Source organism: Tachypleus tridentatus, chromosome 11 (assembly GCF_004210375.1).
Source record: "Tachypleus tridentatus isolate NWPU-2018 chromosome 11, ASM421037v1, whole genome shotgun sequence".
Classification (NCBI taxonomy): domain Eukaryota; kingdom Metazoa; phylum Arthropoda; class Merostomata; order Xiphosura; family Limulidae; genus Tachypleus; species Tachypleus tridentatus.
The window spans coordinates 40931420-41003508 of record NC_134835.1 but is presented as its reverse complement, the minus strand read 5'-3'; the positions used below and the strand labels follow the sequence as shown (position 1 = coordinate 41003508).

Below are 72089 nucleotides of genomic sequence, written 5' to 3'. Positions count from 1 at the left end.
AAACGTATATCTGAATGAACCAAAGCACGTTTGAATACATGAAAAATTATTTTCAGCCTGAACTGCACCTTTTGTGACACATATTGTAAACAGACATTTGGAGTCTCCTAAGATTAAGCCTTAGTCATTCTTTGTATAATAGATATTCAGCGAGAATGAAATAACTTATAAGCACCTTCCTCCTATACGGCTATACTTAACTGAGCAGAACATACCTAGAAGTGACGAAATTAATTACAATAAGGTAGTTATAGTGACTTTTTACACAGTAACTGCACGTGAAAATCTATCTGTGAGGCTTATACAAGGCCTGGCATGGCCTAGCGCGTAAGGCGTGCGACTCGTAATCCGAGGGTCGCGGGTTCGCGCCCGCGTCGCGCTAAACATGCTCGCCCTCCCAGCCGTGGGGGCATTATAATGTGACGGTCAATCCCACTATTCGTTGGTAAAAGAGTAGCCCAAGAGTTGGCGGTGGGTGGTGATGACTAGCTGCCTTCCCTCTAGTCTTACACTGCTAAATTAGGGACGGCTAGCACAGATAGCCCTCGAGTAGCTTTGTGCGAAATTCCAAAACAAACAAACAAGGCTTATACAACTCCCTGACTATTCGTGATTATAAACAGCTTGAAAATACTCTGGTTGCTCGTATCACTCTTAAAACAAACATGGGATGACGAGACCATCTTAGCCCACCTTCAAAATGATGCACAACTAAGTGTCTAAAGACAGGAAGATGAATATTTCGTCTATGCCAACTTTTGTGCATTGGATGTGGAACTTTTTTTTGCGAAGACCTAATTGTTTATAAATATCTAGAGACTTTTAATGAATACAATTTGGTGTAACAGCCTAGCTTAGGACAAATTGTTATTAGAGAAGAATGATATAACTTCTTTCAAAACCCCCAATCTTTCTTTCTTTAAAGCAACAATTTCAGCACTTCGGAATGAACCTGTCCAAAGTCTAGATTTTAATAGCAATAGATGGCTTTTAGAGCCTTCTAACGGAGTAAACTCAAAAGGTTAAGCTATGGTCTACCGTTTATCATTAACATGTTGAACTTTTAAAATAAGAATCTTGCTGAAAAATAAAATCTGTCGGATTTCTCAGGTTTGTTTTGTTTTGAATTTTCGCGCAAAGCTACACGAGGGCTATCTGCGCTAGTTGTCCCTAATTTAGCAGTGTAAGACTAGAGGGAAGGCAGCTAGTCATCACCACCCACCGCCAACTTTTGAGCTACTCTTTTACCAACGAATAGTAGGATTGACGTTCATATTATAACGTTCCCACGGCTGAAAGGACAAGCATGTTTGGTGTGACGGGGATTCGAACCCGTGACTCTCAGATTACGAGTTGAGTGCCTTAACCACCAGGCCATGCTAGGCATAATTTCTCAGAAAACAGTAGGTATCATAAAGATCAATGTTACATTTAATTAAATGAGATAAAATTAGATCTTCCTTCTATGTGAGGAAACTGTGTAGTTCGTTATTGAACTTCCATAAACCTTTCACTGTTGTAATATTCGTTTATAATGAGCCAACAGCTTTCTATATTGTTTTGTATTATATTTAATTCTAGATATTTGTATCCTTTGTCGAATATTGACTTTTACATTTAGGCCTAGTTGAACATATTATTACCATCATATTCCTTATTCATATGTTACAATTATTCTCACAGTCTTTGAGCTCAATAATTATTATTATTTTGAAAGTGTCACAAATAAATAATTTTTTGAATAGCAGAAACAGCTTATATTTCGCTAGATATTTATGCAAAAGTTATTTTTAATAAGGTAAAATACAGAATATGACTAATACAAGATATGCTTTGGTGAAACAGCTACAACTATCAGTGTCAGAAGTGAGTGAAGTGTGGAGAAGATTCACTGAACGTGTTTCCACACATTTGTGTAAAAATACTTTATAATTAACAAAATTGGATTAATTAACATGTGTCTACGTACTGTTTTGTTCAGTCAGTTCACTAATACGAAATAAAAACGTACCTTTTATATTTCGTTGTAATATAATACGTTTATTCTCAATTCCTTGTGTTTGTTTGTTGTTAAGTGAAAGTTACATGATAGGCAATCTGTCACCAGAAAGAACGAACCCGATTTTGAGCTTTATAAGCCTTCAAGTTTACTACTGAGCCAGAAAAAGAGCTTCCAAATAGTTATTTTAGAACTGTTGCATAAATCTATTCAAGGGATAAAAGCCTTTAATCATCCTTAATTTCGAAGTTATGGAATCACTAACAACTCTTATGATATTATTGTCTGATAGAATAATAGGATTTGACTGTTACTTTTATACCTAACCCACAATCTCAAAGTGCAAAAAGCGTTTTTGCAGCGAGCACGAACCATGGATCCCCAGATTTACAGTCCAAGCATATTAAATACTAGGCGATATTCGGTGTGTGTTCTAACTTACCTGGAAGTATTTGAAATTCTACTTAAATTTAAAAACACTTAGATGAGACGTAGAATGACAACAATATTAATATCTATGTATATTCTATCTATTTAGCTAAGTGTATGTAAATATTTATTAGTTCTAAACATTAGCACGCATTTCTGCCTGATTGATAAGATACAATTTATAAGAACCAAGTGGTGAAATCTTAAAATTTTGTTAACATTCTAGAGAATTTAACGTGGATCATGTTGGATAGGAACCTTCTATAGGACAATGGTACAGACTCTTGCCTAGTATTTTTAATACGAAAACGAATCAGAACAGTTCACAACGAGTAGATATGTATCTGCACTATGTCCATCGTGGGGAATCAAAGCCTGCATTAGGCAAGAAGTTAAAGAAAAACTATGTACCTGTTTCTCTAACGTAGTACGTGTTTCACTAGCTTTCTCATAGTAAATATATAGACTCCTTTGTAGAGAGAGAAACTTGTGTCATGGTTAAATTACCTTAGAAGCAACTTGCTGCAATTAGAAAAGAATGGAAAAGTTACTATAAATATGAAAATCAGAGTTAGAAGGCGTTACTTTTATTAGACAAGGTACAATGACAATGTGCATTCTATTCTAAAAGGTGCAGACGATTGGACAGCTATGTGTGAACCGCCAAAACCTTGCAAGTCCTGCCATTAAAACTATCTGTCCGCATCTTCCATTGTGCTAACAACTCAGGTTAGCTTTATTTCCTTTGTAGAGACTGGAAGAAATACCCTCTACTAACAACGACAGAATATGAAGAAACTGGTTGTGTTGCCATATTAACGGCAGATTGGACGTTAACTTTGAAAAGGTAAACAGGTAAAAAGTAGTTTAACAGGAAGAGACAACGAACTTATGCTGAAAGCAACCGTATGTAAATAAAGATTCCAGTGATCCAAACACAAGTGTAGCCCAGCACAATAGCAACTCCCAAACTGTTTAAATTGATGCCATGTTAAAAAAAAACTTTAAAATTGTAAAACGCAACTTTCTAATTAAGTAATGTCAAGATATTTTAAAATTATTATAAGTCGTCTTTAAAACACCTATTAAGTGTTTTAAAATATATATCAGTTTTGACTTTTTGAGTGTATTTTTAACCAATATGTGACTCAAAACAGTAAAAATCGATGGTATTCCATAATCAGTTGCGAAAGTCCTATAAATCTCATTAAATAACAATACTTTTCGTTAGCTTAACTTCTATTCAGTTCTCCGCTGTTACAACGGTAAGTCTAGGGATTTTAAACGCTGAAATCCGGGGTTCGATTCCCCTCGGTGGACCCGGAGATAGCCCGCAGTGGCTTTGTTATAAAAAAAACACACACAGTTGTTTATTATTATTAACCAAATGAGATTTGAAGGACATTTCTAACAATCGTACTTTTTAAATATTAGTTTATATACAAACTCTGATATAATTCATCACCTTAAATCTTTTTCTCACCCAGTTGCTTGGTCTTATAATTTCGTTTCTGTATTTAGTTACTACCTCAGGTGAGTTAACTTCACGATGTTTCTTGTTTCTTTGTTTTAGCATGAAATTCCACAAGAGATCATATGTATCCCGTCTATCGCGAGGCTCTAACCATGGATTTTATCGCTGACCAACTTGGGGGTTATTTTCTTCTTATAATAACTTATTGTAACCCACTACTTTTAAAACATTGCCATCGTAAGTTTAATATTAACTGGGTGTTGTTTGTTCGATGAGAACTTGGAGTCAAATTCACAAAACTAAGTGTTTCATTGCTCTGGTAATAATGTTTATCGTGGTTGTTAAATACAGTCAAACATCGATATAAGGCGCTAGTTGGGGTCCAAAAAATTCGACCGCGTTGTATCTGATTGCGCCTTATACCGATTTGATTATATTATTTGTTTGACCCTCGGGGTGAACGATAATGCAAAATTTACACGTTTTGTAGTGAAATAAAGAAAAACAAACAAAACTACTTACACCAATGATATAGCATTTTTTTTTTATTAAACTCAATTTTAAGACTGAAATTAAATGTAAAAAGCAGGCCCGGCATGGCCTAGCGCGTAAGGCGTGCGACTCGTAATCCGAGGGTCGCGGGTTCGCGTCGCGCTAAACATGCTCGCCCTCCCAGCCGTGGGGGTGTATAATGTGACGGTCAATCCCACTATTCGTTGGTAAAAGAGTAGCCCAAGAGTTGGCGGTGGGTGGTGATGACTAGCTGCCTTCCCTCTAGTCTTACACTGCTAAATTAGGGACGGCTAGCACAGATAGCCCTCGAGTAGCTTTGTGCGAAATTTCCAAACAAACAAAGTAAAAAGCAGAATTCTAAAGAAATTTATCGAATTCATTACTTTGATGGGGGCTGATATTCTAAAAGTAGTTCCGTCAGAGCAATCATGTGATCGTTTTTACGATTAGACGCTGATTAAAATTGAGATTGAAGTGGATTTGGTTTTTTGATTTTTGATCACATTAACCGGCTGATTACATTAAGCAGTGGTAATATTAAGCGGCGGCCTCTGTAGAAACCCCAAAAAATTTGGGGCCTAAGACCCCATCGCGCCCAACTGATTATCGCGCTTTATCGATGCGTTTTATATCGATGTTTACCTGTATAATGCAACTAAACTGATGGGATAAATACCTAGTAATCCAAGTTATTACTAGACTAATAAAGGCAGTTACAATTTAAAAATAATTCGAGAAAAGTGAAACTAAAAAGGAAATTATAAAGATTTCCCTAAAAATAAGAAAAATTACCACAAATCTACTCTTGTTATTATTTTATGAAAGTTTAAAATTTGATTTATTGGCATATTTTTACATAGTATTTTTATGAGGCTGTTTTGTTCAGTCAGTTTAATACTTTCTACCACTTGTGTGGGATTTGACCAATGTTTTCATTTAGAAGAGAAACCGAAATCTTTCTTGGTTAATTCCATTAACAATTAACTCTAATTTTAGTAATTTAACAGTAGTTGATTGAAGATAAACTTCTATTAACTCTATTCTAAAATCATATTTATCAGATGAGTTGATAGGAAATCACTCACTTGGCCTCACACTAAACTAAAATAATTGGTTCAGTTCAGCGAGATACATGAAAAACTCTTCTCGGTGGACTCATCAGATGTGGTTTTACTATAAAGAAAACACACACACTCATGTACACAAAAAAAAACTGTTCTTAACGTCAGGGTATCGTCGTTACACCCAAACTGATTGATCATATAAATATTAATTTATATGTAATAAATAAACCAATCCTTACTACTAAATCTACTTTTTTATCCCCTTTAATATTATTAACGTTAAAAGACGTAATTCAGCCTTTTGATATTTTACTATACCGCACGTCTTTAGTTTCTACGTGTTTCAGATATCTAGTTCTTTCTCTAGATGTACCATATTGTTAGTTTCTGTGTGTTGATGTACCGCATCTTTAATTTCTGTATCCAGATGTAATATACCTTTACTTTCTGTGTGTAGAAGGACCACATTTTTAGTTCCTGTGTCTAAGTGTACCACACCTTTGGCTTTGGTATTTAGGTTTCAGATATTTAATTATTTTGTCTGGGTGTACCATACTTTTGTTCTGTATATAAACGCAACACATATTTATTGACCCTGTATAAATGTACCAAGTCTTTAGTTCTGGTGTCTGAGTGTATAAAGCATTTACTTTTTTTTTTTGTCCACGTGTACCACACACCTTCCAGTAATTTTCAAACAAAAGTGTGATTGGTCAACGTTGCATCTACATTTTGGATTGCAAAAAAGAAATTCATTTTATAATATTCATAAGAAAATATTTCTTTATTATTTTCAAGTGTACGAATTAAGCGAGATGTCTGTGTGACGAATCAGCCTTAAAGAGAATCATTGTATTTTAACAATGTTGTCAACAACTTTAAGTTCAGCCTACCAGAAAACAGCTGTTGTTTTGTTATGCCACGTGATCGTGGTAGGTTCGACTGTGACGACTGCCGTATACAAAATATAAATATTTTGAGTGCTACTGAGACAGAACCGATTGGTTACAGCGGATCAACCTCTTCTGTTCTTTTTGATGTTACATTCAATAACCCACTAGTCATCTATGACTGTAATGTTCGATTCATTTTTCGACGACAAGGTACAATGTGTCTTCGGCCCTCAGAGGTGCAGACAAGAGGACAGCTATCTGTGAACCTCTAAAACTTGTCATTTAAACTACCCTGTCCACTGTCGAACACTGGCACATAAAGGATACAAATTACTTTATGAGCTACAAACCTTTTAACGTAAAAAAAAAAAAAACAGTTCTTGTGTTCAAATATGATACAATTAATATTTTAAAGAATCACGTTATGTGAAGATGGTGTGTGATTCTTGTGGAAAATTAATTGTCCTTTTGAGTTGTAGTAGGTAATTCAACGCGAATGCAGATATGGTCATGAACTTATTGTTGAGTTACTTTTTATTTCTTTCCAAAACAAAACCAAAAACAAAGGTTAGTTCTTCACATAAATGCGTTTTTTGTAATACTAGAAGCACTGTGAAATGCATATTATATTAAACAGCTATATGTGTAATTTATATAATGAGATTTATTATAATAACCTAAAATTTTATCAGACACCTGTAAAAATATGTTTTACTCGGCATTTCACCTGTCACAAAAAATCTTATTAAAACGTATAAAACGACAAAATATAACGTGAAAGTTTTATAAATAGGGTCTCTAACATTATATCAGTTCATATTAAACATTCAATACTTGGTAGGTTCTCCTCGTACTATAATTGTTTGAGTAAAGCAAGGTGGTATGCTGTCAATGAGGTTATTAATGTAACCCATCATGATCTCAAACCAACGCTTCACTAGAATATGACGTAACTCAGCTACAGTAGCTGATTTAGGGTCGTAATTAGCAATTTATCGGCTCAGTTCCGCCCAACAGTTCCCAATGAGATTTCAATCTGTAGACTTTGCTAGCCATGACAATCCTGTAATATTATTCTAGTCGAGACAATCCTGTAACATTATCCTAGTCGAGACAATCCTGTAACATTATCCTAGTCGAGACAATTCTGTACAATAAGTACAGTGTTGGAAGTGGTATTGTCATTTTGAAATATAAAGTTATTGCGAAACCTTGCCATAGCATATGGAAGAAATATCATCACCGTATGATGTCTGTAACAGCGCCACTGACGTTTCCTTGGAGAATATGAAGAGCAGTTTTCCCACCATGATGAACAACTGCTCAAACCTGTACTGCACCACCTCCTGTGTGTTCTCTCTGAGAAAGACAGCCTCCCCTCATTTGTTCTACAGGCAAACGAAGAATAAGAATCCTACTAATAGCTTTAACAGGACTTATCTGAAAGCATCACATGTCTCTAGTGTTTTATCTGTAAGCTGGCATGCTGTCTTGCCCAAACAATGCGATGATGGAAGTAAAGTATGGTTAATATCATTTTGCAGGTAGCTGTTCTTACAAAATGATTTTGTTTGGTTAGTCTTATATTGAATGTTCTGCTAGATACCTTGGAATGAATGTGTTCCTGTCATTCCTGTCGTAAGGTGTTGCAAGACTTCTTTCCATTTGCATGTTAATCTGATTAAAACACAGTTATCTTGGTAGTAGTCTTGGGTAGTTTGGCGTCTACCAAAAACTTTCCTAGAATAAAGTTTGCTGTAGTTCGATGACATTTTAGAATGTTAGATACAATACACTGAAGACATTCTACAGTTCTGGCAATGTCCAGTTTTGCTTCATACCATTTCTAGACAGTCGAAAAATTTGACACACTATAAATTCTGGCACATGACGAGCCATGACTCTACACAGGGTACAAAGCATTGATCTGATTCGAAGAAGACTATATATCTAAAGTCTTATCCAAAACAAGTGTTTATACGTGATTTTTTTTTTAATGAATAACATTCCAAATAACTTTTACAGACCAGAATAACAACTCGTACACGTTTGTACGGTCATACACAACCTTCTCTGTTACTACTTGGACGTTAACTTAAAAACTGTCCAATGCAGATTGACAATAACATCAACAGATAACAGTATGCAACTATTTTGGCAAAAACTATACTAGTTTTTCAAGATCTCTTTCAGCTATCCAAAACAAGTAGTAATTAATGGAACAAAACAAAACTTTTGATAACAGCATGTGCACAGGTCTATCATTTACACAAATACTTGTTCTCCATGTTACCTTGAATAATAATCTAGATTATTTTTACTGATATTATTTTGGCAGATATTTTGTTTGTGCAATGAAAATCAAATAACGATTGTATTATAAGAACAGTGTTTGCTGCCATCTAGGAACCTGAAATGGAAATAATATATGCTTACGAACTGAGTTTACTGCAAAGTAGTAATTTTCATTTTTTTTAGAAAAATAGAATAATAGTACTTTTATATTAGTTGTAAAACACTTGATAATTGTAATTAATTACTTAGATAAAGCTATAACTCTACTTTAGCAGTTATTTCTAAGCATCGTAGAGTAATAAATTAAATGCAGTGGTCATTGGTTTCTCACTCCGTCACTTCATAATAAGCACCACAGCGTTTAGTTATAGCTTATTCTTATTTTAGGAATTCAGCATGTTTACTATCAATGTGAAATACATGTTATAAACATTTAGTATATTTAAAAACATTTGTTTCGTGTGTTTTATACACAGACGCAACTTTAACTCGCTCAAATAAAAAAGAAATTATAAAAGAGGTGTTGTACAATGGTACGTATGTCTTTTTTGTAACATTTTAAAAATAAAATATCTATAGGTCTTTTGTAAGATATTTACAAATCAAGTGTGAATTACTTACTTTTATTAACTTCCCTTCAGTGGTTCATCGGTAAATTTGAAGGCTTATAGCGCAAAAAATCGGATTTTGACATTTGTCGTGGCACAGCAAAAGCATATTGTGAAGCTTTGCATTTCACAATAAATAACTCACATTATCGCCCTTTTATAAAAGTTAAAAGCGAAGATAATTAAGTTAAGAAAGCGCCACCGTGACGTAGTGTATGATGAAGAACGCATTCGAGATAAGATCTCGTTATCAATAAGAGGAGGTGATCTAATGAAAGCCGTATTTTCATATACTTTCAACGAGTATAGAATATTTTACTTGAATAATTAAATTACTATTTCACGTTTTCAGAACAAAAGAGTAATTATTACTTATTTATTTTGATTTGTTTGTTGTTTAAATGTAATTCATTGTTTTTAAATTATTTTTAAAACAATCAGTGATTGTTGCATCAATGTAACAAAAATTTTATTGGTCATTATTACTTAGAAAAAGTTTCATAAAATACAAATTTCATTATATATCTCATCAGACACTAAGCCAATTAAATTAACATTTTGATAGTAGTCTTCTGGAAACTCACTTTGACTTCCTACTTTATAATACCAAAATATTTTGTTTACTAGTTTGCAATACTGTTTAGAGAACATTTTCCAGTAGCATTCATAAATTAGGTAAATTTTATGTGCTGCTATCTAGTGTATATTATTTATATTTGCTAAAAACAATACAATAATATTTGGCGAAATGTAATCGTTCAGAAATATATTAAGAACTCTTTCCTTCAATTCTTGTATTACAAATGACAATTAATATTCTAGATTTACGCAAGTAAAAACATTATCAAGCTGAATTTGTTTAGTTTTATGCGTATATTTTATATAACTATTATATAAAAATATTATATATAATATAATATTATATAAGTTATTTTATATAACTATTATATAAAATAGTTTAGGTTAATCACTTCTTTTGTTTATAGATAATATGTTTTAAATAAGTACCTTCTTATTCTTGTGAAAGTTATTAACGTAAGATCGTTAAACATATTTTGTCTTATTTATAAATTCATGTAAGATGTTCGAATGAAGTAGTTATGATATCTTCAATGAGCATTTTGTTTGTTTTTTTTTGTTTTTGAATTTCGCGCAAAGCTACTCGAGGGCTATCTGCCCCAACCGTCCCTAATTTTGCAGTGTAAGACTAGAGGGAAGGCAGCTAGTCATCACCACTCATCGCCAACTTATGGGCTACTCTTTTGCCAATGAATAAAATAATGGGACCGATTGTATATAATAACACCCCCGTGACTGAAAGGGCAAGCATGATTGGTGGGAAGGAGATTCGAACCCGCGATCCTCAGATTACGAGTCGAATGTCTTAACCCACCTAGCCATGCCGGGCTCTTCAATGAGCAACAAATTACCTTGACCGGAAATGACAAAATTATTCAAATTAGATAACTGGAAGCCTGAAGAAAACACAATGTTAATAATTAGTGCACGAATCCATGTTTTAATTATAAATACCTAGTATGGTTAAGTTTAAAGATAACATATAAGTGCTCCCTTAATTAAATCGAAAATAGTGTAACACGTATTTCGGTATTATAAAATGAGTCAAAAAAGAATACCTTTTTCTTCAAATATAGAATTTTGTTGTTATTATACAAGTTTTTAGAAGTTAAAACTATAGTGTTGAATTGGCAAAATGAGTTGTATTAGTTGCATCAGTTACCTTTGCTCATTTTAGTTAAATTATAACATTTTAGAAACCTATAGTTACATCAAAAGAGAATGTAGCAAGTTTCCTTTCAATTTGAACAAGATCCTACGGAACACAAGGGCTAACGATTAGGTCAGACACATTTTGAAACTCAAATATAACCACCCCTTATTTAGAACTACCCACCAGTCGATAGCACCATCTGCCTAATATGGAGCTACTATTAACTGAACAGCTGGAAGTGTGGCTCAAAATATTGACGTCAGATCGGCAGGCGGTACGCTAAGTTTTAGCCACACCCGGCTCAACTAAGACTCAATATGAAGATCTAGATATCGAGTCAAACCGTGTGGGCGGAGGTAACTTTTAAGGAATATCTTGGAATATTTACAAACACTCTCGTTTGCATCGCAGTTACATATTAGAAGCCTGATGATTCAGCGAACTTACAACGCTAACATCCGGGGTTCGATTTCCCTTTGTTACCAGCGAGATTTTATTTCACTCGTCCAACGGACGGGTGTACTCCAACTTATCTATATAAATATAATAGTACTATCTGTTATCTGTTGTATGTACATGTAACTACTTAGCAGGGTGTGTTTAGATCTTTACCAAAATTGGTATGGAGGTTCATTATGTAGGTGCGGTTGCCATACAAATTTTCAGTTTTGCATTTTGCATTATGTGGACATAAACGTTTGATTTGTCCGTACGAAGATACAAGAAAGCTTGTGGTTTCACATTTTGTATTTTGCACTTTTTACGGACGCTTTTTAAAATTATTTTACAATTGCATATGAGATGAGCAACATTTCATCTCCTTAAATGACCCTTCGTTGATCATGAATTTAAATAACTCTCGTCCAAGGGACGAGCGCTCTATTTAGTTTTTATTATATATTAGAAGCTAATATCTGTTCCTCCACAAAACACCTTCCAAAGTTTATATCTGACTTGGAAGTCACTTTGCAACATATTTCAACATCAAAAAGAGAAGTTTCATTACTAAGTTTTATCACAATTAGGTCTTTTGTAAAAAAAAAAGTTTAATTAGTGCATGTGTCCACTTTTTAAGACATGAATCAGTAACAGTTTGTATCACACCACAATACACATATTATAAAATAGATCTTTGCTAAAACTAACTAATAACAATAATTTTGTAATATTATTTTCCTAAATCGCTTCCTTAATTAAGAAATGACACTTCTTTCGTGTCTAGTATTGTTCATTAATTTTTTACATTTATTATTATAAAGGAAATTTTTGTAATAAAAGTGAGTTTTCCTAGCGGAGAATCAATGTAATATTTCAGATGAATAGTGTCTTCTCTGTTGAAGAATCCAACGTATGCTGTGAATAGAATTGTTCTGTGATAGAAGACGTCGCAAGTTCTTCGTATAAAGTTTGTTGCATACACATTTATGTGATAATTCAATCTTCGTATGTTACACAAGTATTATTTTTTACTTTAATACGAGTGTAAAGTGATGAAAAACATTGAAGATAACTATGTCAAAAATTATCAAACGGAAAAGTGACTTATCACGGAGCAAGTCTGAAACTTTGAGGAAGAAAATGAAAAGATGTGAGTTACAGAAAGAAAGAGCGAGGAAGAGATAGGATTTCTCACTAAGATATATTGACAAGAATACAGGAGTAATTTCGTGATAGAGAAGCACATTGGGCTTAACAACAAACGAAGAAGCAAAATCTACTTATCGCCCTCTGTAGAGAAAACAAGATATTCTTACCACTGATTCTAAAATCATAGGTTATAATTCGTAAGAGGGTGCTGTCTAGATCTTAAAAAATAATGCCTATACATATTCACAGATGAGGTCCTAGAAAGTATTATATAAAATGCCTATCCAGAAGGATGTATTCACAGGTTAGGTCATACAAAATACTGTGTCAAATGTCCACAAATATGTTTACATTTACAGGCTAAGTCATACGAAACATTTTATGAAACATTAATACATTAATACATATAAAACATTAATACCTCTGTATGGGCATTTTATATAACGTTTTGTAGGACCTCACTTGTAAACATACACATCTGTATGCTCACAGGTTAAGTCCTATAAAATATCGTATGAAATATCCATACAGATGTGTATAATCACCTGCTAGAACCTACAAAACAGTACATAAAGTGTATGCACAGATGAGTATGCTCTCAGATTAGGCTCTACAAAACATTACAAAACATCCATACAGATGTGTATCTTCGGAGGTTAGGTCCTACAAAATATGACAACAAATGTATATACAAGTTAGGTATATACACAAGTTTAGGTTCTGCAGACGAAACTTATAAATCCATTTGCAAGTTATTAAACATTGGATAAAAAATGATCAATTTTTTTATCTATTTTACAGACATAACAGGGACACCGCTCAACACTTTAAGACAATAAATTCTACTTTTATTTTGTTTTGGTTTTGTTTATCGTTCGTTTATTATTCTTTCTATTGTTTAGTTCAGCGATGATGTCTCAGTCTTATTAAAGCAATAACTCACAATCTACCTAGAGCACTTTGTATTTGAGCATGCTTGCATTATGAAACTCACATAAGTTTCCCGTTTCCTAATTAAAACATATCAAGGATTTAAACAAACCATGTTTCAAATAGGGTATAAAAATACCAAAACCTACAGACAAATCGAAAAAGCTAACAATACTCAGCGGAAAAATATACTATAACAGAGAAATACTAAAGTTTTAAATACAATTTCGATAGTTATTCTCTATTACTTTAAATTCAGAAATGTTTCATGAATTCTGAAAAAAGTATTTTTATCTCCTACAACTTAACAATCAATTTAAACATATTTCCTGAAGTTCCAGTTGTCTCCTTTCAAAAACGTAGAATTCTAAAAGATATCCTTGTTCATGCAAAAGTGAATTACATTCCACCAAAAATTGATTGTCATCCATGCATTAAAGGTTGTTGTCAAACGTGCAAGTTCATAAAAGCTACTGACTAAAGAAACTTTAAAATATAAAAAAGCAATTGTGAAACAAATAACATAATTTATCTTATACAGTGTAGAAAATGCAATCACCAATATATAGGACTTATACAAACAACTCTTAGAGAACGTTTCAACAACCTTAAATCTTCTATTACCACCAATAAAGATCTCCCTGTTGGGCAACACTTTAACCAACTCCGTCATTCCAATTATGATGTTACTGTAATTGGCATTGAAACAGGATTCAAAACTAAAACAGATGGAGGAATAAAAGAAACTGATTGGATTGCCAAGCTAAACATGGAATTAATCTAGATCAAGAAATCAGTGATTTCAGGTCATTGGTTTCATCTCTGTCAGAAACATAATTTTATTCTTTGCTAATTTTTCATATAATATGAAAGCTGAATTTCCTAAAACTTACTATTTGTTTAAGATACTTTTTCATACTTTATTTTTATAAATTGATTAGAATAACATATGTTTTTCAATCAGTCTCCAGTTGTTACCTTTATTTCACTTAAACACCTTAATATAGTTTTACATACACATATATTTTAGTAATTTGTAAAATAAAATATCTCAAACACCTTTTCACCTACACTCTTGCCGTCGGCTACATTGTACCAGAAATGAGATGCATACAACAGTACGTATATAAATAAATATTTTCTGGAAAATAAATAAATATTTTCTGAAAAACTGAATGACCTTCTTGATGTCACTAAACTACCACTATATATATCACTAGTTCGATTACACCAACATTTCCAGTTTGATCCTGAAGAAGAAAGGTTCACCTTTCGAAAGCACTTGGATTATGGGGTTTTACTGCATGGTAACAATAGTAATGTTGTGAAAAAATTATCTACCTTTGCTTGTCGTATGAGACGTAACCTCGTGGTCTAATTACTAAACTAAAATCTTTGATTTTAAACGAGTTGGTTCACGTGATATTGTCAGAACAAATTATTGTTGTTTGTTACATGATTTTGTTATTGATCTTGAAAGGGTTTAATTTTGGAATATTGTGTTTTTTCTTCTTTATTCTTTTTTCTAATTCCTTTACTTATTGAAATAAATAACATTAATATTTATTTAATATTGTTAATTAACATTTATAAAAAGTTCTGATCAAACATGGATTTAATCCATTTATTTCAGTCTCTTGAATCTAAGGACATTGACATGCAATTTAACCATTAACAAGTTTTTTTTTTTGTTTTTTCCAAATGAGGGAAACAGTGGGTTTCAGTCCTAGCGGTTTCTTACCTATAATTAGATTTATAATGTAAGGAAATTGAACCCAACCAACCAAGTTTTTTCCTCTAATAAACAATCAAGCTAGGTTCTTTAAGCACGCTATACCAGCATTACTTAACAGCAAAAATAAAGATTTTACAAGATAAATATATTTCAACTTCTAATATTCAAAACTTTTATTTTATTTTTTTAACATGAGCTAAACGTGAGGCTATAAACATGTTTATTACCGTTTACTCGTTGTTGAGCACAATACTGCACATTGAGTTTTCTGTGTTTTAGGGAAACCAATTTTAAGGATTAGCAGCCTTCAAACATACTACTCACACCTAAACACTGACAACAAATTTTATCCAGGTAAAAATATTACCTATGCTGGATTAATCTCGTTAAAACACGCTATTTAAATGATATTACAACACCTCTCAAAGTTTAAATTATTTATTACTCTTTTAGCGTTTCGTAATTAATTATTGGTCTTCTGTAATTTAAATATTTTTATGTAAATGCTGGAACATAAACATTGATCCAGTTGTACCAAAAAATAAATACTGTCTATCAAACAGCTTGTTTGTTTAAAAACATTCGGGTAAAGCTACTGAATGTGCAACCCTACGCATGTCAGTTTCTAATTTTGAACTGATAAATTAAAGGGAAAGCAACTAGTCAATATCGCCTAACACCGACTTTTGAGCTACTCTTGTCTAACCGAATATATTAAGTATTTATGGTAAAAGAACCCGAAGCAGGAATTGTCAGCTTCATAGTCCGGTTATGCTCACAAATAGATCACCCCTAGAACACAGAAAATAGACAGATTTCACTTGGTAGATACTATTTTTTGTTTTGTTAATGTACCCATTTATAATATTGTTTAGATTATGACAGTTATGATATATCGTGATAGACGTAGTCTAATGACTAGACTCTGTGGCCTTTTTGAAAGTATATCAGTAGTATAAGATGTGAACTGTGCTGAAGTAGTTAATGACCCATTATTAAGTTAACGAGTTTTGTTAGTCTGTTTTGTTTGTTACTGTCAGGATGTTAATCAGTTATTTCAATTTTGTAGATGTTGATTTTGTGTTTGCCAAAACGTATTAGAAGTATTATAAAATGCTGTAATATTACAAAAGTTAAACAGTAAATATCATTAGCAATTATTGTAAGCTTAGGCCAAGTAAGCTTCAGTTCGTCTAACGTAACAGTAAATTGACAAACAGCGATTTACATGGATAACGAAGTGGCTTTATTTTTGGGGAACATACTACATGTTTCGAAATATGTCAATATGTCGCATATATTTATAATTTGTTCGCTGAGGCCTCGAACATTTTATAAACTATGCGAGCGACGCTATAATGCAACTGTATGCACTTAATGTAAAAAATACCGAGAAAAATACCGAAGATTCGAATAGATTGGCTTAAACAGTACTTCAACAATTAAGCTATATATATATAACATAGGACTCTTACCAAGTTACGTAACGACCTCTGCTAGATCTATCGCTTTTAAAACAACTAACTTTTAACACACTTGTTATGAAAACTAAATAATCATTAAATATCAAATTACTAAAATAACTAAACAATAACTCTTACACTAAACAGTCTTGTATATCCAACGGCTTAATAATAGAAGCCATTATTTCACTGTTATGAAAGAGGAAATTAAAAGAAAATCTGGAGGGAAGAGAGAATAATTTGAAAGAACATCAATAAGAAAGTGACGGGAAGTTAGAAAAGGAACAACGAAAATAAGTCAAAGATTTACAAAGATAACCTGAATCAATGACAAAGTCAAAGAAACCATAATAAGATCTACGTATTAAAGTTGAATAAGTCATTGAAGATGTAAAGAAAGATTACATAAACAATATCAATGAAATACTAAAGACCATTACTGAAATAAAAATGATTATGATAATATTAACAAAGACCTCAATGCTCGATCAAAATATCTAGAGACTGAATGTAAGAATCAAACAGCCATACATGTCTTTGTATTTGTTCAATAACTTGCTTGCCAAACAGGATAAGAAAGCCCGTGTGGTCTGTACTATTTAAATCTATTGTTGGACCATCTATGAGTGCTTGTTCCTCTTAGAACTATTCAAGTTACACAAGTTGTAGAACCTTTCTATAGCTAAGTTCAACATTGTCTAATAGAGAAGCCAACAGATTATAATCAAGAGTTACCATGAGAGGTTTGTTTGTTTTTTATTTTAAGCAAAACTACACGAGGACTATCTGCGCTAACCGTCTTGAATTTAGCACTGTAGGACTAGGGGAAGGCAGCTAGTCATCAGCACCCACCAGCAACCCTTGAACTACTATTTTATCAACGAATAGTGAGATTTAGCATGTTTGGTGTGACAGGGATTCAAACCCACGACCCTCAGATTGCGAGTCAAGCGCTCTTACCACCTAGCCACCATGAAAGATACCTAGCCACATACAATGAAAGGATGGAAACGTGAACAGTTACTACACACTTAAAATACATAACTTTAGCAGTTACGTGTAAGGAAGTTAATATTATGAATTACACTCAAGTTAAGCAGTACTTTTTTTGAATTGATAGATTAGGGAAAATGACAAAAGAAAAATAGACATTAATCACTATATAAATCTGAAATAAAATTAGGTGGTGTTTTTTTGAAACTATTGTCCGGATTTTAAACAGAGAACGTCCAGCATGACCAGTAAGTTAGGGCATAACTTGTAATCTAGTGGTCACGGGATCGAATTCTCATCACACTAAATGTGTTCGCCCTTTGAGCAGTGGGGGCGTTATAAAGTTACAATCAATCCTACTATTCGTTGGTAGAAAGGGTAGCCCAAGAGTTGGCGGTGGATGATGATGACTATTTACTTTCCCTCTAGTTTTACACTGTTATATTAGAGACGGCTAACGCAAATAGCTCTCGTGTAGCTTAGCGCGAGATTAAAAAAGAAATTAAATAGGGTAATGGATTGTTAAAATTTTCTTTGTTATTAACTTATAAGACTGTACAGAGATTACAAAAGTTGAAAGGAAACAAATATACAAAAGTAGATTGAATTTCAACTTCTATCTAACATTTTTTTTTTGTTACGGTTTGTATGCGTAGTACCTTTTATAATCATGTATGGAGTTTGAAAGTATTTGTCTAACACTGTAGGACTGGATATTTTTCGACCAGTACAACGATTTATAATACCAATGGTCTAAGCGGTCAGGTCAGTGACTCTAAGGTTCAGGCATTGGTGTTACTAATTTAAAACTCTTGACCACAGGGAAGACAATTAGTCAGAGACACCAGCTGTCTACATAATGTACATAACTGAAAGTGAGGAGTGTTTTACAGCATATCATATGCTCGAACCCTTGGTCTTCCGATTTATAACCAGAAACAGTAATTATAGGCCACGTTTATGTGGCTTAGTTGGTTCGATACTGATTCATTTTTTTTACAGTATAACCATGACAATTCTTTATTGGTTACATTTTGATTAACTGTGAATTATGTAACTAACGTAGAACACTGTTTGTTTGCACAATCCAACCTTTTAGGTTTTTGGAGACCTCATTTTGAGGAAATGTTTGTTCGTTTATTTCAGAATTTCACACAAAACTGCACAGAGAATGCTCGTACATAGAAATATAGTTAACAACATCTACCGTCAACTCTTGGAATACTCATGTTATATTGAGTAAAGGGAATTGACTGTCACTCTTATAACGCATCTCAAAGCAACAGTGAATCCTTTAATTTACAGTAGGGTTTCTTTAACACTATTACACCACTCCTGTTCTGGCCTTTAGATAAGAAACAGAACCCTTGAGTGCTATGTTGGTTGTATGTATTGCTTAATCACAAAGTTTAATGTTAAGGATGCTATAAACCTGATTCAAAATATGCCCAAAAGGCTGTGGAAAACTTAGTTCAATTTTCACATGTTAATCTTGACTATGATTTTGTGGTTATGTATTTTAAGAAAACTAGAAAAACCTGTTGCCTTTCATATTTGATAAGAAATCGGTTTTGAAGGGTTGAAACGTGTTCCAAGATACTATTACTTAAAATGTAAACATTTCGCCAGTTACAAAGACTAAAATGGTTTCAACCCTTTTCATAGGTAACTCTGAAGACAAAGTATGGAAACTTCTCTCACAGTATTTTGAGACTGCGCATACTAATTACGTTTAAGAAATTTTGAAAAATAACTCCAGAGTATATATTTAAACAGTTTTTATCAAGGTATTTAGTTTATTTACGTAGCAACAGGTAACGTTTGGTTTGAATTTCACGAAAAGCTACACGAGGACTATCTGCGCTAGCCGTCCCTAATTTAACAGTGTAAGACTAGAGAGAAGGCAGCTAATCATCATCACCCACCGCCAACTTTTGGGCTACTCTTTCACCAACGAATAAGTGGGATTGACCATCACTTTATAACGCCCCCACAGCTAAAAGGGCGAGCATGTTTGATGTGTCGGGGATTCTAACTCGCGACCCTTAGATTACGAGTCGAGTGGCTTAACCACCCGGCCATGCCGGGCATACAAGTAACGTTCTGGAGGTAATTATTTCAATTACAGTTAAAATTGATTTGTTTTATAAACTGAACAATTTACTTAGGCACTTGGATTTTTTTTTTACTGTAACCGGCTCATGAAAGTAATTTACAGATTCTAGTATGTTTAGCACAGAAACTGTAGACTTATGAGCAATTAAAAAGATTTATGGCATAATATCTACAGGATTTAGTAACGCTAAAGAAAAAAAGAACCTCTAACGGTGTTCTTTTTCTCGACACACAATGACTAAAATTATATTATATTGAGTAAATTAAAGTAAAAAGGATAGTTTTGGATTGCAAGGTAATTTTGTCAAAAACACGCAATCATTAAATTTTGGTAACGTATATTAAACACAAACATTTGAGCTTCTATTCATAACGAAATATCTTTAAAAAAAGAGAAGCGACAGAATCGTGAAATATGCATGGATATCTTTGTGAAATACAAATTTATTTTTGAGTCAGCTGGGTAGAATATATTTTCAGATAAGTCTACGCTACTTCCAAAAGAAAAGTATACTGGTTATATTGGGTAACCTGCAGAATAAAACTAACAATTTAAGATTGGAGACAAATTTAAAGAATTTCATGTCCAGACCTCGTGTAAATTCTTAAGAAATTAAGTATAATTTTAAATAAGTTTGGAAATATGAAAAATGCTATTTTAGTATTTTCTCATCTTCCCATGTTACTTATTTTATATATATAATAAAACAATACATTTAATTCAAAGTATTTTGAAACAGATGGAATCATAAATTATAATACCTAGATCCACGATGTTGGAATATCACGGTAAGAACGGTAATTATCTTTATTTTTATATTAATTTTTAATTATAGTTACATTTTTAAAAGGGCAAAACAAACGAAAAATTTCTAAATTTACAGTGTTACAATTTCTAATGTGACTTATATTTAATCATATGGATATTTTTTTATCTCTTACGTTTTTGTAAAATTTATACATCTTTCTTTTATTTATAGTTGAATTTGTAAAATAATATTATTTCTTTGTATTTAGAAAGTATCTACTATGGCGCAAAACAGAGCATAACAATAAACTATGTCAATAAACAGAACAATCTCTGTATTATTTATAACCTTTTCGAAAACAAATGTACGTTTTTTTCTGTACGACAACTTGAAGAAAGTTAAATTTGATAGCTGCATCCATTAAACTGACCAATCTTAACTGTGTCGACATTTTCCTTTCATCCGGCATATTTTGTAATTGTTGACCAGCTTGTCCTCTCTCATCTAAGATGGTTGAATATCAACCATCATCAAATATCATCAAAACAATTTTGAAGACTCGTCTAGTCGTGACAGTCTATTCATTCTTCATCTGATGACAGTGCAAATAGCCGTGTAGTGTAGTTTTAACTGCAATAGGCACCGTCGTAAAGTTTTCAAGTCAGAAGCTCATCACCCCTTCCCGTAGAGTTTCAACAATCGATCTAGTATACAAAGACGATAGTTTCACAATGTTCGTTTCAAAAATAGCACTTATAATTTTGCAAGTTATATGTTTGATATGAGAACGATAATACTGCCAATCTTGTCACTTCACAGTCATAATAAGGAATTTGAAGTGCCTTTATAAACAAAATATTGGAATTATAATAAAAACAATTAAGTGTTTGTTTTTGTATTCATTATTTCTTAAGTGAAGTGTGATTAAATGTACCTAAGTTAATAGCTATATATATAGTAGCTGAATGCCAGAATACTCCAAAAGCTTGTGGAAATACGATAACAAATATTTACAAATTTTTAATATAAAGAAATTAACATAAAACCCAGATTCAAGTGGGATTTGAACACAAGACTTCCAACCGACAGTCAGGTATAAACACTGTGACACCCAACAATACTTCTAATTTTTTAAACATCCATTTGTGGAATTTTTTTTTTCATGCGCACCAGTATCATGGTATCATCAACGTTGAGACTTCTCACCATTACATAGGATGTGCGCGGCTGGAATAATGAAGTGCGTGGCACTTGATCAGTTGTTGTGCGGTCTCGTAGTTTAAATGGAACACTGACACCCAGACTTTCTAATCGAATGTTAAGAAACAATTCAACTTCCTAATGTAAACTATCATGTTGTTGTTTGTTTTCATATTATTGTATTATCTGCTTCTAAACATGACGAGTTGTTAAATCGTACCCAAACTGGATTGGGTTCTCGAGACTTCCGATTGAGTTTAACTGATGAGATAATTTTAACGTTGCCAAAAAATATAACGATACTAACAGAAATAGTTTATAGATATATATTTGATTTTGCCCTAGTTTTAAAAATCGGTGCTACTTAGTTTTCAAACATTTATATTTCTTGCATTAATAAGTTTTCAAAAATAGATTGCTCTCAGTTTAAAAGCTTGAACATGCAAGCTGTTTTAATTCAGTTTACCGGTCACAGGAGGATTTTACTTAAGTTTATTATCATATAAATTACTTGTTTACGTAAGTTTCAAATTATAAAATCGTAAAATCATATTGGTTCTCTTCAAGTTTCAAAAGAACCGGGACCATGTCTATTAACTAAGTCATAAACACACACGTATTTTGCAGTTTCAGTTATTTAAGAAATAATTTAATCATTTTTCTAATAGGTATCTAAATAATATAAATAAGCATAAGCTGAGATAAGAGGATAATTTTTTAACTACACTAAATAAACCTTTCTCGCAACTAATCTAACAATTAGTGAAAAAATAGAGACAGCCGAATACAAATCGCACCAAAACATTTTTGATGCGTTTCTAATTTATTATTACTATCAAAGTGAAGTTTTACGGTGAGGAAAATTGCTGACTGTTTCAACGATATTCTGTTTTTTATATAAAATAATTTTTTCCCTTGTAGATTTTGAAGCTATAAGTGACTCTCAACGGAAAATGTTGTTATATTTTTACTACAAGTTTGAAAGGGGAAGAAATGGACTCTACGATTTTCATCCAGCTAGCGTGAAGATCGGTATATTAACGTTTTGGATCATGGTGTCGACCATGGACTTAACCTGATCTTCCAGCAGAGGAATGAGACTACGAGGGTCCTGATTTATTTGCTGAGTGATTAACATAGACAAGGCAGAAGTCAAGTTACCCAGTCCTCGCAAGAGAACACGGAATTTTCCTAACCTCCAGATCCTCAGACGATCCACCGAGATGGTGGTGTCACCGTTTGCCATCTCAATCTGGGTCAGTTGCACAAATATCTTTGAATTGGACACTTTGATCTCAGCGTCACCATTGAACAGTAAAGTTCGGTATCCTTGAAGAACGCGATATAAACCACGACCTCGCAGCATGTCGAAGTGAGAGATAAAACCTAGGGTGGTAATAGTGGTGTTGTCAGTTGTGTTTCGACATATAACGTAAGGCTCCCTTCGGCGGGAAATTGTAGTAATTCCTCTAAAGGTGGTGTTATACAAAAAGACCAAAGTGTGAGTGTCCTCCACCCACACTGTGGTGTTAGGCAATGGAAATGGCTCCATATTTCTCAGGAGCCGCTGGGTGAAACGGAAAAGAAAGTCCACATATGAGTCTAAGTCCGTTCCATTCTGACATGGAATTTGTCGTTTTTGAATTGAGTGATGTCTAGTAGAGAGTAAACTTGATTTATTGGCAGAAAGGTGTGAACCTAAAACTGCTCTGACTGAAGGAACCCCTTTTTTAAAAGTGTTTACCTTCTGATTAGGAATTCCAGTTACTTGAGAAATAACTTCTTCCATCCGATCGTCTAAAAGGGTTTCCATTTTATCTATTATCGTTGATCCTAAGGCATCGAGAACTTTTTTGGAAATCTGGTTACGAGATCCTATGGTGACAACACTATTAAATCTATACGTAATGTCTTTGAAATCTGTTTGAACTTCAGACCCCTCTAATGCCATTTCAGAGTTCGAATGTGAAATCATCCTTGTCGACCAAGTTGCTCTAGCATTGTAGATAACTCCATGGAATATTCCTTTGTCCTTCAAAAGGTTATCTAGGTTACTTTTATGAAGCAAGCCAATGTTGTACACTCCGGTTATACGAAGAATAGAAAACTCCAATTCCACGCTACAAATTTTAAACAGAGGCTGGATAATAACATTTTTGATCAGGAAGTTTGACATTTCACTAAGAACCAAGTTATTTAAAGTAGCATTTACAACCGATTTGTTTTCTTCGAGAAATAACCAGATCTGGTTAATTTGTATCGAATCTAGGTTTTTAGGCCCATCTTTGGTCCGTAAAAAAACATTTCTGACTTCACTTAATTTATTTTTCAGAAATAATCGCATATATGGTTTCTTAATTGTATCACCATCGTGTTTCACTATGCTTTTGGAAGACCCCAAGGAAAACTCTAAATCACTTGTAACTGTCTCTGAAACAAGTTAAAATAACATTATTATCATCAAATGGTTTAAAAAAAGTTGCCTACAGTACATCACAAAAACATCATTAAAAATGAAATAAATTTATGTAAATCGTTACAGCAAATATATACGTATTAAGAAGTTTACTGTAGAGAACAACGTAAGCTACTAATTCTGAAAGTTTATTTCTTGGAAGTATTATAAAAAGACGATAATATATATATTTTTTTAAATACAGTTATATATAAATTCAGATGGCGTCAATAGTCAATACAATCAGAAGATTCGCCAACGGGAAAGAAAGGAAAATAAAATCAAAAAAGAAAAATGCTGGTTGGTATTCTTTGCACAACTTGCATTTTATACCTATGTTTGGCAAATGCAATTAGGAGATACATAACATAGTATTATGATATAATACCACCAGACATGAACCTCTAAACCTTATTACCTGCTGTAATGAGTATTTTTACGATTACTTATTTAAAGTGAATCTTTAAAAAATCCCACTAGAGTGTGGACGTTATTTGTGAGTTTCTACTGTTATAAGGTTGGTTTGCTCTGTTTTGAATTTCACGCAAAGCTACTCGAGGGTTATCTGCCTTAGCCGTCTCTAATTTAGCAGTGTAATACTAGAGGGAAAGCAACTAGTCATCACCACCCACCGCCACCTCTTTTACCAACGAATAGTGGGACTGACCAAAACATTATAACGCTCCCACGGCTGAAAGGGTGAGCATGTTTGGTGTGACGGGGTATCGAACCCGCGCCCCTCAGGTTACTAGTCGAGTGCCTTAACTACCAAGCCATGACGGGCTATTATAAGGTTATTTATTTATAAGTCTTAAGCATTTCATTTCTAGTTATCTATCTTGAAGCCAAAGAAATAAAAATAAATAAACAATTGTATTTTATCTTACGAATTTGAGGGGAGACCAACGTGGGACAATAATGTTTGTTTGTTTATTTTTGGATTTCGCGCAAAGCTACACGAGGGCCATCTACGCTAGCCGTCTCTAATTTATTAGTGTAAGACAAGAAGGAAGGCAATCAGTCATCACCACCCACTGCCAACTTTTGGGGGCTACTCTTCTATCAACGAATAGTGGAATTGATCGTCACATTATGACGCTCCATGGCTGAAAGTGCAAGCACGCTTTGGTGCGACAGGGATTCGAACCCGCGACCCACGGGTAATGAGTCAACCGCCTTAAACACCTGGCTAAACCGGGCCCCATTTAGAAGTGAAAATAAATTTAATATTTGGGTAGTTATTTTTGGAATTCTAAACAACTGAAATATTAATATAAAATATTAATCGATTTTAAATAATATAATGATAGTTATTTGGTTATAAACATAACAAAGTTATTGATATTTAGCTGATGAAGAAGAGACATAAGATTTCGATATCTTAGAAAGTAAAAACGTGAGCTTCAAGTTAGTTCAAATGTGTTTTAATTTTGTTTCATTAATTAAAAGAAATACTAAGAGAACCCTGCAGCTGACGTCACGTATTATCGACTAAAAGAAGAGGCACATACGAAAATTTCATGCAGTTTCTGTAGCTACGTTTTATAGACGTTTATTATATTTCAAGAACAAAAAAAATTCCGAAGTAAAACCGCACGTTTTAGTTTACATTAAAGTAACCCTAATTAGCTAAATAATTTACTCTGACTCCAGATGTCGTGTCTGCTGTCTATTTCTTCATTCAAACATTTATTAAAACTAATAACTGCTGATTATTTTACATAATGGAGATACGATAATGCAGGCGAAAAAATAACTAAGACAATTAGAAATAGCTACATCTATTAACATCTCTCTATATATACACATATTAATCGAAAATCAGCTGTAATAAACATAGTTTTCGATTAGATACTAATCGAAAATAAGTTGTAATAAATATAGTTTTCCATCAGATACTGAGCAAAACTAAGTTGTAATAAATATTGTTTTAGATTAACTACTAATCGAAAATCAGTTATATAAATATAGTTTTAGATCAGGTACTACAAGCATATGTTGTACATACTATCTTCACTTACCAGAATGTACAAAGCGTACAGTCGAGTGAAGCAGAAACACAATAAATATAATAAGTAACATAACTGATGAAAACAGACCTTGTAAAAGGCAGTAATTCTGTAAATCTGGACAAACATTTACAAAGGTTTATTTTTAACAAAGTTCTGAGACTTTATTCAAAATACTGTTAATGTAGATGCAAACACAAACCATATTATTTGTAAAGTTAGCCAATCAGTATGTAGTAAAGCTTTATTTTTAACGCATTACTTCATCAAATCTTAGATATATCTACCTTCTTTGCTACGCACAACACTTCACTGCTTGACCTACTTATGGATCTAGATGAAATACAACACGCTTCTTGAATCTTGGGACATTGACATTCATTCATAAACAGGAAATCTATCACGCTACAGACAACTTTCCTTGAAAACTAGTCGTCAAACGATAAGTAAAATCTTACTAGGCCAGCGGTCCGTACCTGGCAACCTGGAGTGTTTTTGTTATTTCGTCGACAAAGAATTGTTTGTTTTGAATTTCGCTCATAGCTACACTAGAGCTATCTGCGCTATCCGTCCCTAACTTATCAGTGTAAGACTAGAGGGAAGGCAGTTAGTCATCACCACCTACCGCCAGCTCTTGGGCTACTCTTTTATCAACGAATAGTGAGATTGACCGTCACATTATAACACTCCCACGGCTGAAAAGGCAAGCTTGTTTGGTGAACGTTGGCCATGATGGGCCCGGAAACAGAAAAACAAAAATAACTACAGTATTTAAACAGGCTTATTAATTCTGAGGTTTGCATATTTTTTCCATGTATTTGTGGACTATTTGAAGACAATGATATTGATACCCACTGGCGGGGTCGGTGATATATTTTTCAGAAAATTTTTGAGAATTTCTTGAATGGAATTATCATGAAGTACGTTAGTACGTTTGTGATATGCAATTATATATATATATATATGATGGATTAAGGCGTTCGACTCATCATTTGAGGGTCACGTTTTCGAATCGCACCAAATATGCTCGCCCTTTCAGCCGTGGGGGCGTTATAATGTGACAGTCAATCCCACTATTCGTTGGTAAAAGAGTAGCCCAAGAGTTGTTGGTGGGTGGTGATGACTAACTGCCTTCTCTGTAGTCTTACACTGCTAAATTAGGGACGGATAGCGGTGATAGCCATTGTGTAGCTTTGCGCAAAATTAAAAAAAAAAACAGCAACAACAGTAAAACAACAAGGATATAAATACATTAAAAATATAAAATAAATTATCTTAAATTAAGATCATTTACTGCGATTGTACCCTCGAATACTGGAATTATCATTTTAAATGTACAATAGTTTATGTATGAATCCAACGTGTCTACTTAATCAAATATAACATAAACAGTAACTATTGTTGTGATTAAACTGAAAATTAATCTCAGAAGAGTGACCATTTTTCTTCATATTTACATCCGAATTTTGTTGAAAAAGAAAACTGTAGTTATATAAAGTTCTTGAAAAACCCGCGTAATGGAAATTTTTAAAACTGTAATTGTTACGACAAACAATTAAATTATTTTTTATTTCTCTGATATACATCTTATAATTGTATGCAAGTTACCTTCTTGATAAGGATGTTTTGTTGCATAAAATGCAAACTTTCAAGTGATATCCCAACTACATTATTCCTACTATCAGTTCTGATGGCTTCATCAACTGAAAAGACGGTTGGATTTACAACTGCTCCTTTCAAATGAGGACTGTTCTTTGCTCAACAGCTAAGATGTCGGATTATGGATCTCTAAGGTCCCTATTTCGCGTCACGTTGCCACAGTTAGAAACAAAACAAAAAACATGCTTCGCACTTATAGGTCAAAGGGCTACGGTCAAATCCAACTTTTTAGTTAGGCAAGAGTAGCCCAAAATTGTCCTGTTGACTAGCTGTAGTCCATCTAATCTCCAGAGGCTTAACGGTAAGTCTAAAGTTTTACAACGCTACAAACCGAGTTTCAACAGCGGTGATGGGCATAACATAGAAAGCCCAGTATGAAAGTTTGGCTTAACAACAAACATACAATAAAGCCGTTCCTGTAGTCTATCAGTTGAAAATTAGGGGTCAATATGGATATAACTCTTGAGAAGGTTTGTAAAAATATCTGGAAACAAAGAAACCTTAACTTTTAATTTACATTTCTTCTCTCTTAGTTTCCAAATATTTATTCATATTTCTCCGGTCATGTTTCTGTTTTGTAAAGGATATATATCTTAAAACAATATCAACTTTAATATATACTTATTTTAGTATATCTTACTAAAGGCTTAATAATAATAGTTTCATACTAAAAACCAGTATGTTTTGTTTTCCATGAGCTTATGTTTATACAAGTTGACTGGTGTAAGTCTAGATTCAGTTGAATTGCATCTAAGCCTCTTGTTTAACGTTGTTCTATAGGTTCAAATAGATTGTAACCCAATCTTTCGAATAATGTACGTTTAGGTTCAGGTGATCTGTATCTTAAAATCTTTCTACTAATGGTGTTCTAGGCTTAGATAGGCTTAACTAAACTCATTGTTTGATGTAAAGTTGAATTATTTTATTTTATTGTTGCCCTTACCACTATAAACAATAAATTATTGAGTTGAATCTGTGAAGTTTGATAACATATGTTACTGCAACTAATACAGATAGAGAATATTATAAAAAAAAATATGGTGCAGTTAAATCATAAATGTTAATGTGGTTGTTCTAGACATAGAATATTATACAAATATATCGTACAGTTAACTGATAAATGTTACCGTGGTTGTTCTAGACATACAATATTATAAATATGATATTGTACAGTTAAATGATAAATGTTATTGTGGTTGTTCTAGACATAGAATATTAAAGATATGATATTGTACAGTTAAATGATAAATGTTATTGTGGTTGTTCTAGTCATAGAATATTATAAATATGATATCGTACAGTCAAATCATAAATGTTACTGTGGTTGTTCTAGAAATAGAATATTATAAATATGATATTGTCCAGTTAAATCATAAATGTTATTGTGGTTGTTCTAGACATAGAATATTATAAAAAAATATATCGTGCAGTTAAATTATAAATGTTATCGTGGTTGTTCTAGACATCGAATATTATAAATATGATATCGTACAGTTAAATCATAAATGTTTTTGTGGTTGTTTTAGACATTGTGGTTGTTTTAGATATAGAATATTATAAAAAAATATATCGTACAGTCAAATTATATGTGTTATTGTGGTTGTTGTAGACATCGAATATTATAAAAAACATACGGTATACTAATATGCTATTTAATACATTCCTAAATACGAGATAATATTATAAAAAACTCAGAAATGAGAAGTTTAATACTGAAAGGGCAGCTGTTAATTTCAAATTACTTAAAAATAACTTTATTGTTTTGGCATCACAGAAGTATTAAACAAAATGTAAAAATACAAAATGACTTATTTAAAGAAAAATAACCACAATCTTATGGCACCTCTGTTATTCATTACTTTTAAAATATCATACTTGAGCACTGGATTTCATTAAGAAAACAATGAAAAAAGTTTAAAGTTTTAAAGCGACGAAAGCAGATCGGTTACATTACTCGAATACAGAATTAAGCAGCCTACTTATATCCTAAATTAAAACCAATTTCCCTAACAATAATTGAGGAATTATAAAAGACGTATCGAAGTCAGCGAAAAGTATATACTGGTGAAAAACTGCTTAAAATAAGACTTCTTTTATTGACGTACAGTATTAGAAACATTTACAGAAATGGTGAGGAATAAATAGTCGGGCCACCTCCTTACTGTGTGAAAATAGACCCCACCAGAGTACAATCACGTGTTCATAGCTTACAATATGATTGGTTGTTATTCAACCAAGCAAAAAGTGTCACGCTGGTGTTAAGGTACAGGCAGTCTTATGACGCCAAGCAGTAAATAAAGTGATCCTTTCGCTGATCTTAGGTTTGAAATACCATAGGATTTGCAGGATAAAATAAAGTTTTGATTGGTCAAGAAAATACCAATGCGGGAGGAATCCATATTTCAGTAGTTGTATAGAACACTATGAAGTGGGAACTATTCATGACAGTTGCGGCTGAGGTAATAAACCCAAACTATCCAAAAATAATGTCTAGTATCTTAGAATATGCTTTTGACGAGAAAGACGATTGTCCAATAGAGACCTTACCAGCGACTTTGCTGTAAATACAGGTAAAATATATAATAGTGAAAAGTGGTCTCATTGGGTTACTCCATGATCTCTCACCGGAAGAGGTAACTGATGGACATCGGGCAACTGATAGTGGAGTGAGAAAAGATGGAAACGTGTGTTCTTTATAGAATTGTATAAGTTCGAATTACTCGGCAAAAGTCAAGAAATATTTGTTCGAGAATACAGAGAAAAACAGCATCAAATTTAATGTGATGGCATCATGACCAATAACAAGTACAAGCATGTCCTTATCTATTATCTCACTCCATCAGGAGAACCAAAACTTGACCAGCAAAGAGTCCCAATATGAACACTCTCGAAACTGTATGAGCTTGTCAAAAAATGACCAAATAACTTGGTTGAATTATAAGAAGTACAACAAGACAACATTTCACAATAGAAAAGAACAAACTTCTAGAACATTGTACAGTTTACTGACTTCTTTTTTAAATCTCCTGTGATATAGTTTTGTACCATTATTAATTTCACCACCTAGCTTCCATTACTTGTTGGTTGTGACTCCCGTATGTGCATCGTTGTGTGCCATTTTAATCCTTTCCATAACTGAATAATCATTACTAATATATACATATATTTAATAGATAATATTACAAGAGAGAGAAAATATGATTTGATGAAACTATGAAACTAACATAAGTAGGTGGTTTCGTATACACAATAATAGCATTCAGACAGACTAACCCCACGTTTATGTAGAATCACAAACGCACTTGACGAAGGTACTTTTAACGCACTTAGACATAGTTAATACATTTTTACCTGTAAAGTAAACTTATCTAACTTATAGTGCGTGCTTAATAAAACTCTCTTTAAGACGATGTAGTATAAGAAATCGAAGCTCCTACTCAACGATAAAAATAATTCTATAGCAGCATCCCTCTGGTGTACTAAATTAAGGAAAAGAATGGAATATTAACACCTTTCAACTGCTCACTGATAGCAGAAAGAAGCTGTTCTTCTATCATAGGGAGGAAGTTTCTAATTTCTTGATTAATTTGTTGCGTTATGATCATAGCTACTGCAGATGTTAGATTTCCTAGGCCACGTAGAATAATACGCACTTTTCCAGGTTTGAGTATCCTAAGTCTGTCCAATTCTTGTCTACTGTCTTCACCAGAGAACTGGGTTAACTGAACAAAGATGAGCGGATCCATAATTATTATATCAGCCTCACCATTGAAAATTAACAAATCATATCCTTGCAAAATTCGAAACGATGAGAAAATTTTGAGCCTCTCAAAACCAATAGCCAGTTGAATTGTGACAGATTCGTTAAGACACGTGATATACGTTGGCTTCTTCCTGCTTACAGAAGACGCCCCTCTGATTTTAATATTATAGACGAATGCCTGTGTGCCTGTGTCTTCTAGAAAAATGGTAAAGTTGGGCACAACGTTTCGGATTGGTTCTCGGATTCTAAGAACTCTTTTCCCAAACCTCAAGAGACTGTCGATGTAGTCATCGAGATCGTCACCGTTCATACATGGAACCTGTCTCTTGGTCAACTCATGGTGACCATTTGCGATCAACTGAAGGTAGGTGTCAAGTAAAGTCCTTAGTTGTGTCCTCGATTTGTGCACCACGTGTTCAACTCCAGTGTAGATGTTATCTTCAAGTGTGTCTTTCAGTTTTTCCATGACTGCTTCTTGAACACTATGGAGTAGTAGTTTGCTCCTGGTGAGAAGAGGATTTTCTAAGAACGTCTGAAATTTGCATACTAAGGTATCATAATAAGACTGCACTGACATATCCGAAATGGTTAAATTATTTTGATCTGCATGCAGTATATGGGCTGACCAAGATACTGAAGCATTTGTTACAGTAACACTAAAAATTCCTTCATCATAAAATAATTTGTTGTCCAAAGAAGTTAGATATCCTTCAACTCGACAAACTCCCGTGATTCGAACTTTGGGGACATTAAGTAGTACACTGGATTCCATTGTATGTAGGTTACTTGCAACATCTCTTACTTCGAACCTACTTAAACCTTCTACTACTGTTTTTTTCAGTGTCACGTTTATGATTCCATCTGTTTCGTACAGTGTTATCCACATAGTATCAAGATTATAAGGATCCAGAGGTGGCAAACCGGCTTTGGGAGAACCTAACAAAATGACGTTTCTCATTTCCGTCATTTTTGTCTTTAAGAGGGAATGAATGTCCTTGGCAAAAGAGTCGACTGAAGAAATTTCGGTTGTTGGTTGGAGAGATCGTCCTAGAATAAAAGTTATTTATAAAATTAACATGAGTTCAATATTCCTTTTTTTTTTTTTTACTTAGACTATGATTCCAAGTATAAAATAAGATCCTTGCAAAAGATATATTAATTGTGTACTTTTTTATTGACGTTTCTAAATCACATTGTTACACATCCTCAAGCTTATAATAATACATTTAGTTGCATCATTACCGTGGTTGAATTCTAATTTCAGTTTTTACGTGCTAAAACAAAAGCTTTTCTCTTTACTGACAGCGATCAAGTTATAGATATGAATAAATGAATAGTACAAGCCAACGAATTACGCTTAGTTCTTCTATTTTATATAAAAAACAAACGAAAAAGTTATAATTAAAATATCATATTATTTCAAGTAGCCACAGAAACACTATAACAAAATTCCAAGTATTTGTATTTGTTTTGAATTTCCAAAGCTAGAGGGCATCTGTGCTACCCCCTAATTTAGCAGTGTAAGACTAGAGGGAAGGCAGCTAACACCACCCACCGCCAACTCTTGACTCTTTACCAACGAATTTGACCGTCAAATACACCCCACGGCTTGTTACGTTTCCAAGAGCAACCCTTACTTTCAAACTCGAACCTTTAGCAAAATTGTGTTAAAAATATTCTGAGTATCCAATATAAATCCCAAAATGAATACGACTATAAACATACATAAAACTATGAAATGCTATTTTACATACCTTTGATTTTGGATCCGAAATGGACCAGTTAAGAAAAAGGTGAGAAAAAAGAAAAATCTTCAGTTTACGTAATTTATACCACAAATTTTAGGCCTATTGATTTCTGATGCTTCACCAGATTTTGGCTTTTAAACTGTAATTTTAAAAGTATTATACCAAGGGCAAGTGACCACCTCAATATTCTAAAAACTAAAATGTTCTATTATATTTTGATTAAAAAATAAATAAAGAATTTACTTTTATATAAATCACTTACATTTCTGGAGTAAGAAAAAGAAGTGTTGACTACGCCCTTGTACACCTTGTGTACATATACAACTATATAGAATTTCAGAAAATCTTTTGTCTCTCATATAGTCCAACTGATGAGTTATGGTATAGAATGAAAGACCTCTTGGGTAGTAACTTGTAGGAGACAAAGGATAATTCTAAGATACTATATAAACGGACAAATAGAGAAAAATGTAGAAAAAAACAACAACACCGCAGTTAACGTGATTTTTTATCAAACATTTTGTTTCCCTCAAATGTTTATGTACGTAAGAAGCTGTTGTTTCGTTTACTATCAGTGGACCTCCCCTAGTACAGTGCTAAGTCTATGAATTTACAACGCAGATAGCCCGATGTGGCTCTGCTATAAGAAAACACACACACACATGCTATCAGTGCACCCAAACAGTACAGTTTCTTTCGTCTTAGAATAATATAATATATACACCTGTTGTAGGCTACGGGTAACACCGACATGTAAGTTAATAAAATAAATATTATACAACGACACAAAAGGATTTATGACAGTCTAGTGAGTCCTAAAAACTGTAATCAGACTGACTGTAGCGCTCCAAGCGGCAGATTTCAGCTGTATTCTTGCTGTTGATTGCTGCTGCTTTTCAAGGAGACTGCTGTTGAAAAAGCACGTGCATATATATACATATGTAATACGTGTGTTGTTTATATGAACAAAGGAAAGCTGACAAAGTGAGTGACATCACTTCCCGTTTCAGTTTGCATGTTTAATAACAATACTGACTATTGACTATAATAAGTTTGCCCCATTTGAAATTTTTTTTTTTTTTCCAAATTATGCATTCCTCGAATTTTGACGTGGTTCCCTATTTCTCAGTTGTTCATCACATTCGCGAAAATGTATATACATTATCAACAGATAAAAGAAATACAACTTTCACAGTAGTTTTCCCTGTTGCATGTTGAGTGTCCTAACATCACTGGTGTTTCATGCCCGTGAAGTTCATGAAAGCTAATCAAAGGTACAGCAGGAAAAAAGACTCAAATACGTTGTCATCCGAGTCACTTTGAACATAAAGTTCAGGTTGCACGGAGCTTCAATAATAAACGTTATTTTGTTCTTTCTAATTCTGAAAGCTGTCTTAGTGAGAGACAAAATATTAAGGTCTTGAAGTTAAAGCTTTGATAAAACACACTCTATTTTATCAGTTCTCTTTTATATTAAACGTTTTACTTGTACAGTTAATTCTACGTTTCAAGAGACTTTAGTTGAGTCGTTTATTTGTATTCATAAAATGTGATGGCTTACTGTAAACATCCTGAAATGTAAGCATTATAACTTCCAATAAAAAATATTGAATGTACTATTGGATAATACTCAACGTGTTTACTGCACTTTCTTGTGCCTTAACATATATTATATCCAACTGATATCATAGTGATTCACATTATGAGTCACAAACATAACGTTTACCATTAAACGTGGTCAATATTTAAACTTATACACGCTAGAGCGAGAACTTAACATACATTTTAAAATATCTTACACTAGATATTATCTCATATTAAAAAAAAAAGAAACTCCCTAACATACCATAAAATGAGCAGCTAAATAGACGGTCACTTAATTGCTATCAAACTAAACGCCAGATGGCACGGTTCAAGTGTCGCTACACCTGCAAAGGATAGCCATTTTAACGATAAGGTTCTTTAACTATGCTTAAGTGCATAAACTGCTTAGTTCTCAGAGTCACCTTTTTTCACTAACCACATAAGTTAATAGCACATACAGTGCCCTAGAAAATAAGTTATTGTTTAGTGTTAGAACTCACAGTATTTTAACATTAAAAAAAATTGCTAATCGTGGGAAGACTTCGTAGGGATCCACCAGGGGATTATAAGAGACTACAACAAACAGATTAATGGGTACCAGAGATCAAACATAATTACTTCTTTAAACATAATCCAAAAGAAGAACGTTTTGTGAGGAATTGGATGCGTAATCTTGATATTATTTCTAAATATAATTAAAAGAGAACCCGGAAAGTTCTGTATTAAACAGTCTCGTAAAGATAAACGTTGAAATTCTGTCCTCACTGTTTCTGTAATCATAAAAACAGAGTCAAACAATCAGTATTAGCAGCTAAACACTAAATAAATAACACTTCTAAGTTAATTTTTATTTATCTGACCTACATTGAAGCCAAACTAAATAACGTTTTAAAGGAAACTATACACTGAATATAACGAATATGCAGTCATTTACCTGTGTAAACAGCTTTAGTTCGTTGTTCCGTAACGGTTAAGAAAGACAACCTAAGTAAAAAAATTCCACACTGTAATTTTAAGTTCATCTTCACCGCTCGGGTGAGAAAGTTGAGCGTTTCTCAGAGAAAAGTTTCAAGCAACGCAACGAAAGAAGTGCTCAGTTTCGCTGGATCTTTTCAACTAAGGATCACTGGGAAGTGGGGCATTAGATTTTTTTTATGCTTTCGCTGCTACTGGTTAGAAATATAAATAGATCAGCGAGGCATTTGACCGCCAAACCTCGCTAGCAGTTCGATTTAGGTCAATAGGTTGCCAAGACATGTCGTCATAAGTGCAAAACCTGCTGGTAGATTGCATTGTGAAACTACTTGCTTTTTTCAAGCACGCTAAGCAACAAAACTACTCTTCACGACTGGTCAAATACTTCACAAATCAACAAGTTTTGTGCTTTTCATTTTCATGTCATGTATGTGTTCCAGACTTTGTTATAAGTATGTTAAATGGAAACAATCGTGTCTTTGCATACAAAAGAAGTTTTTTACAAATAATTACAAGAGTGAAATATAAGGGTCAAACCACATATTTTAACAAACATAACTGCAGTTGTTATACATTGCAATATATATAATTTCCGAGATAACAGTTGAAACCACTATAACTCTAAATTCTTAATAAAAATGTTTATTAATAAATTAATATAAAATATGCGACAAATCTGTTTACAAAGCGATTATAAGGATTAGTGGAACTTGTAAAACTTGTAACACTTATAGTGTTGCACATCTTGTTCTTTCTTACAAAAAGCAATAATGTGTTTATTTAATAGCGAAAGCTTGTATGACAATTATTTACGTAAAATAACAAATATCTATTATAGCAATTTATTTGTGAGAAGAGAAAGTTCCGAAAAATGGCTGCCATAATGTAAGTTAGTATGGAATATGGAAAAGGAATTATCTAAATAGCTGTTATAGTGTAAGTTAGTATGGAATATGGAAAAGGAATTATCTAAATAGCTGTTATAGTGTAAGTTAGTATGGAATATGGAATTATGCTGTTATAGTGTAAGTTAGGAAAAGGAATTATCTAAATAGCTGTTATAGTGTAAGTTAGTATGGAATATGGAAAAGGAATTATCTAAATAGCTGTTATAGTGTAAGTTAGTATGGAATATGGAAAAGGAATTATCTAAATAGCTGTTATAGTGTAAGTCAGTACAAACCATCCATATGTTATACCAAAGTTCTGTGCATAGAGAAACAGGCCAAGCAAGATAAATTGTGCCAAGGGTAAACGACCCTAACCGTTGAGGTGCGTTTTTAGTTAAATTACGGTGTTTAAAGAATCGTGACAAGAAATAGCTTTAATTATTTCCATTTTATAGTTTGTTTTCAAGGTAAGTAATTGCAGCTTTGTTGTAACGTGAAAACGTTCTTCAGTAAGCATTGTTAAGCGAGTTTGGGTAACATTTTAGAATCTCGAATTCTCGAACTTGGCCTTAAAACAGGAATTATTTTGAGCCATATGAAGTTATACATTTTTTAAAACTACAAACCTTGGATAACATGTATTTCTAATGTGTCGTAAGGCGAAGTGAGTGTATTGTGTATCAAAATATGGTATTTTTGTTTGTTTGTTTCAGTACAAGGCTGCACAGTGAGCTAGCTATCTGCACTCTATCAACTGTAGGAAATCGAACTCTGAATTTTAACGTTGTTTTAAGTCTGTAATTTTACTGCTGAGACACACTTAATTTTTAAAATCAAAATACGCTCTTATCTTGCGCTCATGAACATATTATTAGCGATCAGAACTTCTGAGAAATTGTTGAACAGCTTAAAAATTTGAAATTTCACAACTACTAACCATGCGGAATAACAAATATATTACATAAAATAAATATTTGATTTATAGAAAATGCTTTATTGATAAATAACAACCTGTAGAGCCATTTCTTAGAAGCGCACTGTGTGTTTTTGTAATATTGTATTTTCTTTGAGTGTCTTTCTTCGGAAAGTGTTGTAATACCCGTCAGACCACAAGTCTGTTTATAACAGTATTATACTGTTAAATATCCGCAGTTCACTTTGAACCAAGTTCACACGTACTGAATATGTCACTACTGGTACCACGGGTAGTAAATGGTGCTAAACTAGCATCTACATATTGTTTCTGTGAGAGAAATTCCCCATGTAAACAATCTACTTATGGAGGCTTGCAACACAATGTTGTATCAAAATGGTTATGTTTATTTAGCTAGCTAGGACGGTTCTTTTAACCACGTATCTGATAAAACACATCATCAGGTAAGCTACTATATGTCCATAATACAAATATCTTTCACATCTTAGTAACTTTCAACGTAATCACAGATGGGTGAATGTACCTACTCTTTTTCTTACATTGTTTTTAGAATGGCTGTTGATAGTGGGATACATTGCATAGAAAAATCTCCGCTCACAACTGAAGGCCAAAAACTAAAAAAACGCGATAAGGTCATGACTTTTTTGAACATTATGTCTATGAATGTATTTATTTATTTGTAACTCTGGACTCGCAACATTTCCAAGTTAAAATTTCTTACATTTTCTGATAAAGTTTTACATTGTATGATTTATTCATTTTATCATTAATACCCGGTCCTAAAGAGTCAAACACCAGGACAAAAAGTAGCTCTTATTTTAGTACAACGTTTAATCAAAGGGTAAAAAATGGCTTATTTTTGACCATGGTCCACTGTTGAAAGGGTGAGCATATTTCATGGTGAAATTCGAATTTGGAAACCACAGCTTGCAAGCTGAGTATTATAACCACCAGGCCATGTAAGGTCCTCTGGGACTGTACTCTAATACTTTCATAGTGCACTACATTCCTTACTACATTTTTAAGACAGGAATTAATCCACAAAAATAAATTGACTTTTGACCAAAAAAAGCAAAGTTTTGGTTAAAGGAAAGAAAGCGAATGATGAATAACTTCTAAGTGAGAAAAAAAAAAAGTTAGTTTCGGATAATAGAAAACTTAATTCACACCTGTCATTCCAGCATATTTTGAGTAAACTTGAAACTATTTCAGGTGTTACTTTAGATTTATCACTACGTTTGATATGGTTAAGTCACGAATATTGGATTAAATTATCCTGATTTGTGAATTTTTCGCATATTTATTGCTTCTATTTAAAGTTCTTAAAATACGTCGTTTCAATTTTTACACTTGTAACTGGATTGTTTATAAAAGCGATAGAAAAACGAATTTTGTGCATATATATTGTAACTTCCCCATTCTCTAAATTAAAATCAGTAAACATAATTTGTTAGACATACACAACTGTTTTATTCAAGTTTAATACAATAATTATGGTTTAGATAGTTATATATCACCGGTGTAGTACTTTTAGAAGCAATAATTTATTGTTGGTATGCTTACGTAACTGTTTACGATTCATTTACTATGTAGTTCAATTGTTGTCAGTTGACGTCACGTTACGCAAAACTTCATAATTTTTCTCCTTGCTTTAAGTATATGTATTGCTGCATCATAACGTCTCTTCAGTAGTTTGTAGAAAGCTCTAGACATCAGTCGGGCAATATATATCCATATATATAGGTGACCAAAAAAGTAAAAGTGAAAAACAGTGAAGTTCGACTGTGTGATTATGAGTTTAGCTATAAAGAGCGTATAGTAGCGATTTTTAAAGTGAGTTTCATAGTTTGTATTGTACTAACATAGATAGAAAAGAATAATTTGTCTTGTTAAGGGGTATTATAAAGTAAATGAATCTACCTGTGCAGACAAAAAGTAGACAATTATTTAAAGCTTTAGGTACAACTGTGATAACCAATAATATAAAGAATTTTTGTAGATACATTTGATCAGTTTTGAATATATCTTATTTTAAAACAAGTAGATTGTATGCTGTTCGTTTATTGTTGAAATTTATCGCTAACATGTCGCAGACACCTACTTAAATAACCCTAGCCCAAACAAAACCTGACATAATTACTTTAAACTAACTACCAAGTGTCGTGACATATTTCTGAAGTTTGATTTGTAGAAGATGGGGTTGAAAAATACTTATGCAAAAATGTAAGATGCATTGTTTGAGTGCTCTTGTGTTTATATTGAATTTTGATATTCTTTAGTCCTAAATTTTTAATGTCCTAGATACAGCACTTTATGTTTGTTTTCTACAAGTGACTGGTAATATATATATTATATTATATAAAGAAGGCCACAGTAGCAAATCCTTTTGTTTACTGACCTACAGACGCAAACAGATAATTAATATATGTTTTTCGTGTCATTCAACCTTTTCCTACAGTTCATATGATGTTTGAAGTTAATATCTTATCCATTTTGTAAACTCCTAATGTTCAACACCTAGTTTTTTTACTATTTCATGTTAAAATTATGTTTATTTTTTTGTTATTTTTAATAATGAAAATGTCGTCATAATAACTGAAAACTATACAATGGAACCAATTTTTGAGAAAAAGACATTTTGGAACGTCATACCCTTTTCATGCCCCCCGCTAGTACAGCGGGATGTCTCCGGATTTACAACGCTAAAATCAGGGGTTCGATTCCCCTCGGTGGGCTGAGCAGATAGCCTTTGTGGCTTGGCTAAAAGAAAAAACACACGTACCGTTTTCAGACATTGCATTAGCACAAAACAAGTATTCAAAGTACACCGATAATTTTTCATTTCACATTGAGGAATGGCATGTCCTAGTGATTAAGTCACTTAACTTGGAATTTGTGAGTCACAAGCTTGAATTATGTCACCGCACATGCTCGTCCTTTCAGCTGTGGGGGTGTTATAATGTGATGGTGTTCAAAGAGTTGGCGTTAGATGGTGTTCACTAGCTGCCTTCCCTCTAGTTTATAATCTTTAAATTTAAGGACGGCTAGCGCAGATAGGCTTAGAACAACTTTGCGCGAAATTCAACAAACAATCATACAAACCTTTCTTCACACTAGAGTTAGAGTCGATATGTGAAAAGATAAAATAGTTTGTTTCGTATATTTATAGAAGGACTATCCACGCATAGTTGTCCCTATTTTAATCTAATAGACTAGATAGAAAAAACAACAGCTATTCAAAAGCGCCACTGAAAGCAGTTAGTCAATAACACCCAAAGTCAACTTGGTGACTTCGCTTGCCTGACCGGATAGAAAGATATAACCGTAACTCCCTACGACAGGTGTGTTTTTCATATAGCAAAGCCACATCGGGCTATCTGCTCAGCCCACCGAGGGGAATCGAACCCCTGATTTTAGCGTTGTAAATCCGGAGACATACCGCTGTACTAGCGGGGGGTACCCTACGACAGGACATTAAATAAAATTTTACGCATGTTCAAATATAACGAATATAATCAATTTCGGTTCCTGAAAAAGTATTATAAAAATCGTTTACTGTTCTTTAACTTATGTAAAGAAAAGAAACACAATAAATACTCAATAAAAAAAATCTTAAACTCCATTGTTGTCTGACGTAACTGTTCAGGGATGCTTGTCTCAAAATGGCCTTTCCGTTTCTAAGTGCAACGTACAATTATCTCGGCTTCCACACTTATATTTCTAAGAATTCCAGCCGTAAAAAAGGAAACACACATCTCGCAAAACAGGAAAGATATGAGAAATCATTAAAATAAATGTCCACATCCTACTTGTTACCTGGTTTGTATAATGATAGTTTGTTCACCTGTATATGTCTGAGATCGCAAAAAGCTTTGGAAAGGTCACAGTTCTATAAGTGGTAAGTCTAGTACTTTTTTGTCAAAGTATATCAAAATAATATTCACTTCACTGGTTGGCTAGAGGTTTGATTCGACATATGTTTTATATTCGTTGATGATAAAACAAAGTTTTTGCGGTCTTTCCTTGTCTGGTGGTTAGCAATCTGAGGTTGAGAGTTCAAATTTCATCATCAAGCGTTCTTGTACTTTCAGCCAGAGGTCTGGCATGGCTTGATGGTTAGGACTCTTGACCCACAGTCTGCAAAAACTTGATTGATATAGAGTTTAAGGTTGTAACTACTATTTTTCACAGCCTTCAGCTTTCTTATTTATTCGGAAAAAGATATGCAGGCTTTTCCTTCTGTTGATATTTGTTTCTAAATTACTTAACTAAAATCGCTTACTTTTAACTAAGTAGGTCTGAAAATACAAAAATCATACACAAGTGAGTTAATTATACGTAAATTAGAAAAATCCATATGTAATTATATTACCACAAATTTCTCTCTATGTTCGTCTCCAAAAAATAATAGCTACAGTCAAAACTCTACACGAATATTTACAGTCTTTATCTCTTCCTACGCTGATCATACAGAGTTAAATAAAAAACGGATAGAGTTAAATAAAAATGTGGGTATGGAGGTTATAGAGTAAGATTCCAGGTTAACTTGTCACATTACAGTCATTACTAGTAGGAACAGAAAGTCATCATTTTCAACTGTGAATAAATCTTCATTTACTTTAACACGTTACAATTTACATTCAATAAAATAACAGTGAGTATTATTTTCACTTGCCCTGTGTTCGAAATGCTTGATCTTTATTTCACTATCATTCACCCTAAAAAACAAAAGTAATAAACAAAAAAAATGAAATGTTAGTAAATTAAAAACACAGTTTTATTCTATAATGTCCAAATTACGCCAGATTAGTATATTTACGATTATTCCAGTCATAACTCTTCAAATTATATTTATTTTACGACGTTAGTGCTAAATATATTTGGTTATTGTTGTAGACAGACATGAATATAAAACACATTTATAGTAAGTAATATGTCAAAGTTTTTAGCTTCGGAACATTATTTATAAGAATTTCGTCGATTCACACTAAAAATCTCATTAATAGCCTTCTCCAGAGCAACATGTAATGGCTTTTCCAAGGCGTTGTAAATCAATTTTGGAATAATTCGGACCACAGTAGTGCTGATACTTCCCACCAATCCTTGGATAAAGCTACTAATCCCAGTGAACTTTACAGAAGGTTTGGAAACATTGTCGATAACAAACTTGTGGACAACTGGCTTTACACCTCTCTTTAGTTCTTGTTTAATAACGGCTGTAGCTTTCAAGAGAATTCCTTTAACGAAAACGCTTCCATGTTTTTTCCAGTTTAAAAAGTGCAATTCCCAACGGTATTCAGCAAAAACGTCTGTAATTGTAATGGGAATTTCGTGGTATAGGGCGTCCTTTTCACATGTTACTACAGAGTGACCCGAACGGTGGAGACTTCGCACACCCATTAAAGTGCCATTGTACAGATCCAAAAGTCTTCCTTTATAGTAATCTGGGAGGCGAATAGGTTCATCAATAATATCCGCTACTTTTAACAATATTTTCTCTGCGTAGGGATCAGCGTTGATGTTTTCCAGGCATATTGGTTTCTCTCCATCTCCACCTAGCGAGAGTATAAGATAATTTTAAATTTTCGTTGTTAAAAAAATGCACAAGTCCACAGGCGAAAAAACTAATTTCAATTACCAAAACACAGAGTTTATAGTTATCAAAACATTCTATGGCCATCTTTTACACATAATCTATTTAAGTAAAATCAAATTACTTTTTTTTTTTGTAACGCACTATTCCCATACAGAAACGTTAGCTTTGGAACGATTCTTTCAAAGTATAATAACAAATAACATGACAATTAAATTGTTATAGCATTAATACAATAAATTATCCCACATTCGAAATTACAGTACCACACGATTCCAAATGTTAAAGGTTAATGTCATGCAATACACAACTAATTATACCAGACATATATTCATTAAACAAATAGTTTATTTGTATTATCCAGTACTGAGATTAGGGAAAAGTAAATAAATCAATATTATTTTTTTTCTAAATATGAAATGTGTAAGAAAGAAATAATATTAAATCTTAATTCAACTCCTGTTATATTATATCCAGTTCTCTGTTAATATCAGTTATTTTTATTTGCTGTTTACAAGACATTAAGAGCGCCTAAGCACTGGTTAGTTTGGTTTATCCTTTATTTTGTACTTCGTATTGTAATCCATTACTTAACATGATTAAATTTTATAATTCTACTCATAGAAAGGACTTAGTTCTAAACTATTAATGTATTAAGTGTTTAACTTACCTATAATTAAAATGGCGCTCAAAATTAAGATGATTTTCCAAAATGAAGACATTTCTGTAAATTTCTTATATCCTGGATTGTCAAAACTTCCTTAAAATAAACAGAGAAAAGTTTGTTGTGATTTATAATAATCAAAAGATGTTAAAGTAATGAAATGAACACAAAAAACACAAATGACAGAACTTGTTTGAACTGAATGAAAATAACCATTTTTTAATATCGTATTGAAACACTGTTTATTTTTGTGCAAACTTTATCCAGTTTATGGATTTATTATATTTTGTCATGTGTAGTTATAAATGAATATCTCTACTATTGTAAGTTAGTGTGTCTGCTGTTATTCTTTATGAAAAACAACAACAACGAATCTTTCTATTGTTGCAGTTTATCTTGGGTAGTCATGTTGTATATAAAAGTATTAAATATTTTTATTATGAAAGCTTATAAATTATGTTTGTCTATCAAATTTATGGTTTAAACGCCCTAAGCTGGTGAAACCGATAGGTATAGAATGTGACAACCATTACGTAAACTGTAACGGGAGTAGCGTGTGTGTGATTGTGTGTGTGTTTTTCTTATAGCAAAGCCACATCGGGCTATCTGCTCAGCCCACCGAGGGGAATCGAACCCCTGATTTTAGCGTTGTAAATCCGGAGACATACCTCTGTACCAGCGGGGGGCAGCGGGTGTAGCACATGAAAGAAAAGATCGGGCCTATAAATAATTTATTCCTCAATAAAATTCACGTATTTTCTTGATTTGTTCATTTAGGACTAACAATCAGAGATATGTAAAAATAATATTTGATATCTACATGTTTTTTCTCTTCTACAATTCATCACCTTTCGTTTAACGCTAGAACTTGTAAGCTGGAGTAAAAGATCGTAGGTAAAGGACTCTCTGAATCAATATTCATGTAATATATTAAGAATCATGTTTTAAATGCTGAAAGCTGATGAAGAAAGAGAGTAATGGGCCTAATCTTTATATATAAATAACGTAAACAGTAAACGTTATCTCTCGCTCTCGTTTAATGTGTCTATTATAAATTTAAATTCAGAGTCGTTCACTTGAGATTTAGCTTTTTGTCTCCCACAAGTGATATAGGTTAGGCCTATATGCTTATTATTTGTTGTCATTCGTTCCCATCAACACTATCTATAAATACAAGTGTTTCCTGTCATTTTCGTCTATCGAAACAAACAAACAAAATTAAAATAAAGAAAAAAATGAGTAATAAGTTATCAAACTAAAATATAAATTTATTGGACAGAGTTTCTGAACGAACTGTCCGATTTTTATCTAAACATATCTTTTGTTACATGTTGTTTTAATTTATCCAGACACCTAATCTAACACAAATCATTGCATATACTTAACTGTTGTAATTTTCCAAACTTTGTATATGCAGAATCTATTGAGTAGTTTAAGTCACAACTGTCTGCACAGAATAATGATCTATATTCGTATAACTTATCAAATGTTACTTACATTGAAAATCACTTAAAAGATTTCGGTAAAGTGCTGGTGAGCATAGAGCTCTGCAGGTTCTTTATACTGCTAACAACGTTTTACTTACAGTCATGTGAAAAAGTTAGGACACCCCATGAAAGCCTGTGTATTCTTTTAATATTTTTGAATATATAGATATTTAATTTCAATTTTAACAATACTGAGATATTATAGGAATATAACTAAACAATTAAAACTGAAGAAAAGACTTTTCAAGATCTTCTGTAAATCCTACAAAATGCATATTCTAACTGAGGAAAACGCTAGGACACCCCCACATTTATTCCCACTTAAAATGGTTCAACTCACACACAGGTGTATCACACCAGGCGCGCATCAGCATTTTGAATGAGGCTTGCCCTATTTAAACCTCAGTTTGATGTGCTCCTGAGTGTTGAAGTGAGAGTAAGCACCATGGTGAGATCAAAAGAGCTGTCTGAGGCCTTCAGAAAGAAAATTGTAGCAGCTTATGAGTCTGGTAAGAGATTTATAAAGATCCCAAAGGATTTTGAAATCAGCCATTCCACTGTCCGGAAAATAGTCAACAAGTGGAGGGCTTTCAAAACAACTGCCAACATGCCCAGGTCTGGTCGTCCAAGCAAGTTCACCCCGAGAGCAGACCGCAAGATGCTAAAAAAGGTCTTCAAATACCCTAATATGTCATCACGGGACCTACAGCAGGCTCTGGCTACTGTTGATGTGAAAGTGCATGCCTCTACAATTAGAAAGAGACTGCATAAGTTTAACTTGCATGGGAGGTGTGCAAGGAGGAAACCTTTGCTCTCTAAGAGAAACATCAAGGCCAGACTGAAGTTTGCCAGAGAGAATGTAGACAAAGGCCAGGATTTCTGGAATAATGTTCTTTGGACAGATGAGTCCAAATTTGAATTATTTGGACACCAAAACAGAGGACATGTGTGGCGTAAACCAAATGCAGCATTCCGGGAAAAGAACTTCATACCAACTGTGAAGCATGGAGGTGGAAGTGTCATGATTTAGGGCTGCTTTGCTGTAGCAGGACCTGGACAGCTCACAATCATAGAATCCACCATGCATTCTACTGTGTATCAGAGGGTGCTTGAGAAACATGTGAGTCCATCTGTAAGAAAATTAAAGCTGAAGCGGAACTGGATTCTGCAACACGACAATGACCCAAAACATACCAGTAAATCCAACAAGAACTGGCAAAAAACTAAGAAATGGTGAGTCCTGGAATGGCCGAGTCAAAGCCCAGATCTTAATCCCATTGAGATGCTGTGGGGTGACTTGAAACGGGCTGTACATGCAAGAAACCCCTCGAAAATCTCACAGCTGACAGAATTCTGCATTGAGGGGTGGGGCAAACTTTCTTCAGACCGGTGTCAGAGACTGGTAGATGGCTACAAGAAGCGTCTCACTGCAGTTATTTCAGCCAAAGGGGATAACACTGGGTGTTAGGGGGTAGGGTGTCGTAACTTTTTCCTCAGTTAGAATATGCATTTTTGTAGAATTACATTTACAGAAGATCTTGAAAAGTCTTTTCTTCAGTTTTAATTGTTTTGTTATATTCCTATAATCTCTCAGTATTGTTAAATTGAGATTAAATATCTATATATCCAAAAATGTTACAAAAATGCACGGGATTTCATAGGGTGTCCTAACTTTTTCACATGACTGTATATTGAAAAGCATAAACAAGATGTATTTTGTATTATCGTGTGTTTCAACGTTTAATGTATGTTTCGTATTTCTCTAGTTAGTATGGTGACTGGTTGGATAGCATTCAGTAAAAATAAAAAAATTACGGTACTAAAATCCGGTGTTTGATTCTCCGCGGTGGAGACACAAAAGATAGCTTAATGTGGGTTGGTTCTTAAACAAACAAACGTATTATCATAAATACTAATTTAACCGCAGTTTGCTCCTACAAAAGAAATATATGTGTATATTTGGAGCCTTAATTATTTTTTACTCACAAGGTGATCACGTTATTACTTTTAATTTATTGAACATAGCTGCTTAACATTATTATTATTACTTTATTGAAGATGGTTTACTTAGAGTGAAATCGTTAGTTAATGTGATTGGCGATATGGTTTAGTTTGTTTATTTTGAATTTCGCGCAAAGCTACACGAGGGATATCTGCGGTAGCTATCCCTAATTTAGCAGTGTACGACTAGAGGAAAGGCAGCTAGTCATCACCACCTACCGCCAACTCTTGGGATACTATTTTACCAACGAATAGTGGGATTGACCATAACATTATAACGCCCCCACGGCTGAAAGGGCGAGCATGTTTGGAGTGTGGCAATACGGATTTATATATCACTATTGATGTGATATATAATGCTTATTTTAACATTACAACAGAGCCCTCTCTGGTAATGATGCCTCCCCTCCCAGTGGCTCAGCGGCAAGTGTACAGGCTTATGAGTCTAATATTCGAATTTCAATACTCTTTGTGGGCAAAGCATACTTATTCCATAGTTTAGCTTTCTGCTTGACCGAAACTGTTTTAACCGTTTCCAGCAATGTTTAAAATATTAAAATAAATAATTGTTTGTAGCATCAAACTTTATTATTATTATTATTTTTAATGTAAAATATTTCTAAATATTTCATAATCCGAACTGTGAGATAAAATGTTTTACCAAGTGTCCAGTTTCTGTTACTAGAATTCTTAATTTTATGATAAATTTTACTGGCTAACACGGTGTGAAGAAGCTGGTATAAGTGTGTCTCATTAGTGGCGTAAGAAGCATTTTCTCTCTCATTTTAGCTGTCTATAGTGTTGTTTTTTTTTAAGTATAGGGGTACCTCTGTTACTTAAACTAACAAGTTTATTCGAATCAAAAGTAAGCAGTTTTAAATATATTTGTCTTGGAAAAGTAACAGTTCTATCATTCTTAGTTTTTAGTTGAAAGTTAATGAAATATATTATTTCTTCGCGTATGTGAGGTTTTGATTTTACTTGTAAATCGAAGACATTGAATGCCATTGCATGCTAGCGTCATCTAATGGAATTTATGTTTAAAAGTGATCACACCTACATTTTTAAACGCTTCACACTAATATTGTCATAGTTCATACTAGGAGTGATTTTTAAATAATAAATTAAGACAAGGAAAATGTATACAGACCACACTATTATCATTGTAGTGCTTAAGTTTCATATTTGTTTTGATAGTATGCCGAATGTAGTCTAAAGATAAATGAAAAAAAGATTAAAATTACACAAAATTTCACTTTTACTAACGAAAACACTGACACATTTAAATTTTGTACATTATGTGTTTTTGAAAGAAAGGAAACATTCTACTGAGAGAAACGCATTTACGTTTCAGATTTGTTTTTAAAAAAGAAAAAAAAACTATCGAATTTTTACGTATGATATTTGTTGAATTTATATACTTTTCATAGATAATATAAATTTGTGACAAACTGGAGGTTTTGACCTTAAAGGGCAGATAGTGAGAGGGTTATTATTATTACTTTGTCATAATTCGTTACGAAAATGTACTTTAAAACACTAGGAGACATCACATTCAAATTGTAGGAAGTATTGCATCAGTTGAAACATTATCTTTACGGTGAAAAAAATCGTTAACAGCCAGGGTATCCAATTGATGAAACAACGTATTTAATTAGTTAGCTATAAACAGTATCAGATTTACTTTTAGCTTTTACCTAAGTAGCTTAATCTGATTATAAATTAGTAATAATTTGGTATCATTGCCATTAACTATCCAAATTCATTAAAACTTTTGCTTAAGACAGAAATCTTAACCACATAATTTCTAGTTATTTAAAAACGAACCAGGGCAACTGTTTATATACATCACATATCAGTTACATATACCATGAACTGCAAATACGTATAAGGTTATATGAAAACGCAGAATAAATTAAATGATATTAGTGCAAACGAACCTACACTTCAGCCTCCTCTATGCTATATTTGTTGTAGTTTATCTCCATTGGAGTTAAATAATTACTGCAGTTATGTGGTATATAAAAGATGCTTCCTTTTTCTGAAACGCGTAATATCTCATGGTGCTATAACGGTTAGATTAACAGTTGAAAGCAGCATAAACACACTGTTTGAAACTGGATATGAAATAGATCATCGCTCTTCTGATAACGCTAAGAAGAACAAACAAAAGTGATAATCATTATAAAGCCATTAAATAAAAATCAACACCAGTTTAAGTAATTTTTATCACAAACTTTAAGCCTATTGGTTTCTGATGCTTCGCCAGCTTTCAGCGCTTAAACTGCAACTTTTAAAACTGTTTTAAAAATTTTAAAACTTTTAAAATATAAATCAATTTATTGTAATTGATTTATATTTTAACATGTGCTAATTTATAATACACGGTATCTTGTTAAAGCTTCACCTCCTGTGTATTTTGTACTGAAATTGTTATCTGTATAACTGTTTTTCCAAACTTTGCAAGAATATCGTAGAAAGAATGAAATATAAAAACTTTGTACCCGAATAAACTTGATATCGTTCACAACTTACTTCTTTCTTTTTTTCATACTCATAAAATAATTGGTCAACCTACTTGTTTTCTAATCGCACAGTTTAACAGATATGAGGACTACATTGTAATACTGACTCGGTTGCATACTGAAAATCATAAAATCAAATATAAAATATGAATTACAAATAGAAATATTTACTTTGTTATAACCAAATCTTAAAAATACATAAAACAAAATATTGATTACAAAGACCTGAGAACTTATACTTCATAAAAGTTGTTTTGGTTTAATAACGGATTTACCATACTTCTGATACGCAGTTTCGAAAATAATATATATATATTTTCTATCACGTAGAGAGTTTTCTTTTCACACTTGAGAGAAATAAAACTGTTATTTAGATCAAAGTATTATTTCGTTTACCGACATGAATATTTTTTTATTATTATGTTTTTATGTTTGGGTTCTAGAACGATCGATAAGACTCACGTCGCGATTGGTCTAGGGAAATCTATAGCCAGTGGTTGTTAAAATTTAAAACATAACAAAATGTGACTCGATTTTAATGAAAATTACACATGTAAACATTTTAAGACAATAAAAACTATCAGGTCTGTGTGATCCGTTAAAAAAGAACCACGTTGTAGTATTTACTTGAAAGCAAACCGAAGTACTCGAAACCAAACACAGGAAATGAGATAAAAGAAAGAGAGAGAAAAAACACGATGCTATACTCACTTAGTCACAAATTATGATACCTCCAAGTTACGAATAAATGTTCTACCCCCCTGTTTACCTCTCTTCAATACGTAATGAGCGTTTGGAATTTTTCTGGCGAATAAACATTGGATAGAAAGTCGAATTAAGAATAATGTTGTCCTATTGTGAAACGTTTGTTAGCACTAACTTCAACCTTTCCTGTATGCGAGCTTATCTTAAGGATGGAGGATGTACCCTGTTTTCCTGTTGCCTTTAAACATGTGTATTTCAGCATTTTAGGTGTGTTGAAATGTCTGTAAACCTAAATCTTTGTGGAAAATTCACGAGGCGTCTATATTGTCTTAATATATATATTTATAAAACGTAAGCTTTGTGAAATAAGTTGTGTTTGTCAACCAATGGATCATTATATTATTATTTCTACTCATATTATTAATAAATTATGAATATTTTCTATCACAGTTTAATATCTTATCACAAGTAGCTTCATATACAGTAGTTATTAGTTTAAACGTAGAAAACTGTTGGCTATTACACCTACGACGTTTATAGTTTTTAAATTTCATTTCACTTGCAAGACTTGTACGAATGTATAATGTGATAGCTGAGACCTGCGACTAGAAACACTTCTCTGGAATACTATTCTCAGTCTATATTTTGTAACATAGTTCTATTTACACTCGATATTTAACTGTGCCGTTTCACTGAACATTAAAAATTACTAAGAATATAGAAATGTTCTTTTCTTCAGTGTAATGTAGCGTGATTGACAACTTATCATTCAGTATATATGTTTCAAACTTTACCTTCCTTATTTAAATACATTTGCATGTTATTAAATATTTCATGTTTTTTTTTTATATTAATAATAGGTTTATTTTAGGATATATTTTAACTCGTGCAGTTACTAATGCAATATGTGTGCTGTATATACGTTTTACTACGTACTAATTAATTGCAAGAGTATTTTTTTTCGGGAAAATTGTTATAGTTAGGGAACACAGAATATACGATGATTTCCAGAACGCGACATAAATAATTGACACAAATATGTAGGCACATGTGCTTTGTTATAAGCGAGTTAATCAAAATGATACAAAGAAATAGTCTTATACACGAAATATTGGATCTAGTGATGCCTTTTATACTATCGTAAGTCATATGGCAAAATTCTTTCCAGTGCTCTTATGTACACAAAATGTGTGGACGTATGTAACATGTACGTATATACAAACATTTTCCTCTTCTACAGGAGGTTGTGTTATAAAGACATACAATTAAAAAAAACAACAGCTCATGTTACTTCACGAAATGAAAAACTATTGGTGATGATCATTTTTGGTAATATATAAGCATAGAATATCAATATTTTGTGATTGTTAGAAGTTATTTTGCGACCATCTAAATATACTGAGTGTAAATAAAATACAAAAGTGACAGTTTTTCATTGTATTTGACACCAGTTTCCTGTATCGTTATTCAGTTTTCTAAAGTATTGTCTCAGGATGTCAAAAATATCATACTAAGACGGGTATAAAAATAAATCATATAAATACGTATATAACATACCATATCACGAACAAGTTATTTTACAATATACTGATGTGTTTGAGTCCAACCCAGCTATGTCGGAATTCTGTACTTCCTCTTTGTTTTTCCTAAGGAAGTTTGAAAAGTAGCGTCGATTCCACGTACAGATAATTTGTTACTTGTATTGCAAATCATGGTTTAAGCAGCAAAATATTTATTGTATAATCTAAGAGGCAACAGTTATGTTTAAGCCAGTCTTCATGTGAGTTTAGTGTACATATTTACTCCACTAAAACTACACAATCATGTATTTTAAACTCCTTAATTCCACTAGTTTCATCATAACCAGTATTGCCGTAACGACAACTATTTCGTTTAGGTTATGCCATCTTGGTCTTACGCTAACACTATGTAACACAAATTTTGTTCCTGGATAGTATGTGTTATTTCTTAATTGCTTATGTTGTAAAAATACAGAAAATGGACATTATTTCCTTTAAACTTTGCTTTTGTGATCTGGATAATGAAATTTAGAAATTAACATATTTTCTATGTAAAAACGGACAAATTTGCATATTTTCATTTACATAAGGTCTGAATAAAACAACATATGAATCAAGAGTTACATGTATTTATACTAAAGTTATACAAAAATGTTTAGAAGTGAGTAGTTTTTCGAGATTTGCGACTGTAATGTAAATCATTTTGACGTATCAGCCCCCAAATATAGTGTCCCATCATGTTTTCGTTATACACTCCAGGTCACAAAAGCAAAGTTTGAAGAGAAAAACAGGTCTTTTCCATTTAGACATAAGAAATTGGGAAATAACACTTTCTGCCCAGGAATGAGAAAAAATGAAAATTTTGTTACATAGTGTAATTAGCTGTTGAGGGCTGGGTTATGGCATATTTAATCACAGACTAGGCCTACTTCCTGTCACACTTATACATATCTGCATTTTGCAGTGTATTCTGATCGAGTTTAAAGCATAGCACTCTGCTAGTGACTGGATCAGGAAATTACGGCCATGTTTAATAATATTCTTACTCTAACAATTTATCATCTGCCAATTAAAATCGTGTTACGACTGGCGTAAAATAGATACTTTGAATCTAGAGAAGTATTCTGACTTTTTTAGTTTGAAATCATAACTTCTAATTACAAGAACCTTTATCCGAATATTGTATACAAATGTTTCTAATTAATTGAATAACAAAACAACAACAAAAAACAGTTCGCTGAACTTGTAAAAATACAATTATACATGCTATCATAACTTACAGAATTAATGAGGATACTAATGTTAATTAAACCATGCAAATATTTACTCTGATTTCTAAAGCTGTAAATTGGTTTGTGTGTTTCCATTTTCTTTAGGTCTTCCTCACTAATTTAACCACCAGTTCTGTTAAGTTCTTCTAATTCAACTCTGTTTGTGTTATTAGTATTTTCTGTACTTGTTAAGTATATGCCAAGTCTCTTTCGAAAAGCATTTGCCTTATTTCTACTGTAAAATCATATGTCAGATTACATAACAGCCTGTTATAAAACCTAAAGTGTCTCCACATATTTGTATGCTTATTTATATAAGGACTAGTTGTAAAGTCAATGCGAGGTCTTCTAGAATAGTCTATACAGCAAAACGTTTACAAAAAGTAAACCCGATAACCAAGAAAACAGTAAGTAAAGCTGACACTAAACTTCCGCTGTACAAACGTAGGACGTTCGAATCCGCTCGGTGGACTCAGTAGATAGTCCACTGTGGCTTTGCTATAATAAATACATATATACATTCCTTCTTAAATACAGCAGCCTTTATTTTACATGACTTTCTGTTATTATTATTCGGTGATGAAAATACAAAGTCAAATAGAAAATTATGCTCTAGAGCACATAGTAACAAATAAAGATTACAGTTGTTAAATATGATAAAACTTACAAATTCTAAATCTCTACATATAAATAATTACAGTTAAACAACATTGAATGGTATCGACGTGTTTCACGAATCTTTCACTTCTCTAGCTCGACTAAGATGTTTTCTTTAACTCTTCTGTTTCTTTTCCAGGAAAGTCAGGCAACGAAAACTGACACCTTGTAGTCAATATGGGCGACGAACACGTGTTGGGAAGGAAAGGTGCAAACTCTAAATCTGTTGAAACTTGATCCTGAATCTGGAAAAAATCAGTCATGCATATGATAGTTATACCTGTTAACATATATTAACTAATCATTAAATAAACATAAAATGAAAGCTAAATGTTAATCGAGGAATCTTTGTGCAGCTTAGTGGTTAAATAAATAAGAATCTATTGCACGAGTTTGTAATTTACTATATTAGTTTAATAGGAAACAAAATAAGTAAAATAAACTGATCAGATTTAAATAATATTTATGTTTGAACTGGTCCACCCAATCACCTTCACTTCATCTACATATGAAAATATGTACAGTAAACTTCGAAGTGTGTATTAATGAAGTTATTATCAACTTAATCTAATGTGTGAGTGTATGTTTCTCTTATAGCAAAGCCATATCAAGCTATACGCTGTATCCACTGAAGAGAATCGAACCTCTGATTTTAGCGTTGTAAATCGGAAAAACTTAGCGCTGTCCCAATGGGAGACCGAATAGAAAGTGAAATATATCCTATAAAGTACAACAAGGAAGTAGCATTAGTTAGAAAATTTCATCACTAGGTATCGCAGGAACACAGTTTTATACAATCAACGTTTTAAACCACTAAGAAACTGGTGTGTAAGCTAATAACAAATGTAAAATAAGAAAAATATATAACAAAGAAAAACAATTTATAACTTGGTACTAAAACCGTCATAATGAAACAAGTGTAATGAATTAAAATGTTCGTGTACTTTCACTGGAAACATAAAAAATCATTGGTAATGCAGTCTTAGCGAACCTTATGTTTGAATCTATGATATCATAAATCAAATCATTTACAAATATACTTCATCGAAATAAAACTACGGTACGTGTAAAGCAGTCACTTCTAGGAGTTACTACATTCTGGAAAGTTACTTTCAACAAAAAAGTGATTCATAATATTGACTTTGATTAACCTGACCTTATTTTATACAATCTTAAAACATTTAAATAAGCACGAGATCCTCTGCAAACGAAACACGAAAAACTACAAACTATTCAGAGTTATCATAAAACAAAATCTTCAAAGTATATCCTACACTACACTGCTTAGTGTACTTAATATTTCAGAACCAAACACGTGAGTTTATCATTTTGGATCTCAGCATTTTTTCTTTGTTACTCAGTAACCTTCATATAATTTTTTACTTTTTTCTTCAGATAATTATATTTTAGTGTTTATAAACGTGTAACTTGTTTTTCCTTTGAATTTTATTTTGATAATAGTTTGATGAAGTTTGGTGTAATTAACTATTATTTAGTAACATTTTACTACGAGTGTAACAGTATCAAATAACTTCTTGTAGTTAGTAAGTTTTGGTGCTTAGGAAATATTTAAAGTTTAATATACGATATTCTAAATAAAATGATGTTTGTATTCTTACTGGAACATATAAGATGTTAACACTATAATAAGTTGGATTTAACTTACTGGGAAGCTAACAGCACTGAAACTTCTAGAGTGACTTAATTCCATTTTCAAACGACGATTCTCTTTTCGAGACATCTCAAGTTCAATGTGAAGTCTGTTTCTCTGTGAAGGTAGAAAAAAATGGAATTTTCATCCACGTATTTTAAAACGTTTACCATGGTTACGATACACAGAAAGAAAACAAAGCACGGTGAATATAAATAAGCATCACAAAACACAAAAAATTATATCCAGATACAAGTTATTATGTTTCCCGTTAGTTCACTGTATTTATGGAAAGGCTACTATGGCAACTGGTCAGAGAATAGGCTGTTAGTCAGCAGCACCCTATCATTCACATTAAAGGACTGACTTTAATCTTATAACGCACCCACAACTTAAGGTGCAGTTTTGCCAGTTTTGATATACAAAGATTTACCTCAAATCATTAGCGCTCTTGAAATTAAGTACACAGCACATTCGTATGTATGTATAAACTAAATTTGCACACAAAATAACTTCAAACATAATTTTTCATCATCCGGAATGAAACTTGACTTTTGGCTTCAGTGTAGTACATAAACTATAGAATATTTACCTTCTGTTCCCATGTAAGGTGTGACTATTATCTGTATTAGCTATAGGTGGTAGAATATATCCTAGTTTGATTTCGTAGTTTGTTGTTTCTTTACAACGGTTTTATATAAAAGTTTTACAGATAGATATGTCGGTAATTACCTCTAATGTCAAACAGTTAGTCTGAGCCTGTAGTCGAATTTTTTCTTGAAGGACTTCCAACATTCTACAAAAGTCTACATCTGTGCTTCCTAAACCCACTCATAAAGAAAACAGCAATTGTTAATTTAATCAGAATATTTAAAGGTACTGAAGAAAGTCCAATAAAAACTTATTAACTTTTAGAACAATTCAAGTTCAGTAAAATAACGAACACTTTATGTATAATTCGTATTTAGAAATACCTGTTGGTTAATTTAATTGAACTATTTCAATAATAGTCAGTAACGTTAAAAATAAATTCGATACATATATATGTGTGTATAAAGACTTGAAAAATGAAATAAATATCTATGTTTATAATCATGAAAATATTCCATTAACTTTACATAAAGAATCGACTATATTTGATTACAGGAGGAACGTAAAGTATTGATTCGTTTTTTAAATATGTATATATATATATTATCTTATAAATTAATTTGAATTGTGCTTAAAATAAAAAAAAACTCTACGTAGAGGTTACTGGATAAATCGTTGATTGTTAAAGAAAACAGGATATCGATCAAATATAAAAGTTTGTAGTGATATTAATGAATTTGCTTGTTTTCTTGGAAACTATAAATCGATTTTAACAGATTTTTTCTTAAGGGCGTAGTTTGATAAATAATTGTTGGTAAAAATTAAATATTTTCTGAATAACTAAAAAGTAAAACGAGAGTTCTGATGTGACTGAACAATTGCACTCTAACATTAAAAACAAAAAATAAAATACTTAAAACCATGAAAATATATCTAAATCAGTAATTAACCTGTCAACAGCTTGTCTTGAACCAATCGGTGGTAATCAGCGTTTATATTGTTTACTTCATCCAATATAACCGCCACAGTTGCGTCATGACGTCCAAGTAGGCCAATGTATTTTCTCTAAAAGAAGAAATAACAACAACAATAAAAAAACAACACACAAAGAATTTCAGAAGTATCAATATTACATTTACGAGGCTTACAAATTTGATGACTACATAAATTATTAAATACAAATCTGTTGACGAAATATCTGAAACTGGACAAACAAGAAGTTTGGAAACCTTTTTGAGCATTGCTATTATCTTTATTAAGTTTTACATTGTTAGTTCCTATAGTGGTAGTCGTTTTAAATGTACTAATTATATTTTTCTTCCAACTAAGAAGCAGCTATTTATTATAATAAATGCTGCCCTGGGTGTTTAAGTTGTGATAAATTCTGGCAGTTGATGTGAGGTCTTTCGATGATACCATAAAGTGCTCGTTCGATTCACGCTTTTATTGCTAATGACAACAATGAAATAAATAAAGAGATTTTTTTTAATCTACATACTGTTTTCTGGCTTACAGATATCAGAAATTATCTGTTTTTCTTTAGCCATGTATGTGTATGAGATCTTTCGTAATAGTAACTTTGTGCTTTGGTTTATTTGTATATGAAATTAATGGTAACATGAACTTTCATTTTTCCTGTTGATTATATACTATAAAAGTATTAGGAAAAGAAACTTATTTTTTATTTTAATATTTGTATATAATTGTTGTTTTTTATTTATTTCTTACATACCTCTGAGGACTCCTTGGCTTCTTTTATTTCCAGGTAACCGTTCCATAATCTAGAAATAATATCATCTTTGTTTTTAACTTCATTCGTCATTTCAGCTGAAACAATAATAATACGATTTTATATATATAAAATCACCGCGACATAACTCAAAAATGCATTAAATGTTACTGTTATACTGCTCTTTTTGTGTAATATACCTGAAAACAAAGAAAATAATAGGTTCTCACTGAAGTTAATTCAATAAAGAGACAGTAGGACATATTAAAGTGTCTTTTATGTTATAAAAATATTTGTACTTTGTGATGGAGGTCTCGCACAAGAATTTGATCTTACTCTAAAACTCTAATGGAAAATTTCAGGCAAGAACCACTTAAAAGCAAACTTATTCTTGAATCAACGCTCAAAACCTGCCTTTTCAATAGTTAAGTATCATCCAAAACTAAATAAGAAGCAAAATTAGTTATTTCACGATTGTAGAAGAAATATGCCCATTTGTTCATATAATCATTAATACTTCACGAGCCTATAGCAAAATTGGATATTTTACACCCAAACCTGCGCGAGAGCTATCTGCGCTAGCCGTCCCTGATTTTGCAGTGTAAGACTGGAGGAAAGGCAGATAGTCATCACCACCCACCGCCAACTCTTGGGCTACTCTTTTACAAACGAACAATGGAATTGACCGTCACATTATAACTCCCCCACTGCTAAAAGGGCGAGCATGTTTGGTATGATGGGAATTCGAACCCGCGACCCTCAGATTACGAGTCGAGTACCTTAGCCCACCTGACTATGCCGGGCCTAATAATCTGAAGAAATTTCTTAGTTGCTACTCATCTTTTTGTTAGATTACATTGCGACGTTCATGGAAATTGATAATTAAATCTGTGACGATACAATCTTTATCTTCAAGGGGATCACTTGTTTGTTGTAGTTGGATACAAGTATATATTTGTTATTCTTGTTGTACATTTATTGTATATTTTGAATAAGTTCAGAGTGATGGGTGAGTGAAGAAAAACTAACGCAACAGTAAACTGTTGAAAAACATGTAACATTCATTTTAACACATATGTATTTTAAAATTCATTCTGATAAATGGACATAAAACACTTAAGAAACAATATCTGTAAAAAATGTTAAGTTAAAAAGGAGAATTCTGGTTGTTAGTAAAAGTAATGAAACAAACTGAAACAATATACAGATATTATAGTTTCAAGTAAACAGACAAGACCAAAAATAGTGTCTACAATATGTTCATAAGCTAAAACTTCGTAGTTTATTCCATGTCTACAATATTTAACAATTTCAGTGAAATCAAAATAGGGATTTGTAGCTTCAGAAAATAAAGCACTTATTTTTACTTATATTAACAATTTTTACTAATCTTGTCATATTAAAATCAAATGGTTTTAAGATGAAAGGCGTTTTTATGTAATTGACAAATATTTTACATTTATTGCTAAGTGTATAGAGGGCGTAAAAATTGGTAACATATTTGTTTCAGTGTCATCATAAACCTTAAGTTACATAGTTCTTTCAAGATTTATGATTCAATGAATTAAATAATATGTTATAAAGAATGTCAAACTGAACAAAATCTTCATTAATCCAGAAATTCTGATATAATTAGTCATAAAAAAAATCAACTCAGCATTATGGAAGTGGTATGACTCTCTTAAGAACATCAGTTGAAACTGACAGAGAAAGCGGCCGACCTTTACTCAATGTTTATTATAGTAAGAGGGTAGAGTGACGACCACCTTTCGAAGCCCAGCTAATACAGTCCTCTGATAGGAAAGCAGTAAATCCTTTGAGTTGGAATGTTACAATCAGAAGTTCGATTCCCCTCGGTGGACACAGTAGATAAACTGAACTGGCTTTGTTATAACAAAAATCCACACACATAGCTGTAATAAAAATTACAAGACTCCTATGGTTGTGAACATTATAATTCAATACATAGGAATCAATTGCAAGGTGAGAAGGAAAGAAAACTGGTAATGTGAAAAGAACAAAAAGAATAAAAACCGAGAGAAGCGAAGAAAAAGTAATATACTGCCAGTAAGAGATAAAATCTATTTCTAAATCTATGTACAATTAATTTCCAGTAATAAACAGAAATGTATTTATTTACATTGGTATGAATAGATGATACATTAAGTTTAATTTGGTTTAGCCCCATACAGAAGTATTTCAGATGTATGTGTGTATGTGAAAGGAGGAATTCAAAATTTTAATGCAGACGAGACCATACTTGAACTTCAAACCCCTAGCCTCTTGTGGTGGATAAAATATTGTAAAGCCTCTTGTGGTCAGTAACTAAAGTAACTCTTATACTGATATGTTGGAAAAACATACAAGTGAACAATGTCTTGACATGGTGGTATAGATTTAAACCAAATACATAAGATATTTATAAAACCGTGTTTTCTGCTTCATTATACATAAAAACCAAATGAAAGTACTCTTCTATGGAAACCTTAACAACAGTCAAGTCAAAAACAGTTTAAAACAAATAATATTTGGCTCATTGGTTGGTATATCAATTATAATTTATTGCTTGATGAAATAAAATATAATTCAAGTTGTCAGCATCTCGAAAGTAAATTGAAACCTCTGGATACAGTAATGGGATTTTTAGCTAAGGTATCATAAGTAAAACGCTTCATTATAAAATAATGGAGGCGTGGCGAGAAGGTTAAGGATGCTCGACTCGATATCTCAACTTCGCAGATTCGAATTCCCGTCACACTAAACAGGCTCGCCCTTTAAGCTATGGAAGCGTTATATTATGACGGCCAATCCCACTATTTGTTGGTAATAGAGTAGCCCAAGAGTTGACGGTGGATGGTGATAACTAGTTCTAGTTTTACATTGCTAAATTATGTGCGGGTAGCGTAGATAATCCTCGTATACTTTCGCGCGAAATTTAAAAAGTATCTTAACTTTAAATTAATTTATAATGATTTGTTTGTTTGTTTTAAATACTATAATCAGGGAAAATATGTTGCCTAATGTTAAACTTTGATTACGTTCCGTTATTAGTGTTTCATGTGTCAAAACCCTAGAAAACATTACCAAAGGGGCTCTTTGTTTTGCTATAATCTCTCCAACTGCCCCCCGCTAATACAGCGGTAAGTCTACGGATTTACAACGCTAAAAGCAGGGGTTCGATTCCCCTCGGTGGGCTAAGTAGATAGCCCGATGTGACTTTGCTATACGAAAAACACACACACTCTCCAACTATCAATGGACGTATCCGTTATCATATTTCCCGTAGGGCGCATATTTATAGACGTGTTCCCCAGTAAGTCTGAAGGCTTAAAACTCTAAAATCTGGGTTTTTATACTCGTGGCAGGCACAGTAGAGATGCCAATTGTACAGCTTTGTATTTAACAACAAAAACAAAACAATTCTAACAGTTATGTTTCAAGGGTTAAAAAGATTTAGTCTTACAGGTACAAAAATATCAAACTATCAGAAGATTCATTCCTGGTAACTACATAATTATTTGTTATATAATTTTAATAGCCATGATTATTTTTAATCATTTAAGCCTACAAGTGACATTCTTTGCGATCTAAACATTATATCAAACTAAAATCAATAATAGAATTTGCAAGTTCATACGATATATAATATTTATCATGTAGATCTAAATACATACACAGTTTTCCCTGTAAACCAGACAGTCGTTTCTGTGCCACCTCACGCTCATGTTGAATGTGTTCACCAAGTTGACTCAGTTGATCGTTTTTTATCCGGACTTGTGTTTGTAAAATATCTTTGTATATGTTTAAAATACAATAAGAAAAACGTGTACATGGGGAAAATTTTGTGTAAATAAAACACAGATTGAAAAGTGATTTAGTAAAACACTATTAATCTTCATTCTAATAACACCTTAATAATTTATTGTAGAATATAGATATAGTTTAGAGATTCTATATATATATATATATATATAAAGAATCACAAATAATTTATATTTAGATTCTTAGATATTGTAAAGATCGCGCAACACTTTTCAAAAATAAAATAAATAAATAAAAGGCTTGCTACAGTTGAAGTAATTTTGGAGAAATTAGTTGACTTCAAAAATATATAATTAATTTGACAATTAATTTAATTAATTTTTTCTTTCTTTTCGAACAAACACGATGCAGGATCTTTCACTTTGATTCATAAAAATAACTTGCACAATTTAGACATATTAAGTTTAATGAAATAAAAAAACAGCTAGAAATGTGTTGTTTGGTTTCGGTTATTTGCAAGATGTGCGTGTAATATAGAACATTTAAATTTAAAATAAAGGTTTGTGTGTGTGTGTATAAATCATCAAACTTATGATTAATTTAAGATCATACATATTAAAAAATAATGAAATTATTAGTTTAACGTATTCATATTTTATATCAACCGCTAGCTTACCGTTCTGTTGTTCTGTTTCATTCAATTCGTTTCTAAGAGCATCTAAATCAAACACATGTTTAGCACGTTCTGCTTCCAAACGGGACTTGAATCGGTTCATTCGACTTTCGGTTTTCTTTAATCACAAGTTCATCAGTGTTTATTAACACATGAGTGTGGTATTACTAAATTAGTATATCTTTATTGAAATGACTGAGTAAGTGAGAATGTTTATAGCTCATATCCTTTCCATATCGTTTAGCACTTGATGTTCACCTATAATGTTAACAGTTAATGACTCCAAACGAACACAAGAACAATACTGTTCTCAGTTTTGCATCAATCTCTTTACAGATACTCTTGCATTCTCTGTTCAATAGAACAAGAGAATCAAAGTAACGTGAAATGTGTGGATCTATGGCCTATGTAGTAACAGAGATACACCATTTCGTAAAAAACAACTTCGTTTACGACAAATAAATATCCAATTCCCATACCTATAATCTTAAAAGTGAATTTTCGAATTAATTTCATGGTTACATCTACCACGGTTCAAACAACATGGTTTTTACACTGAAAGATTTCACAAAGCAACAATGTCTAATATTTATTACAAAATCTTCATTGTAAACATCACCTTATAGTTTTATACTATATGTATATTAATCATTATTAATATGTATTTGTTTTACCTCAATTATACTAGCCATGTTGCTAAGATCCGTTTGGGAATCTAAGATATCCCATATCTGTTCCAGTTGGATACGATATCCATCATCAGTGGAGAACCTTTCCAACTCCAATAAGGTAGAACGCAGAGAGTTCAACTGGCGCTGCAGATTTTGACCAGATGTTCCATATATTCGTCTGGGCAAAAACATTAATTATTATGTACAGTCTTATACTGGTTTTATCTACTTTATATTATCATTATGAACTTAGTCGAACCTTCGTCTAGTTCCTGTATTTCTGTTAAAGTACCAAGGTACACAATGAGCTATCTGTGCTGTGCCACCATGAGTACTAAAACCCAAATTTTAGGGTTGTAAGCTCTAAAGCTTGCAGCTGAGTTACCAGAGATAATTCTTTTTAAAATAAGGTCAGGAGTATTGTTTTTTATTACTATTAAATATTCACTTTCAATATACTTAATAACTAAATATTTTTTATCATATTGTAGCTCAAAATATTAAGTCAATCTAGTACTATACAGGGCAGCCCAAAAGATACTTACACAAGGCGGCCCAAAAGATGCTTACTTTAGTACATTAACGTGAAGCAGATCAGAATGAGATATAATTGGTATAATGTTCTGAAGTAAGTATCTTTTGGCAAAGCCCTCAAACGTTTGCAACTCAGAGTGTTCCCCTGTGGACCAACGGTAAGTTTACAGAGTTACAGCTTAGATTGACTTAATATTGTAAAACCAACAAATCTTGACTGTAGAATAACTAACTTTTGTATTATCCGGTATTTATTGAACATGAAACTAGTTTGGAAATGCAATTACAATGTTAATAAATAATTAATATCTTGTTACTACACGCATCTCTCTCTATGAACTACTTAGCATATTACGGCTTTAAATGCTATATATTTCAAAACATATTGCTAAAGCAATCAGCAGTAAGAGTTATTTAGAAATCGGCGACACCAGGCGAATTACGGTTTTCAATATGACTATAGACACTTCTCTACCTAGAAAACATTTGTAGTATAGAATAATGGGATCTTCAGAGTCTTATTAAAGTGAAGTGTAAAGAAATCCAATATCCAGTTATTTCAATATATTATTAGTTGGTGAGGAAGTTTCAAATTTCGACTAACCATTTCTTGTTCTCTTTCAAAATTTGTAGTACACACCAGAGGGATTTTACACACTTTTATTGAAGAGTTATATAAAAGGATCTTTAAACTCCAGGTAATTATAAAAGAATCAGTTGTGCTTACTAACCTTTATAAAGGCGAAAGGTTGGTTCCAATAAAAAAGTTATTTTATAATTATCTGGAGTTTAAATGTCGGTTTTCTCTAACGTTTCAACTAAACGTGCTATCGAAGATGGATATTTCTATTATTTTTAATATTTTTAGAATTAATCACAAACTGTAAGAAGTTCATCCACCGATCATCATTTGAGATGCCACCTGCAGGAAGCTATATCACACCTTTCCAGTTTCTCCTTCTCCAGTACCAACTTCTCTAGGTGCTCTTGGATCTCTTGTTTTTCATCCTTCAGTTTTTTCAACTGCTCTTCTAGAACATACTTTTTTGGGGAGAGTGATTTGTTAATAACTGAACGATAAGAACTATATTGATGCCTTTTTGAAGGTCCCTCACACTGTTCAGTTATAGTCGAATTTGTGAAAGTTTTGATCTGTGTCTTCAGGTTCTTTACCGTTCGCCGAAGTCGAGTCACAGTAGCAAGGGTTATTAAATGACTCTGTTTTAGGGTTACATACAAGTCTTCTACAATGTGTAGTTTTTTCCTAAATTCCTCCTAAACCAAAAGAGGCAAATTTTTACTTAACGTTTTAAATACACTTCAGAAAATTTACAATTAGTATTCATAAGTTCAAAATAAGTGTTTTTCCTCTGAATACTCAGTTAGTCTAGAGAAAAGAATATGCATTACAACTTTGTTTTCTGAAAGACAAAAATATATTAAATAAGTTCAGGACCTAAATAAATGCGTCATTGAATAAAAACGTCCTAGCAACGATGTAGCTCAGTTGTAGACATTTTACATTGTTCGAAACTACAGTACTTCGGTAGCTAAGAAATAAGTTTTGTTTTTTAAAAAAAATTAGTGTAGATATATATTTTCCACATTGCAATTTAATCAACAATATATTAAAGACATGGATATTCACTATTGTCGTGCATACTAAATCTATAGGACCATAATGTCCTTCTATATCATAATTAAGACTTTTACCTACTCTTTCAACTTCCAATCGTTGGTTAAGATTTGCATATTCTTGTGTTTTATTCGCATTCTGACAACTGAATGAGAGTTCTGACTTTGACTGTTGCCACTTCACGTGTTTTTTTGAATTAGCATAAATTCGATCACAGTTTCCACTTCCTATTCTCAGTTTTCTCTTGATCTCTTTAAACATTGGCTTTCTTTTAAATACTATTAATTAATTTAAAAAAATATTACGCCAGATCAAGAGTAATAGAACAGTTTAAATTAAACACATCAACATTCACAACTAAAACTTCTCCCACACAGGTGATAAATAGTTGATATAATAGTGGGATAATTAGTCATATTTACTATACACGTACATTAACAGTTTATTATCACGTAATATTAAGAGAATAAGCTGTTCCATAGTAGCAAAATAAACCAACACAATCATGCAATATATTCTACTAACAAAGTTAAAAATAAAAAAGAAGTTTCAATCTAATAAAAATGACATAATGTCATGCACCAATTGAGATTATCAAACGCTTCTGTAGATTTATAAAAGCAATCCAGCCAAAGAAAAAACACGCTTGTACTTCATCTTAGATTATGTTACCTCAACCAAACCATGCAATTTATTTATAATATTGTGGTTCAATGCTTTTTAAACATCCAGAATATTTCATAAGATACAAGGAAATTCCGTGTATCATAAATCAACCATGTTTGTTTAAATACTTCTTGCATGATTAGTTATTAAGTGAGTTATAGGTCATAAAATTAAAAGTGAAAGAATTAAAAAAATCTTCACCCTTTTACTTTAAAAAGATTACAAATAATTAATTTCTTGAATCTTCTTTGACAGATTTATTAATGTTTCTGTCTCAGTTACTAAATTTTTACATTTTAGGATAATCTTTTCTCTTTCTTTCTTTATTAAATCAGCATTTCCTTCTTTAAGTGAACTTTATCACTTTCAAATAAAATTAATTTAGATAACATTATCTAACTGAAAATAATTATAATTTATGTAAGTAATAAAATGCTTTCTTAGTCCATTTTACGTAAACTTACAAAATGATATAAACCCTATCAAGGTTATCTGATCTTTCAGGAAATGTTTAATATATTTTTCCATGTACTGTTGTAAGTGTGTTTAATTTCAAGAACAATGTGGCTAGCGACGAGTGTTATCTAAGATGGAGTTAGGGATATTTTGCTTTAGAAATGGTTAAAAACAAACAAACTATAATTAAGTGTTTAAATAAAATAACGGTGACACCCGGAGACTGACTGAAAGAGAGATGTTGAGCTAATTAATTTATACAAATAGATATGGAAAATTATCTTAAATAAATAGTAAGTTTCAGAAATATTAGGGTTCACACTCCATATCATCATCGAGTTCTGTGCTTAGTTTCCTAGTCGATCATGTCCCCCCACCTTTCCCAGGTACTTGTGATTACATCACTCGACCTCTCTTTGTGTAGCCAAATTGTTAAACTGCCCAAGATCTACTTTTTCCACAATTTTTAGTTGTTATCAAATGTTCCATTCCTTTTCTCCCCGACACATAACCAAATGATGCCGCTTGTCCTTTTCGTATTTTTGTTATCAACGTTCTTTTTATTTCTGCTTGCTGTAGAGCTTCTTCATTTGTTTTCCGGTTTTTGTAGAAAACTCTACGCAGGAACCATATTTCAGTCGCGTTAAGCGATTTTTCCATTTGTATGTTTATTGCTCATGATTCACAAGCGTAAAACAAGATTGGTTCGATGTAGCAGCTAAGAATTCTTTTACGCACTGTTATTAATATACCTCTGTTAGTCAATTTATTTTTTATCTTTACAAATGTTGCCTTCGCCTGTTCAATTTTGCTCTTAATCACATCTTGCCATCTGGCATCTGATGTCACAGTATATGAAAGAAATAAGCAGAGAATAAAAAAAAATATTTTCTGACAAAGATGAAACCAATGATCGGAGATCGCTGATTCCAAGAACTAGATTGAACTCCAAAAGGTTGAACTATGTTTAAGCTAGCGATCTAATAAGCTTCTTATGTCTCTCTATCAGCTTTAGTTTTTAATTGTGTTTCAATGCCGATGAAAGTAATATCATTAATGAAACTAGCAGAAGTATCTGCCCTCTGAGTAAGTATAACTGCTAGTTCCTGCAAAAGGCTATTGGGCCAGTAGTATTTTCTAGAATTATCCGACTGTTCTACAACAGTGCACTCATACGTGATGTTAAATAATATTCACCATCACATCTTCACATCACAGCGTACAGTTTACTGAAGTATTTCTTTATAGACGCAGTTATCAATGAAAGTGCCTAGCTTTTCTGTTGCAACACTCATGAGATTTTCATTAAAGAAATAATAAAAAAAAACAAAATTTTACCAAATATGAAACATATCATTTATGTGGAAATTTCAATTGTTTTATTTATTATTCAGCTTTATGTAAAAAATATTACCTAGTTGAAATTGACGATGCTCAGTGTGTCAGATTCCGGAATCCAAGTTGTTGACGTACACATTGCAAGCTCTATTATAAGACAACCGGGTTGGTTTAGGTGTTGAGCAATATGGGTATCTTTTTCTGTGTTAATAGATCTATCGCTGTTGAAACATTCTCTAAGAGTTGTTTGTATATGTCCTGCATATTGATTATTGCATTTTTTTTACACTGTATAAGGTAATGGTGTTTTATGTTCCACAAGTGATTTCTTTCGAAATTTAAAGTTTCTCTAGTTAGAAAATGAGTCAGTAGTTTTTATGAACTTGCACGTTTGACAACAAACTTTAATGCATAGATGACAATCAATTTTTGGTAGAATGTAATTCACTTTTGTATGAACAAGGATATATTTTAGAATTCTACTTTTTTGAAAGAAGACAACTGGAACTTCAGGAAAACTTGTTTAAGGCGATTGTTAAGTTGTATGAGATGAAAATATTTTTTTTCAAAATTCATGAAACATTTCTGAGTTTAAAGTGATAGAGAATAACAAGCGGAATTCTATTTAAAACTTTAGTATTTCTCTGTTATAGTATATTTTTCCGCTGAATATTGTTAGCTTTTTCGATCTGTCTGTAAGTTTCGGTATTTTTATACCCTATTTGAAATATGGTTTGTTTTAAATCCTTGATGTGCTTTCTGTAGTCGTTTTCATCTGAGCATATTTTCTTTATTCTAAGAACTTGACTATTGGTAATGTTCTGTTTAGTGTCAGCGAGGTGAAATATTATACAGTGATGGTATTGTGGTCTGTTTAAAGGTTTTTTTTTACAAGTCTATGTGTAAAATTCCGTCATTTATAGACAGTGACGTCAAAACATCAATTTGTGTAGGAGAGTAATCAAAGGTTCATGTGATTGTTTTGTGAAAGGGGTTTGCATATGAAATCAATTTTTTAAGTGATTCAAGAGCGGCTGTTCAATTGAAAAATATGTCATCTATGTAACGTTTCCATGCATGAGGTTTCATAGGGCTTAGTTGTAAAACTTGACTTTCAATATGACCCATAAAAATATTGATATACTTATGAGTCATTTTGGTACCCATTGCAGAAAAATATACTAAATATTTCTTGGAAGACCAGGTGGCCTTCATGACGTCACTTCCTTTGTATATCCCTCATTCGATTACAATGCCATCCATTCCCAGCCTGCCCCTTAAAAAATGTCCACCTTCGAAAGTGCTCCTGTAATAGGATTTTTATAATGCTTGTAATAAAACCTCTTGAACCTACGTTAAGTATACAGCTGAATTAATATTCTATCATTATATAAGTTAAAAAGTTTTTATAAATTTTATACAGGATTTAATTATTAAATAAAATAACTGAAGTGACTCATATGATGTAAGGTGTTAATAAATATATAAAAACCTAACAAATATAGCAGTAAATTTAATTAGTTTTAACTTAGGCTTTACAGTTACTGAATTTGCTAGTTTTGTGATTTGGAATCACTGGCTATCAGTTAATGCGACAAAATTCTCAAATACCCTTCCACCATTAAGGTATATTTAAAACCTTCATAATTAAATATATCTTATTTAAAAGTCAATACTCAAGTTTGCTATTAATTTACATCTCAGTAAATAAAAAATAACCCACTAGGCCTAACTTAATATTTTTAAGTTCAAAATATGAGTGATAATTAGCATTAGCTCTGTTGCACACCATCTTCTTTAATATGTATGTTTTTAAGGCTTCTATGTTTATGGTTAAGATGCTACGGCTACCTGCCACCGTCTCTGATTTTCAACTGCCGACCACACGGAAAATAGCAGGCCAGACCTTCCATTTGGACTACCCTTTGTCAACAAATAGCGGGATTATTTCTAACACAAGAATCCTCCCTCAATGGCTGAAATGTCAAGCACATATAGCACCGGGTTTCCATTCCACAACTGGCAGATTGTGTATCAAGTGCACTAACCAACATAGTGCCAGATCCCAAGTTAATTTTTAAGAAAATACGATAAACCTAAATACAATATATTTGTATAATTAATGTACTTAGGCCTAACTTTAATGATTAATTTATTATAACAGTCTGCCTGATTAGCTGTATTATAAATACAACTACTTCGTTAAGCCTTAATTTTAGGGTGCAGATAGCATAGTTACTTTGCGGCATAAAACGCCAAACCAATCAACCAACTTAATTTTAGTTTAGGCTAATGGATTCAGTGAACTTGTTGTTTATAGTTTATGCACAAGTTGTCAGGTAAAACGCTAAAGATATTACTTACAAAATATTTCTTGCCGTTAAAATGATATAAATCTACTTTTTACTAATCGTTTCACTTTAACATTATTAGTGTAACTTTGGACGAAATGACAACAATTATACTTGTGATAGTTAATTTTATGAAGTCCCCTGTTGGATATTCTTAAAATGATAATATAAAATGTATATAACTTTCAATACTACTTACGGTTTCAGAGAAAGTAGATCGTGTGAATAAATATACACCTTGAAGCAAAGTACTGAGAAATGAACCGCTGAGTAGAAAAAAAAAAAAAAAGACAACTTTAAGAAGGCCTTTAACTAAGCTGAACATATTTTCTAATCTAAACTCGGGGACACATACAAACACCTTATGTTTACGTCATAACAAGGCTCCACTTATTGGCTGTATTTGTCTGGTAAGCGTACCCGTTTAAGAATTATTATATTCTTGGACGGTTAGTAGAAGAATTCAAGAGAGGGTATAGTGAAGTTTGTTTTGACAATGTGTTGGATTTTGATAGTTTTAGTCTTGTATGTGGATTTTCTGCAATCCACAAATCACTCATGACAGGAAATACCTTCTTCACTGAAACATTACTACTAGGCAGGCAAAGGATCAGATCAGCCAGTTTATTTGTAAGTTTATATGTGGTACTAAGGTATTTTAAATGTCTAATTGATGCATACCATGTGCCTTATGCAGTGATTGTTAAAGTAACAGCATTCTATTCACACAGTTTACCTGCTAAAAACTCGTTTAGAAAATTTAATTTGCCAAAAACTGCATCCTTTTCATTTGTTAAATTTGGGCATTTCTTCTTCAGTAACTCCATTGCCACTTCAATTTCTATCCTTGAAGTAACTTTATTCAAAGGCAGAGATTTCAAATCTCTTAACTCATTATAATATATTTATTATTGTAAATTTATTTTAGTGCCTACGTTTGTTTATGTATAATTTTCTTTCTTTTTTTTGTTGCATGTAACATATATTCTTGTCTGTGTATTGCGCAAGTCCCGCCTGTTCTCGAAATCTGCAGTAGATTCTTGAGCGTAAGGGTCAATAATGTACGTAATACTAGTGACTGATAGTATTTTTGCTAAGCAAACTTTGGTGAACGTTCTAGGGTCTCGCATGATTCGAGCTCGTGAGAGGCAGGAGAAGAATATTATTGGACAACTACAGTCAGTTTTCTATAGACCTCGGAAGCTATAATTGTAATTAACACCTATTTATCGGAAAACTATAGAATTTGACCAGGAACGTTTGTAAATTTCGAACATTACAAACTGTTCAACTTTAGTCAATTATTTCGGACGTTAATATTTCCACGAGAATGTCATTAAATGTCATTCTCGGTAAAAGTCAGCGGTATGAGGCCAATTAAGCCAGCTAGCTTGAGCGAGGTGTGTGACAGTATCAACTCGGGATTAATCTGCTCGTCGTGGACTTAGATAGTCAATCAAATACTCAGTTTTAGACAGGACATAAGAATCAGTATTGTCTGTAAGTTTGTAAAACTCTTGTATATAAATCATCATTTGTAATAACCATTACTATAAATTGTATTGAAAAATATGTATGTAAAAACGGCTGTTTTGGATTGAGAAAATTTTTATGTAGAGGAGCGAACAACGTTTCGACCTTCTTCGGTCATCATCAGGTTCACAAAGAAAAAAAGAGGTAACTGACCGATAGTTGACCACATGTTTGAAGGGAGTTGTGTAACTGAGTGTAGGAATGTAGAGGGCGTGCTTAGATGTTAGATTATATTTATTAATATAGGTATAAAGGTGTTCCTTTGTATTAGTTAATTTT

The 72089-nt window shown here is 32.5% G+C and overlaps 3 protein-coding genes and 2 long non-coding RNA genes across 9 annotated transcripts; 1 reads left to right on the top strand and 4 right to left on the bottom strand.

Moving 5' to 3' along the window:
* Positions 1–22636: 22636 nt before the first annotated feature.
* LOC143231351 (uncharacterized) lies at positions 22637–23955 on the bottom strand. The gene has a single exon (XM_076465893.1). The coding sequence runs from the start codon at positions 23953–23955 to the stop codon at positions 22789–22791; it is 1167 nt and encodes a 388-aa protein (XP_076322008.1). The 3' UTR covers positions 22637–22788.
* Positions 23956–27409: 3454 nt separating this feature from the next.
* LOC143232000 (uncharacterized) lies at positions 27410–36976 on the bottom strand. 2 transcript variants are annotated; one of them, XM_076466967.1, is made up of 2 exons: positions 35932–36976; positions 27410–32712 (listed from the first exon to the last, which is right to left on the bottom strand). In XM_076466967.1, exons 1-2 carry the CDS (start codon positions 36017–36019, stop codon positions 31382–31384), a joined length of 1419 nt encoding a protein of 472 aa, XP_076323082.1. In that variant the 5' UTR covers positions 36020–36976; the 3' UTR covers positions 27410–31381. The 2 variants fall into 2 exon arrangements, with proteins under 2 accessions (XP_076323082.1, XP_076323083.1); XM_076466968.1 differs by lacking the exon at positions 35932–36976 and adding an exon at positions 33676–35892.
* A 1052-nt stretch (positions 36977–38028) lies between these two features.
* On the top strand, positions 38029–54784 carry LOC143232006 (uncharacterized). The gene is made up of 2 exons (XR_013017330.1): positions 38029–38239; positions 54359–54784. It is a non-coding gene; the product is annotated as an uncharacterized LOC143232006 (long non-coding RNA).
* LOC143232003 (uncharacterized) lies at positions 42386–50991 on the bottom strand. Its single transcript, XM_076466970.1, has 3 exons — positions 50778–50991; positions 44060–44149; positions 42386–43351 (listed from the first exon to the last, which is right to left on the bottom strand). The coding sequence occupies exons 2-3, from the start codon at positions 44109–44111 to the stop codon at positions 42756–42758; spliced, it is 648 nt and encodes a 215-aa protein (XP_076323085.1). The 5' UTR covers positions 44112–44149; positions 50778–50991; the 3' UTR covers positions 42386–42755.
* LOC143232005 (uncharacterized) lies at positions 53199–56270 on the bottom strand. Of its 4 annotated transcripts, none has more exons than XR_013017327.1 (3): positions 55886–56270; positions 54261–54464; positions 53199–54060 (listed from the first exon to the last, which is right to left on the bottom strand). It is a non-coding gene; the product is annotated as an uncharacterized LOC143232005 (long non-coding RNA). The 4 variants fall into 4 exon arrangements; XR_013017326.1 differs by having other exon boundaries at positions 54230–54464; positions 55886–56268; XR_013017329.1 differs by lacking the exons at positions 53199–54060; positions 55886–56270 and adding an exon at positions 54864–55848 and having other exon boundaries at positions 54315–54464.
* Between the last annotated feature and the right edge of the window lie 15819 nt (positions 56271–72089).

Excerpts from the sequence above, each read along its gene's own strand:
- LOC143232000 (XM_076466967.1), bottom strand. The coding sequence starts at position 36,019 with ATGAACTTAAAATTACAGTGTGGAATTTTTTTACTTAGGTTGTCTTTC. Across the intron at positions 32,713-35,931 it reads AACTAAAGCTGTTTACACAG|GACGATCTCTCCAACCAACA; the intron begins GTAAATGACTGC and ends CTTTTATTCTAG.
- LOC143232003 (XM_076466970.1), bottom strand. The coding sequence starts at position 44,111 with ATGTCTTCATTTTGGAAAATCATCTTAATTTTGAGCGCCATTTTAATT. Across the intron at positions 43,352-44,059 it reads GAGCGCCATTTTAATTATAG|GTGGAGATGGAGAGAAACCA; the intron begins GTAAGTTAAACA and ends TACTCTCGCTAG.
- LOC143231351 (XM_076465893.1), bottom strand. The coding sequence starts at position 23,955 with ATGTCAAACTTCCTGATCAAAAATGTTATTATCCAGCCTCTGTTTAAA.